The sequence below is a fragment of the Psittacula echo genome, assembly GCF_963264785.1.
Source record: "Psittacula echo genome assembly, chromosome: 4".
NCBI lineage: Eukaryota > Metazoa > Chordata > Aves > Psittaciformes > Psittacidae > Psittacula > Psittacula echo.
The window spans coordinates 46748952-46821040 of NC_137738.1; the positions used below are offsets into that span (position 1 = coordinate 46748952).

The 72089-nt window shown below is 44.3% G+C and overlaps 1 protein-coding gene across 1 annotated transcript; it reads left to right on the plus strand.

The window, feature by feature from the left end:
* Positions 1–34826: 34826 nt before the first annotated feature.
* Positions 34827–36481, plus strand: OLIG3 (oligodendrocyte transcription factor 3; the record flags this gene model as incomplete). The annotated part of the gene is made up of 1 exon (XM_080616295.1): positions 34827–36481. The coding sequence occupies one exon, from the start codon at positions 34827–34829 to the stop codon at positions 35646–35648; it is 822 nt and encodes a 273-aa protein (XP_080472421.1). The 3' UTR covers positions 35649–36481.
* Positions 36482–72089: the final 35608 nt, after the last annotated feature.

A 72089-nucleotide genomic window follows, 5' to 3' on the forward strand; every position in this document is an offset into this window, starting at 1 on the left:
CACGCTTATCTTCCTTCTGCTACTCACTGAACAAATGCAATATTGTAACATCAGGACCTCGTGATACTTCATTGGGCTAGGCTGGCTGCCAAGAGCCAAGGGCTTGAAAACGGGGAGGGGGGACGGGGACGGGGACGGGCGGGTGCGGACGGAAGTAAAGCAGAAAAGATAAGCAAAACATTCTTCCAGCCATGGAAAAGGATTTCCTGCCAGTGCGGGCAAGTTTCTCACCTAGGTGCTGCACCCATAGACAGCTTGCACTGCACTTCCCTCAGTACTCTGTCTCCGTCTGTTCCAGCATATTACGATTTGGCAGGCACCCGAGCTGCATTATGTAGTGTTAAAAGAGGCTGACACTTCCTTTGGCTGAGACATCTTTCCCAACTGAGCCTTCCCCGCTCAGCTTAAAGAAGAGGAAGTACCAGGCTGGTTCTTCTTGTTTGACTGCTAATGACACAGCTCCACGGACCACCTAGCAGGTCCTTCCTGGTACAGCTGGCCGAGCAATTAGATGATTGCTTTATTACTAGGTTTACCTAAAGCAACTATAGCATTTCTAGATAAGGATTCCCCAGGAGAAAAATTTAACTACATCAAATGTTAATCACACACTTTGGTTTTGCTTGCCTTCTGTGCCACTAGGAATTTTTTCTTTGGGAAAATGTGATGAGGGAAAGGACTTAATTAAGGCCTCGGACACTGTCTGAATAGTTTGGACTTCCTTTTGTCATTAAAAGCAGCTGAAAGGAGGCCTTCATCATCATTAAAAAACCACACTATTATGACTATGGGCCCTGGTTAAGGGATTGCACCTGACTGTGGAGCCCCATGAGTACAACAGGTTCAGAATAAGAAGAAAATCCTAATTGCATCCCTGATCCTGAAGGTCCGGGCTCCTCCTCACTTCTTTCTGGCAGAACTGGCTTCTCTTCCTGTGCAAATGTCACGCAGGGGAGGGTAGATAGGAGAGTTTTGTTTCCACTTGTTCCAAGATGGTGCCTTCAAGAGACTTCCGGCTGAGTACAGACCTGTGGAAATAGCAACGTAAAGCAGTGAACATGCAGAGAAAGAGAAACAGTTTAGAGAAAGATAGTAAGTGGAGGTAGAGTGTCTGTGTTACAAGCAAGCTGTTTCTTTCCGCTTGTCTGGCTGGCCACTGGTAGCAGGTATTAAAATGAAGCAGCAGTGGAAATCATGCATGTAGAATTTACCGTGTAGGTTTTTCTTCTTTAGACTATCCCCCTGCATCCTTAAAATATGGAGGGTCCTGCTCACTTTAATCCTCAACGCTGGAATGCCTCTGTCTGTACCAGCATATTCTGTCCCCTTTGTCACCATGAAGTGTAACAACACCAGTGCTGACAATGGTTTATTAGCTGATTTATAGGGGTAAATCAGGGGTAAATTGAGCCCTTCTTTAGAAAGCCTTGAGTTCACAATGCCAAGATATGCTGAGCATAAAAACTCACGTGGGGAAAAGAAAAGGGCCGGAACAATACTGACACTATGTGGAGCCAGGTTATATATGCAATCACACAATCTCAGAAGGTCTGTGAAGTAAACACAGCCAGCAGTATGGTGAACGTGTATGTAAGCACCGTACCTACTGTGTTGGCTCAGAAACATGTATATATTTCTGTGGAAAAAAAGTAACAGCAAAAGTAAACCTTATTATTTGGTGGAAGAGGAAAGAACTTCTACTAAGTTCAAACTCAGGTTTTCAACTTTGGCTTTGCTCTCAAGAAAACAGAAGAGTTGAAAAAGAGAAAAAAAAGTGTGTTGGTTTTGTTTAGACCACTACTTTTTGCAAAAATAATTCTTCTACCTTTTCTAGAAACAATATTTGTTTTCAGTATTCATAAATATTCTGTATATTAACTATTTATAGACATGTATAAATCACTTTAATATATACAAGTGTATATACACACACATATATAAATGCACGTGTGTATAGAATAAAGCTATTTCTGTCTAAGCACACATCTAGAAAGAGCCAGACTTCATGCTGGAGAGCTTTTGATGTGAAAGGCTTAAGAGAGTGGGTGGGAAACTGAATCCTGTAGTTTGGTCAAAGTGCTACCACTGTGATCTCAATAGACACAAGGTTTAAACAAGGAATCAAAGTACCAGTCTCACAGAAAGGCTGGCCATACTGCTGGTGCCATTTGTAACCTGTAGTTTCATGACAGAAGCTGAGGATGTCCATGTCTAAGGTTGTACTCTGCTGGAAAAAGATTTCTCTGAAAATTTTAGCCTGCTAGAGGCCGTGTTCATGTTAAAAGATTCTTGTGTGTCTGGCTTTGAAGCTCTGATAATCTTCGTGGCTATGTCTAGGTTGTAGAGCAGATAGGGTCTCAGGGTGGGCATCTACTGGAAATTACTGTGTGGCTCTTGCTCTGTGCTACCCAGCTTCTGCAGCTTAATGCTGCAGAAGGCAGCATTATATCAGTTCTTCATGCTTCTGTGTAGCTGGGAGGTGGTAAAAGCATGTGCACAGATACAGGAAGTACAGATTTTACTCCATTTCTATAGGGAAGAAAATAACAGCCACACAGGGAGAAGGTAGAAGACTTAGCAGATAAATTCCTCAGACCTACTCGGAGTGTAGGGTAGCTCTGTTCTGCTGAAGTGGGGGGAATGGGAAGCTCATCTCCTCAGCAGCATGACTCCATGTATCCATGTACATTCCAAAGCAATCTGGGCGGACACAGATTTCTCACAATCTGTGCAGCACTGACAGTATCTTTTTTTTTTATAGAATAAGCCTCTTGCTTCAGCCAAATGCAAACTATTAGTCTGTACACAGTCTGAAGAGGCAGCCTTTGTCCCATGGATGAACAGGTTATAAAGCTCTAGCATTTGTAAATGTTTGGTTGATATTTTAACTCAGCCAATCCACATAAAACAAATAAACAAACCTCAACACCAAAATACATTGAAGTACTGTTCTCCATAAAACCAGTCATAGGAAGAATGAGACACATCAGCCTGAAAGAGTGCCCATTTTACGGCCCAAACTCTCTCAAACTAACCAGCACGATTGTTTAACAAGCAGGGTGATCTGACTACATAGTGTGTAAGACAAGCCAGCAAGAAAAATGTGCAGACATGGGGGTTATATATATTTTTTTTTTTTTTTTTTTTTTTTTTTTTGTACAACAGTTTGGTTCTTCTGCAGAATTTCTAAAAGTAATCCCATTGTTTTATTTCATAGAATGTGTCTGGTAATGTATAGGGTAGTGTAGTCAGCTCTCCTCCCAGCTGCTGTTTTGCTTACACTTCATCTGAAAACTTCTGAGCTTGTGAAACATCCTGCTTTAGTAAGAGAAGGATTCTGGCCTGCATGGTCACTGTGGGAAATCAGAAAATTTGAATAACTGAGCTCAAAACCCTAAAGAAAATGAAAATACTAACCCATGATTTAAAGAAACCGTATGTTTGTGCGGGTTTAGCTCACAAAGTGTCAACATCAGGTATGATGTGCAATGAACCATCTTTCATCCCTTCATTATTTAGACAACATTGATGATGTAGGGCCAGTCTGGCCTGAGATCTGGGATGAGCTTTTTGGTACCCCTCCATTCCTGATGCCAAGAATGCTTCCACACTGGCTGAGTGCTTGCCCAAATCTTCCTGCTCTCTGCACAGAGGCTGGCCAGAGGTGCCCAAACCCCCTCCCATGGGTGAGCTGGACACCCCCAGCAGCTACCAAACAGATGCTTGCAGGCATCTCTGGAGGGTCTCAGTACAGAAGAGGAAAATCCCTGCAACCATGTAGTTTTACACATGAAACCCAGTTGCTTTCAGCCTAGTGAGAGTCTGTGCTATACCTCTGCCTCTTCCCTGAGCTTTCATCCATCTTTGCATCTCAGATGGACTGAGCAGTGGATATTCTGGCTAGCTCCTTCATGCATGATATAGACACTTCCATTCCTGACCATGATGCATGCACAGTATTCCCTGTATCACTGGCTTATATCTTTATGTGATACTTTATATCTGAAGTATTTGCTTTATCTAAAATGCTTGCAGATAGAGGATGCAAAGGAGTAGCAGCTGACTCATTGCTTGTCTTAACCTATGGGACATTCCTTTGCAAGCCCAATAGTTGCATATGGCATTTCTAATTTCACCTATAGTGATTTAAAAAGCAAAAAGACCTGTTTCCCTTTACACGAACAAGATGCCAGGTATCATTTCATGAGGCATGCATTTAGTGTAAAGTCTGTCAGAGGTTTATAAGGGATTTCTGCAGACTGGAGGAAAACATGGACAAGAGTCATGGACTTTGATCAAAGGCAAGCTTGGTAGTTCAAAATAAATCCTTTTACTTGAGTAATCTTTTATATGAAAAGAAGAGTGGAAAGAAAGAAGGAAAACCTACGACCATTTGGCTGAGTAGAATAGTTTCCCATATGTTAAAATAAAATATTCATTAATTATAGCTTTTCTGGCATTGGCTCTATCACTAAAGTGAATTTGTTTCCGTGTCTTTCTGAGACCCGCTGCAGTCCAATGCGGTGTGTCTGCCTCAGCCACGGGCATGTTTCCTCTCCCAGGCTCTGATCTTCATTGCCTCTCTTGTTCAAAATGTTAACAGAAGGGACAAAAAAGATGGGCTTTCAACCGGCCCTTGCCACCAATGTGAACATCACTACTGACAGTGCTTGCCAGGTTTTGCTGGCAATGGGCACCCAATCTGATAATGTAAAGGGAGCAAAATATTCAGCTGGCCAGGGAGGGCACAAGACACCCAATCTGACCAGGAAGCAGAGCTTTGCCCCCTGTCCTCCCATGCTAAAGCATGATGCTCTGCATGTCTGTGAGGGTTTAAAGAACCCCTCCAGGGTGGGGAAGCCCGCAGGGGGTTAATACAGGGCTCCCTTACCACAACACTGGAGGCATTCAGAGAAGAGGGCTGCAGTTGCTGCATAGGCACATTTGGCCCAGGTTGCCAAAGAGGCTGTGTATGTTACTGCAGAGGAGTACACTGCCTGCCACTGTTGGGCTATTAGTATGGAAATGAGGCATGTGTGTGACAGGTGGCCTTACAACCAACACAATTAACTTTCTCCATTAGCTGACGCACTGACAAAACAGATGCAGCATCAATAAGCACCAAAAAACCCACAAACACTGAATAGGAATGACACGTTGCACACCCCTATTATTTATAAGGAGGAACAGCGTAATTTCTTTGGGATGCAGTGGCGAGTAGGAGGCGGCTGGTTTTTTTTCTCCCTTGATTATGATGTTTGTTTACTTTCTTATAGTTATTATTTTAATCTTGAACTTTATAGAGACATTGCTGCAGATCTTAAAGAGCTCTCGGTGCTCTACAGCAGACTCAGGAAGGTTTGTCACAACTGTGGTGTAGGAAGCACACAGATCTTTTTGATAGCAAATAATTCAAGTTGCAGAAGTCATCTGACCATATGCAGGAACGCCAGGCTCTGAACTAGAGAGAATTGCTTCCCAGCCCTCCAGTACTGCACATTTTAGTTGCCTCTGACAAGACGGGTAAGGATGGGTAAGGTGGAGCAGCTGGTCATAGCCCTCACGTGAGTTAAAGTGCTCATGACTCAGCTGAAAACACACGGCTGGGGAGGAACACTTGGCATATTAGATTGCAGCAGAGGAGCATGGCATGTCAGCTTCAAAAAAAATCAGTTAAAACATTGGTTGTTCATAAGAAGTAAATGGGAAAAGGCGGTAGTTGGCTTCAGGTTTAGATTTCCTGGTTTTGTTTTTTTCACTCAGGCAGCCATTCCTGACAATGTGTGTGAACCATACTGGGGATTTCAGTAACAGCAACAACTTGAACTGTCTGAAAAGCAGAACTGTAATGTAATAATGAAAATTTACATAACAGCCTCTTTATGTCAGCTGGTACCTCTTGAAATATTTAGAGATGCACTGAGCAGCATTCTTGGCACGTCTGAACTCTCATCAGCCTTTGGCTCCACTGCTCTACACCAGAGTTTTTCCAGGTTAAAGCTGCTTAAAGATCCCATCCTGTACTATCCCACTATGAAAATGTCCTGGAACAGAGCATCAGCTGCCAGGTCACCCTGGTAGCATACTAATTCATGGCATATAGCTCCAATTAGAAGGATGTTTGAGGAGATAAAGTGCCCAGTCTATAAGCCAGCCCAGTACTGCCATCATTAAAACCAGCTGGACATCTTCCACTGGCCTGTGAAGTGATGGGTGGGAGTAAGCACCACATCCCTGCAGGCTGCTGCGGCAGACATGGCAATGGTGGTGCAGGCACAGGAACGGGTAAATATTCCACATGCCTTCTTTAACATTCCCTTCAGGTCACAAATTGGGAAACAAAATGTGGAAACCTTCATGGCCATGTCTGCTTTGTTTCAAATGTGAGTTTCCAGGTGTCAGCACAATCATGAGTTAAATTAAAGCTAAATTCAGTTCTGGGGAAAACAAAACCGAAACAAACAACACAACATTCATACTTGTCATGGTATTCTCTGCTGTCCTTTTTAACTTAACAGAAATTTATCATTGCTTCCTCTGTTTAGTTTTCTATACCACACATGTGTGCAGAGGCATTTCATATTGAGGTTAGGTTCCCTAGAACCCATGGCATACATATATAGCAGATATGAATTTCAGGACCTTTCATGCACAGATGCCAAAAATGGAAAATTATTTGTCAAGTGACGCATTTTATTAGAAGAATGTATTGATATTATTGATATTATTGGTATTAATGTAATATGAATATCACATGGGATGCAAGTCCAGTACAGTTTCCTTGAAGGTTCTATGCTGGATGTACTATTTTTAGAACAAGACAAGAAACTGTTGTCCTGACTGTGGAGATTGACGCTGGGCTGTCTGCAAACAGAGATGAGCTGCATCAAGGTGGCCCACTTCTGTGGTGATGAACTCCTTTCTGACCATCCACTGCCTTGCAGCATTATCAAGTGATTTTCATGGAGAATTCTTCCCCAAGCATCTGTACAGTGTTTTTAAACAGTTTCTGAATTCTGTAATTACAAAAAGCTGCATTTCAAGCAACATTAAATCAAGTAAGGGTGTGTATTCACCGTTATGGACAGAGCTTATTATTTTTTATAGCATTCTTGCTTGTGGTGTGATTAGTTGATAGCTTGCCTGGTCCCAGGCCAGAGTTGTTCAATGAAAACAACTGGGGACATTTGAAATCTGCATTATAAAGCTGTTTTCTGGCTACGTTTTAGAGATGCAGGTCTGGAGACGGGAGGACTTCTTGTGACAGGACTGATGACAGCAAGGTCAGCACCAGACTCATGGTGGAAGGCATGAAATCTTACTTAGAAAGTAGTAACTCTCTCTCCATAATAATTACATGTGCTGCTAATTTTATTATTTTGTGTGGCACCTTGGGACACATGTCATGAAAGATCCCGCTATTAAAGCATAGTTTAATTAATTGGATTATGGGTCATCCAAAGCACGAAAACCTACTAATCTAATTAGATCCCCTTAGTTACGCATTTCCTTCTCCCTTTGCTGTAAAGCCTGTTTCCAGCTCTGTTGTTCAGGCGCCTGCACTGCCAGGCTTCACTGTAAGGACTGGTAATCCCAGGCACACAAAGATGGCTGGACCTCCCTGTCCCCCACCAACTCTTCTACCTGACAGCCTAATTGCTCTCAACAAGTAGGTATTAATGAGGTGGCCTGAATGGAGGTGTCTCCAGGGAGAGGTTTGTGTGAAGGTGGATTGTTCTTAATGAGAAATTCCCATTTTACTGCCTCTTTGTGACCTAGGAGCTGCAGCCGGGTGATTGGCAGACAGACAGCCTGATGGCTCATGTCATGGGACCCCCACCACTTTGCCTGTGCAGTGAATGAGTGGCTGAGATTTGGATGCAGTCACAACTGAAATTCCCTGGTTCTTCCTGTTCTCAGTTGCTGGCGAGCGCTGCATGAAAGACTCATGGGAAATAGTTTCATCTGATTGGTTTTGACAGTTTTCAAGGTATGATTTATTTGTGCATAGGTACAAACAAGTCCTTTAGAAGGAAAGGAGGAGTTCTAGAAAGCATCCCAAAATTAAGAGGGGGAGGAGTAGTGGGTGGCCTTAATTGTGGTCATTTGTCCATGCGAGCAAATAGCCACTTGTTCACGTGCCCAAGTGGAAACATCCATTTCAGTAAATGTTCTTAGGAAAGCAAACAAGTGACCAAGGCAGAATCTAAGAGCTACTCAGCATCCAATCAGATAGAAGCAATTGTTTCTAGCTGTAATAACAACTTTTCCTAGAAGGCTTTTTGCTGGCCCTGCTTCATAACAAAGATGCCCTTTTGCTTGATTTTGAAAAAGTCAGAAGAATTTATTGAACAGTTACCAAGCCAATTCAACAGGAAATTTGTAGACATGGGTGGGTTTGCAGGTGTATATACTTGTCTTCTTCCATACTTATTTATGTATATATAACTGTTACCTTCCATTTTAAAGGTATTAAGTCAGATTTTTTTGGGCACCAAAATGGCTGTTCACATAATCATAAGTGACATAAATTCACAGAAGTGACAGGAGCTCTTAGTTCTCAGCATGAACTTCAGCACTATTGTTAAACTTACCTCTCTGGTTTTGACTAGGAAATTCTCCTATTATCCAAAAGAAGATTATTTTCTTACAAGTAGCTTAAAATGTCACAAATGTTATTAAAAACTTCTCTGTTTCTTAGAGCTCTTACTTGGCCTCTTGAACCACCAGCTTTAATAGTGCTGAGTTTTTACTGGGTTAGTATCTAAACTACAATAAGAAACACATTTTCAAGACATCTCTTCAGATGTGGCTTGCGACCATGGCAGAATGAGGCACAGGAACCTGGATGAACTCTCTACACCTTGTTTTGTTTGCTTTTGTAATACATTGACTCTGAGGGAGTTGTTAGGTCACTGGCAGATTTCTGCCAGTCCCATCCTTCTTCTTTGACTTGCTTAGTGTTTTGTGTGTGTTTTTTCCTTTTCAATAGTAAGAGATAGAAGAGAGAGCAGACTCCTAGACTGAAACAGGCGAAGGCTTTTCAGATCCCGCAGAAAAATACTATACTTTAGTAACCTCTTAAAAATATCATCAGACAGGTGCTGCCTTGGAGGGGCACTTCAGTGGACTGGCAAGGGGGTAGCAGATTGACACAGGCCTAAAAGGAGGCAGTGGCCCTTCTGGAGAAGCAGTTGGCAACCAGACAGGATGCCCTAAAGCTTCCTAAGTGGATTAGATGCTTGTATGTAGGCAACTGGATTGCATTCTTTAGTCACAGCAAGAGTCATGAGATTGTGAGAACTGGGGCTACAAATCCTGATCTTAACCTATAAATATTAAATACAGACCCAGTCTTTGACAAAAGACAGTAAAACCATAGGGCTGAATCATAGTATTAATGATGAATATCTTTAACATAAAAGCTATAGGCATTTTTTCCAATGTAAGAAGAAATGGATTAGAATAAATACCAGGTAAATATAATTTCTTAATACTTGCCATAGGAAAGCATCTTCAAAAGAGATCTCTTCAATATGCATTTAAGGATGGGGTGGGTGTAAGGATTTTACTAGAGTTCAGAAAGCAGCTGGGCAAACTCATGGAAGAAAAAATTATCAAACCATAAGGCTATACCGGGAAACACAAAGAAGGCATTTTGGTTAAGAATCACTTACAGCATCACAGAACTGTGCACAGAAAGAGTATTTCATTTCTGCTCTTTGACATGTCTTCATGCATCAGGACTCTTGGAGCTATATATTCACTGAGATGGATTTGGGGTCTCACCCAGGATGCCCATAATTATGTTTTTGGGCTGTTGTTCTGGGTTCAGCAGTAGCAGTCACTTTTCTCCTTAGTAGCTGGTGCAGTGCTGGGCTTAGACCACGACAGCTGTCTTTCACAAAGCTTGGATCATAATGTGCATGCAATGTTTAATGTTTCAGGTTTGCTCCTAAATTCAGGATTCCTCTGGAGAAAGAAGAAAAAATTGGGTCTTTGATTAACTTACAGAAGTGCAGAATTCTTAAATCTCTCAAACACCTCCTCCATTACAGACAGTGTTATGAATGGAAGTGCTCTTCAAGTTCAATTTATTTCAATCTCAATTAATTGAAGTTACGCTAGGTTACAATAATGGATTATCTACAACTCCAGAATCAGAAAGTTATTGGTTGATGCAGTCATTCCTCTTCCGTTATGATATCTTCTTTGGAAATAATTTCAAGGGGAAGAAACCAGAATACCTGTTCCTCTTCCATTACAACATTATATAATCTTTTATATATGTATGTATAGATACATGTATGTGTACATGTGTGCATTGTATATATATATACACATACAACTAGATTATATATGTAATGTTTTAAACGTGATATATATTAGATTGCAGAATTACAAAATTACACGACTACAAGGTTATAAAATGAGCCCTACTGAAGTCCTTTCAGGTACTGCAGTATAAGGCTTGGACAGGAGAGGATGTGTAAGATCAATGTGATGGTAGAAAGGGATGGTGATGGCTGCGCTTCTTTCTTGACAGATCATTGGTAGAAATGTGCAATAGCTGAAAAGTTGCTGAGCTGACAAACTGTCTGCAAGCCTGATGCAAAGCCTTTTGGAGTCAGCTGAAGCTTGAGGTAGCACAGCTGTGTGAGGGGTACTTGCTCGTCTGGGACAAAAACTGTTTCAGGCCATTTTCTAGCATGAACATGAAGGAAGGCTTTTGTTCAGCTTGCAGCCTCATTTCCTCCTTTCTCAGTATTTATATCTTCTCTGAGACTGTGGGACAGTATCTCGGATTTACAGTACCTATGGCTGAGCTATAAAACACATGTCTGTGCACTTGGAGTATTAGAGGCTTTTCTTTCCTGCCATGCGAAATAAAAGGCCTGCTTAAACACAGAAAGCCAGGGCAGCAAATGGAACTAATGGGAAAGGTGCATCAGTGTGACCTAACTCCACTGGTTTAACAAGGCTAAAAATGCATGACTCAATTACACAAGAGTTAGCTAATGAGGAATGGGGAAGATGTTACAGTTTAAAACAAATGGCTACTAAATGAATTGGGTGCTGCCTTTCAAATCTATGCCATTCAACAAAAACTTGGCAAGACATTTTCTTCACAGGATATGAATCATTCGAAATAAAAAAAGCAAGACTAGGGCCACCTACATTCAGAGTTTGTACAGTATGACCTTAAGGCCCAACATCTACCAGAAGTTGAGTAGCAAAAGGCCAAGCTCCAAAGAATAAAAGGGCTTACATCAGTATTAAATAATTCTCTCTTAGAGATGCAAATTTCTAATTAGTTACTGTGGAAACTGTAGAGGCCTGGAAGTAAGCCCTGCACAATAAGAATGAGAGTTTACCTTTTTGATTTACTGCAGGGCTGCAGTAGTGGAGGGAGGGCTGAGAGGGGGAAATAAATTCATTGCTTTTAACATGACAACAGAATAAAGTGCAGCAGAAGAAGTGACTTTGTTTTGTGTGCTGCTGCTTCTGTGACAGATTCCCGAGGAGCTTTATGCAACATAGGCTCACTTAAAATGTCTTGCAGGGCATTGTAAATGTTTTGTTTACAAACAAGTGACTTTCTTAACACCCTCACTTGTTGCATCTCTGACAGAGCCTTGGGAGGATGGTTTTCAAAGCCAGCAGGAGCTGGGGGTGCCTTCTGTTGGTTAGATGACCAAACTGAGACACCCGACTTTCAAAGCATAACATTTCTGAAAATGAGAGTGCCCTAACCTGACCTATGCTGAGCATCAACATGTCTTGTTGGAAACGCTTTTAGGATGCTGAATGCAGAAGTAATTTGTTACAGTTCTTTGCCTCCTCTTCGTTACTTCTGTTTTACCTTACTTGTACTTACTTGGGAGATGCATTGTTTAGTTTCAGCTCCAGCCAAAGAGATCCACCTGCCTGATTCAACCATCAGCATTGGACGTTTTGCCTTTTGACCAAGGAGATGTCAGGATGAAGGAGACTGAAAGCACTAGTCTGCTTGGTAGATGAACCACAGCCAAAACAAAGGATTGGCGCACAGCTGCTTGTTAGCAGCTGCAGAAGGCTCATTTGGTGTGATTCAGCAAAGGCAGGAATATTAGCTCAGTCAGGATAGAAGAAGCATCCTCCCTACTTGCAGTCACAGAATAACATCTCTGAATTCATTTAATTTGGACCATGATCATATTAGCTCTCTTTCCATCTTGATTCACCCCAGAAATTTCTGAAGCAAGGAACTACTGATGCTGAAATATGAAGCTGTCGTTTTAATTTTAAACATTTTTCTGAAAATGCAGTGAAAATACTATAGATAGCACAGAGAAGGCAAACCAGAAAGATGACAACTGCAACACTTCGATTTTACCATGGAAAACCAAGAAAAATTAGAAATACTTTAAATCGATGTTCACTTTTATAAGCATGACTCTAGGTCAGCATCAGTGCAGAATTTTCAGTGTACATAACCCGAGCTGTTGCTGCTTCACACTCTGTCCTTACAAAGCCCATGCCAGATGCTGGAGTTTATTGAGCTCAGTCCACTATAGCATCCTTACCCTTGCGGGTAGTGCAAGATGTTGCCCACATGTGCCTTTATTATTTTGAATAGGAACTGGGCTGGGCATCATCTTCCCCTCTCTCATTATCATCTAACAGCCATGTTTGATCCTGAATCAATTTTTATCAGCAACTTAAGGTGTTCAAGCCCTTTCCTGAACTGTATAATTAGCCAAACATACTAGGGCACAGAGGCACTCTTCTGCACTTTTAACTTACCTATAATTCTAAAGAAAAGTCTCTGAATAGCTCTTTTTAATGCTTCCTGCAGGTCACTCCTCCCAGCAGTTCTGTTATCACCCTGCCATCCTCTCCTGTTTTCAACTGGATTCTCACTGCCCCTAGGAGCTGCACCCAGAATTGTCTGTCAACCCCTTTGGATTGCCGCCAGGGAGAAAGCATTTTTATGGCACTTGTTTTCTTTGCTACTTCTGTACAAAACAGTTTCTTTTCTGCTGTGCTACTTCCTTATATAGGGGTTTGTGTTTTCTTTCTAGCAAAACACTGCGCCCCACCGCCTCTTCCAGAGTTAACTAAACAGTTTGAGTCACTCCAAAAATGTGGCTTTGAGAATTTTTTAGTTGATAGAAAGGATGTGACAAGTCTGCAAAGAACACTTTTCTGCACACTTTAGACATCTCCAGAGCTTTGAAGAGCTGGCTCCAGCTGAAGTGTGCTGACAATTCCTGCAGCAATATACCCAGGGAATGATCCCATCAAACCTCCTCACAAATGATGAGCCATAAAGCTCTTATCTTCATATGGACATTCCTGATGACTTTCTCCAGGCTTCTGCCCTTTACATAAGAAACACATGGCTCAGATAGATTGCATTACCCATAGTAATCAAGCACCTTTTTTATTCTTCCTTCCTTAACTAAAAATAAAATAGCATTCATAGCTAAACAGTATGGTTAGTACACAGTAGCCTCCAGGGCTCCTAAGAAATCTTGTTATTCACTTCTTTTCATATTTGATATAAAGATTAATATATTCAGTACTTCAAATACATTTGCATTCCAAATGGCACAGAAACTATAAAGCTCTCAACATCACTTCTACCCTAGAAATTATTTGCAAAGAATTAGTGTAAAATAGTCCATCAAAATATTTTCCATCCCATTCTGCTGATTCAGCTGCATTGATATGTTTTCAGAGTTTGTTCAGAGTTCAGCATTCAAATTCAGCAAATTGCTGATGTTATGGAAGTCTGTGACTAGTTGATATTCCTCTTCCTCCAAAGCCAGAGTTCCCAAAGTGCTCAGATCCACAGCAGCTCATTTGGATGACTGGCTGGGAGCCAGAAAGCCTTGCTATCTTTACCTTTCATCTTCTTCTGGCTTCTTTCTCAGTCCAGAATGTCAAGATTCACGGTACCAGGGTGTCCGTCAGATTACCTAGGAGCAAGGATTTGATTCCCTTTTGTTTCCTGTTGGAACAAAACCTAGATGTGAAACTCCCCATGAAATGAGGTTACTTTTCTTTGACAGGTTCTGCTCCAAAAAACCTGACAATATGGTTTTCCAAGGCTTATATGAACTTTGGGAAATAAATCTTTCAATTCTTCCTAGACTGATGTGAGAAATAGTTTATTGAATCATTTCTACTGAGAAATTAAATGGAAGCAGAAGCAAGGAAGGGATATAACTAAAACTCCAGGGTCATGGCCTGACAAATTAAAATTAAGTCTGCTTTCTAAAAATGACCTGGTGAAGTTTTATTTGAAAAACAGTCTTAAAGCGTTGCTTTCCCTCCATACTTGGGGATGTGGGGGTGGTGTGGCTACAAGAAGAGAGGATCATTCCTCCCACAATGCTAATGGCTTTACTACAGCTGTAGAGAGTGATTAAGAATAAAACAACATTTCAATCCATTTTCCTAAGGAGCCTTCACTTAAAGAACAGAAAAAATTAAACCAAGACAGTAAAACTCTGAAGAAACAAAGGAGGGGAACTGCCAGCCTGTGAAGTCCTAATGCTCATTATATCTGGTGCATGTTTAGCTTGTAAGGAGGGCTTGGGGAGGAAAGTAATTTAAGCAAACCAACCTGGGCTGTCTTTTCATTCTTTGTCATGCACTGCTGTTGTTACCTTTAGAAATCCAGCAGCGGGGCTGGTTGTGTCCTGTTTTAGTGCCCTTCCTAAAGCATTCCCTTTTCAGCAGCTCCGATGGCCCCATTGGAGTGGCCATGACAATGGATGTTCATTTTACCGCTATAAAAGGGTTTAATGATTAAAAGGCCGCACCATTGCACTCAGCCACAAAACTCATTCTTCCACTTCTGTGGAGCCCTTTGATTCAAAATGTTCTTTTGACAGGATCAAGAGTGGTTTTCATTCTGTTGGGCAGCAGAAACATCTGCATTTTTTATCCTCTGCCTCCTCCTCAGTGCACATAGTTAATGTGTAATTAATGAAACATCCCTTCTCAGAGTGGCACACAATCAGTGTAGGTCTCCCACCAACCTCGCTCCAGCTCTAGTAAAGCAGGTTTGCTTTTATATCCTTGTACTCTCATTCAGCAGTAGTAATAAACCCAGTTCCAGGCTTATCTAGCCAGCTTACATCTTAATCTTTCTCTCTCCCCACCCCCCCCATCTCCTCAGGGAAAAGGGATGAACAAAAAAAAAAAAGACTTCTCTTTCTTTTGGGTTATCCGAGCACATTGGGAGGGGGGAAACCAACCACACTGCAACATTCAAAGCAAAACAGAGAGAACAAGGGGGTCTAAGGAAAAAGTCCCCTCCTCCCTCCTTTCCCTGGAAGGAAAAATAAAGACCTTGGTAAGTAATCAAGAAAACTGAAAAGGCAGTTACACAGGAAGGATTTCTAAGCTTTATAGGGTAGACTCTTCAAGAGCAGAGAAGTCCTTGTTCTCATTAGTGTAATGCATCTGAAAACTAGCATACAACGTGCCAGAAAAGTACTATGTCCTCCTAGGCAGGAGTAGCCTCTTCATGTGCTCCTCCATTTGCAGAGTTTGGGAGGCTGGGAGTGTGCTTGAGAGCTCTAACAACAATGCTGAAGAACTGCCGAGGCTAAGGCAATACACTGCACAGTGACTGCTGAATGTTTCACAGTTGTATCTATTTACATAAGCTTTGTTAAGTGTCCCAGGAGTAGCTATGTAGAACAGTGGAGAAATGTGCTTCTGCATTTGTTCATCTCTAATAATACCCCAGCACCACTGCAGTGGCTGTAAGTGATCAAAACGGACTCGGAAGGACCATGGTCCACCAGCTGCTCTCAGGTCCAGAGCCACATTTATGCAGCAGCTTTTGAGAACATTGCACTGTAAGTGAGTTGCCATAAAGAGCTTCCTGTATGGAAAAACATGACAAGGTGAAGACAAGTAACAAGGCTCCTACCTGTAATAATGTAAAGCAGAATGTCTGTGAAGTCCAGGAGATGTTAGCCACATGGGAAAAGCAAAGCCATCACTTTCAAGCTTGCCTGACTGTGGAGCTGTTAACCTTGATGTCCTGTGGCCTCTTGTGGCTCTAAGAGAGGAAGGGAAAAACACGCTGCTCTCAAGGATTTCTTTTTGAGCCAAAGGTTCAGCTGCAGATGTAGCACGGAGAGAGAAGTATCAAAGAAAATTATCTGCTCACTAAGAAATTCACTTCTGAGTGAAGTCTGGTTCATCCCAATCTACTTAAAATTTTGTGTCAAATTCATAAAGTAGATTTGCCTGGATGAAAAAGTTCAGAGGTAAATGACAACATTCCCTCTTGCCTTCATCCTCTTGCAAAGCGGTGCTGCCCCTTGTCCAGGAATCCTGTCCGCCCAGAGGAGGTGAAAGCCACGTGTGTAAGTTGTTCTTTCTATTGAGGTGAATCACCCCTTTGCTTCCCAGTTTTTAGGACTGTATCCTAGTCATCCAGCTCCACTCTGAATACGAAATTTTGTCTCCACTATGCACCTATCTGTGAGTGTTAAAGAAACGTAAATGAGCAACATTCACAGCTGAAAACATGTGCACACTGAAGAACACGTGCACATTTCCAACTCTAAACTGATGAAGGTTAGGCCCCCTTCTGAATTAGTCCCATTGAAAGCTTCCCCCTTCCCACATGTGAGGGAGGAGATTCCTCCCCAGATGCCTGCATGTGATCCTTTTTATTTTCCTGGTTTCAAAGAGTTGAAACCAACTGCATGAAGAATCATCCAATTTTCTACAATACACTTAATCTGAAAATTTACTAGTGTTACAATAAAATCAGACTAAAATAGGAAACAATTGCAAATGTATAATGCTGCAAATACTGTCTCTCTTCTTTAAAATCAGCCTTAGAAGGAAGACCTGCCTATGAATTCAAGGAACTGGTAAAAAGGAGGTGGTATAAAAATGCCCATCCAGGGTGATACACAACAGATGTGGTTCTTGTGCCAATACTGTTCTGAGTAACCCCCAAGAGATCAGTAGCATTATTCTGTTTCATTCACGTGCACATCTGCAGCAAAAATCTGTTTTCAGGCAGATACTTACTTCAGCACAGCCTCTGTCGCAGTCAGCTGTTATTTGTCTACAAATAGCAAGAACCAAAATTTGGAGCAGTGCAAGGGGAAACAACATCTTGCAACATGACTCTTCGGGCCAAATTCCACATGCGTAGCTCCCACTGAGATCCAAATATGGGCAACATTTGTTTCCAGATTGAGCACAGAATGTGTCTCTATTGTTATTGAAATGGAAAAGGGCATGAGCTTTTGAATATTATTGCACTGGTCAGACTTGCCAGCTCAACCTATGCCCAGCGATCAGAAATAATTCCATTAAATCACTATTTTCTGTTTCACAGTAGTGCGTCCTGCAGCATAAGGCACTGGAGATAGTGGACTGATAAAAACAGGCAAATTCGCTGTGGGTAAACTTTGCCCAAGAATGTTGTCTGCAGCTGCGCTTAAATAAACAGCTTCCTACTTCTTGAAAAAGAGGCATGTCCTTCTGATCCTGTGCTATAGGAAGACCGGTGCGCTGGGAGGGCCTGCAACAATTGCTACAGTCACTGAGCTGCACCGCGATACATTTGAATTCTGGCCAGAGTCTGGGAAGTCCATGTTAGCTTGCCAGACCATTCAGAGAAAAGGAGCTTCAAAGAGAACTTTTTACCCTTGATTCCAAAGTGTAAGTGAGTAGGGGAAGAGTATAATGTTTGCTGTTGGGATTAACCCCCTACTGCGTCAGCCACATACGAGCGCACTGAAAATTGGCGGCATGCAAGGGGAAACGTCTCAGCGCGCTGCAGCTGAGCTAAACCCAGGCTAGATTTCCAAGCACCAGAGCAGAAGGTGTGTGAACCTCATTATCGTCTCCTAGCACAGAAAAGGAACAAAGCAGAAATCACACTGAAAGGAATGGAAACCAAAGGCCACGTAGGATGGGAAAACATTCCCCATTTTAACTGGTATAAGAAAATCTTTGGTACTATTGGGGGAGTGCTTAAAAGAACTTGTTGCACAACTATGTACAAAGTGAACTAAAAGATGAATTAGAATTTGTGCTGTAAGGAAAAAGATAATTCTGGTTAAAATTATGTTAGAGGATTTTTCAGTTCCATGAATAAGTAATAGGAAAAGAATTCTCATCTATTAGATGTCTAGCACTCTTCTAATCTTAGAAAGGACCAGTGTCATGCTGCACCAGGTTTTGTTCATGCAGATTATTCAAGCACAACACAAAATCAGAGTCACTCTACCCAGTATGATCTCATGATTTTCCTTATGTCTAGTTTTTTTCTTATATCTTTTCCCTGACACAGGAACTGCTCCAGGAGCCTTTTGCATTTCCAAATAGCCAGGTATCTGTCAGAGAGAGAGCTTTATCTATGCAAGGAACAAGATGTTCACCCTTGTCACCGCTACAGGCTCACTGATTTCCTTCGCCATGCTATTCATCACCCCAAGTGAGAGGTCTATATTCTTCAGACCAGGCCTGAAGAAGAATTCTGCAGTATAGGACAAAAGGAACAACTGTCAGCATGCTGAACAAAAATGTGTCTACAGCAGCTTGTGGCAATGCTGAGAAGCTGAACTATGCACCTCGTACCCTCCTCCACAGTTAGAGGGGTCTGCAGTGATATTCCGATATTTCAGGGATATTCAGGGATATTTCAGGTGCCAGATCTCCCAAATGGAGCCGTGAAATGGAATCCAATTTGCTTGAGGAAGTGAGGATGGCCAAGAGAAGCACTACCAGGCTACCGTGGCAGGGAGCTGAGCACTGGGCAGTAAACAGGAGCAGCGGCAAGGGAGAGAGCTGTCCTACCTCCCTTTCCTGGTACTGCCAGAGGAAGGATGCAATGCAGTGTGTTCAGGCAGAAGGCCATAAACCAGCTATAAGAGAAGAAATTGCTCTTAAGACTGATTTAAGACCATGTGGGTACAGTCAGGGAAACTTTGGTGACACAGCTTGTACTTTTTATTCTGAACTCCCGACTGACATGAATATCAACCTCCAAATAAAACTTAGACAAAATGGTAGAAACTGATGCTCCATGTCAGCTGACCACAAATGAAAGCATCTTAACATTGCCATCCCACTTACGAGTTTCTTAAAAACTGTTTCCAAAATACTATGTTTAAATGTTCCATCTTAGCTTGCAGATTTAGTAACAGGTATCTCCCCAGGTCTTAGGCTGGGAGTCTAGCTGATTCCGCTTTGGAGAAAAGCAGAGATTGCAAGATTCATTCATGCATTGAGAGTTGCTAGGAAACAGAATTTTATCTTCAATTTGGGGTAGGAAAGTGTGTTTTGAATTAGTAAACTAAAACTGTGATACATATTGTGGCAATGCTGTTTAAACCACCTCTAATTGTCCTCTCTCCACATTTCCTTTACACCTCTACTTCTCCCTCAGTCTGTCTCTTCCTGTGTGAGCACAACGGGTTTTGTAGCACTGTGGTAAATGAGGACATTAACTAAACTGGTTGAAAAATAATCCAGAAAAAAACATAACAACATTTTCTTTCTCACCCAGATCAGTTCTTTGATATGGTTTGCCATAGTGGTCATGAGAACAGCTGCAGTAGCATGGTGGAGGACACGACGAAAGAGAAAGAATCACATAAATCAGGACTGATGCCAAAAAAAAAGCTCACATAACTAGAACCTAAAGAACTACATTGTATAAAACCAGATTTGATGAACGAATAAAATTGCATTTCAGTGATGTGCACCTGGCCTTCTCCACTTCTCTGAATGGAGACTGCAAGAGAAATGTGAAATAATATATATATATTCACAGTTCTAAATCAAGAGGTAGCTCAGCACTACCACAGGCTCCATTGCTTGCCTGGACCTTGCAGGAATTCATGTTCATTGCTGGTATCCTGAGCTTTTATCTGCTATCCCCCTCTCTAACATTCTTGGTCTAGGACCCTGAGCTCTAAAGCAATCACAACATGCTGCCAGATGATCCTTAGTTCCAAATGACAGGGTTTGCTTAATGCAAAACACATGAAATGGATTACTTAATCCAGCATGGTCATTTTCTGGATGCAGTCAAACTCTTGTCACTGTGACAAACTGCTGCTTGCTCTGAGCAGCGCAGCAACAGCAATCTGGCTGTCCATAGTTTTTTGCAATTACAAATCTTTCAGGTCCTTCAGGCATGTCTATTGTGCAAGGACAGAAGGTACAACTATGAGTTGAAGGTTGCCATCAATTTTAAAAGAGAAACTTGGAAAAGTGGGGATAAACAGAGATTAAAAGAAGTCCTAAACCAGTAAATTTTAGACACCAGCTTTCCTGACAGGACTGAGAAAAACTTGCTTTAAACACAGCACTGCTTTAGTTGGCTTGTCCCACTTGTGTCCACTGTAAACATTCCCTTGAAATGGATACAGCTGTAAGGTTCATTTGCTGCTGTGAGTTCAAAGGCCTGATTTAGTAGTGCTTCTTCTTTAATATTTTGTTGCCTGTATGCTCATTTAAAATGTTGATTGCCTTTTCTTGACGGTCTGGCTCCAGAAACATGCTGTGGAATTTAATTTCATCCCCCTCCCATGCTAATGTTAGCATTATTTGTGTGTAAACACGTTACACAGGATAGTAGAAATGTAAATGAGATTTCAATGTTGAGTTGATTTATAAACAACTAGTCTCCTAATTCATTGAAGTCGTGTTTGTGCCATTTGCACATGATTAGCAGCATACACTATACATAGGGTGCCCTCCTGTAACATGTTCAGAAAGAAGAAATGCAAAATGTATACCATTATAGCACCAAATGAAGATCTTATTGAGCTTCAAGATGCTTTGAAACATGTAATTACTAACTTAACTCTGCCTGTGAACTTGTCCTCATTAACTCCATAATTAGCAAGATCATGTTTGATCTTGGAGTTCATTAGACATTGCAGCTGGAAGATTGTTTCAGTTTTAACACATTAGAATAGACAATTAAAGTGATAATAAAGAATCAATATCACCTCCCTGTTTCTTAGGTTTTTCCAAGGTTGTGGTGTGCCTAATTAAGCCTGGTTCGAAACAGCGAGAAATTAAAAAGTAATGTGGTCATATTTATTTTTGTTTAACAGGCTATTTAAAAGGCTGTTTGAAATGTGCCCTGGGAAACACAGTTTCTTTCTCTATGATGAGTAAATAAATGGGATGATCTCAAATTCAGCTGCAGCCTTAACTGGAAACTTGGGTAGATGCTATGCTCATGTCCTCTGTATCACCTGTGCCCTATGGAAATCTTTTTACTCTGTGACTGGATCTAACCTCACAGTTTACATCAGCTGGTGCTCCAATATCAAGAGAAAAATGTGTAGAGTTCAAGTTATGTACATGGCTCTCACTTTTCCCCAACACAGGCTGAACTGACGTACATTCGCCCTCCAGAGCAGCGGCCTGATTCTCCAGCACATCAGGACCAACTTGTGCAAGGATAGCTGTAAAACTAGCATAGTGTTGAGAGTCCAGCAGAGCTAAGCCTCAACTCAGACCATTATGGGGCTCCTTCCCCTCTGCTTTCACTTCAGGAGGCTGACAGGGATCCTCTTGCACATAAGTGGTTCTTGGGTTGTTATCACAGGCTAGACAGCAATGTAAGCTAGAGTTAAAAAAAGGGGGTCTGTGCTCAGAAGCCCAATGTCCTTGCCCATTGCAGAGGGTTGGAACTAGATGACCTCAAGGTCCTTTTCACCCCTAACCCTTCTATGATTCTATGTTCTGGTGGACCTGATTCTGCTTTCTGCTTTTTGCTTTTCTTCTGACTGGCAAGTAACTATACTATAATACATTTCCATATCTGTTTTCCAACGACAGTGAGGCTCTGAGACGTAACACTGGAAAAACATGTAGGAAATCTCAATGAAATTTCATGTGTAATGAAATGCAGTAACATTTTAACAAGATTAGAAAGATTCAACATCCTCCTTCAACATATGTACTTTTGCCTCAATCCTTCATCATTTTCATTTAATAAGCACAGTTAACTGAAGACACAAATCATGCCACTGAGGGAGAAATGGATAATGAAGGACCACTGAAGCACTAATCCAACTAATCTTGCCTTTGGCTCTTGAATTTGCGTAGATCCCAACAGTAAATATTAAGTTCCAAATTCACCCAACTGATTTCAGTGGTTTTCCTTCAGCCTACAGGGTGTCACATCTCTTCATTTTGTTTGCAACCATTTGAAACTAAATTGTTTTAAAGATATGAATGCTTCATTGATTTAAAATGAAACAGATTCTAACAGTCAGCATTTGGGGCAGATTATAGAAATAGGGTCAGATCCCTAGCTGGTGTGAATCCATCAAAGAAATCAAAATTACTATGATCGTCGTGGCTTATCTACCCTGGATAGAATGGCCTTGATTTATGGCAGTATTAGGGGGAAAAAATTTTTCCTATGCTTGAATGCTGATGTGCCAAGATGACTGCAGACAAGCAGAGATAGCAACATCTAGGCTTGATTTTCTTCATTGTGCCACACCTCAGTGTGTATGGTCAGATTCTGACTGCGAATGAGGACTACTCCACTGGCAGCAGCCCACTTCCTTCCACAGGTACGCAACAGGCTGAGGCTGACCTGCACTGTCCTACCCTTTGGGTTTCCCCCAGGCATGGCCAGCATTTGAAGTGCTTCTAGGAAGACCTTTTAAATCCTGTCCTGATTGTGCCTCATGTCCTGCATTCCTACTGCCTAGCATAATGCAGGTTTGCCTTGGCCTGGCATGACATTGACATTTACCTCATTTGCACCATTATCAACAATCGCTTTATACCATATAGGTCCTTGGTTGGAGCCACACCACAGGCACCCGTGGGCTACACGTCTATTTAATGCAAATGAAGCCAGCATCCCTACAGAAAAATTGTTTCCCTTCTCTTCCCCAGTTGGGAAGTCTGAAGTGAGGGAACAAATGTGACAGCGTACCCTGCCCCTGGGGAATCTCCTGACCCTGGGTATTTTCTTTGCTCCCAAAGGAGATTGCTAGTGTGATACCATACAATCACAGGATGGTTTGGATTGAAAGAAACCTTAAAGATCATCCAACCCTTCCCCCTACCATGCTGCCATAGTCAGGAATACCTTTCATTAGATCAGGTTGCTCAAAGCCCCATCCAACCTGGCCTTAAATAGTCAGGGATGGGGCATCCGCAGCTTCTCTGGGCAGCTTGTTCTAGTGCCTCACCACCCTCATAATAAAGATTTTTTTCCTAATATCTCATCTAAATATACCTTCTTTCAGTTTTCAAATATCCGCAGTGACCTTTGAATGCCAAGACTAGTAACAGTTCTTCCCATGAGTGGTGGTGGTATGTGAGGTCTGGTCCATGCAGCTCCACTGGTACTAGGCTTAGCTAGCATTTTATTCTCATCCCATTTTATCCTACATGTTCTCTGATGCACACAGCAAAACTCTTTCCTGAGCTTTTTCTTGCTAAAGAAGTTATTTCAGTGCATCGTGGGGTTTGGCTTAGCATGTTTGCAAGAGACAGTGTCATTGCTTTATCCATGCAAAGTTAAGAGTCTAGGCTCATTTTTTGTACATGTGACATTCAGGAGGTTCATGTGCACAAAAAAATAGACTCCCAGTCCCCAGGCTGATTTTGGGATGCTTTGTACCATCTCTAAACAGCAGGTTAATTTCAGCTGACGTTTATGAAAGCACAGAGTCTGGTGAGGTAATAAAAAAGTCAACTCCTAGAGAATATATAGCGTTAGATTTTCTTACCTAACATGGTTTTATCTAGAGATTTATTGAGCAAAATAAAGATATGGCTGGCAAATAATGTTATCAATTGCTCTATATTTTAAAATCTTTTGAAAGCACATACAAAAACCAGATTAATTTCCTTGTACACTATCTATAAACACGTTTTATTTGGTGACTAGCCAAGAAAATGTAAATTAACTGTCTGACATTTGGGAAATTCAAGTGGCTGAATTATATGACTTGTGTATTTGGAAACCCACAGGGTTTGTTAGTATCCAGGTGAATGTTAATTTAAAGTAACAACACAGTTAAACGCTGAGGTTTCAGTGTTGAACCGAAGACATAGTAACTTCCCCCATTGCTATTCTTTTACCTATGTACAGTTAGAGGATTCAATGCCTGAAATCAGCCTTCAGAGAAGCTGAATGAATAATACAACTGAGCACTCATGAGCTGACTTCTCTGCTCTCTGTGTTTGGCAAAGACATCTGCTTACACGGCCCGCTTCTCACTTCTGCGCAGAGTAAGAGAGTCTCCCGTAAGACAGAGAGCCAGAGCCCTTGAGTGGGGCCGCAATCCCAGCTCCCCTCCTTATCTTTGTGGACAGGGAAGGATGAAGCAGGAGCCCACCATTCCCTACACAGATCTCCCATTCAGCGAGGCGAGGTTGGGAAATAATGAAGTCAGCACATTAGTGCCGAGCCTGCTGCGCTCACAGTGCTGAAAGCTGCCGGTGGATGAATTTCCCAGCGTTTGGAAACTTTGTCTCAGTTCTGCGGGTTTGCTCAAGTGTGCAATGGCTGTTTGCAAGGGAGCCTTCCTGCTGAGTGGGTTTGCTTTCCTCCTCGCAGCCCAGGGAAGGTGAGATCTCTCCTTCATGTCTCCCCTGCCCCCACTGTAACCCCTCTCCCACCCAAAAAACACAATGCTTTTCCAGAGGGTTCCCTCTGCTAGGGAGCTTTTCCCTTTCCCAACTCCCACACTGGGACATTTTTCCACATTTCCAGGATTACGGCCACTTTCACTTAGATCTATGTGTGTTGCCTCCACATACAAAGAAGCACTTGGGGACGGGATTAGTAGGATTAGAAGAGATTCACATATGTCCAGTTCAAGCAATTGGTATTCAAAGCTTTACACTTCCAAATGCCACCAAGAGAGAGAAAAGGAGCTGGGACCTCGCTTTGCATTTCAGCACCTTTCTGCGGGGGACAGGGCCCTTTGTCTGGGAGGGACACACAAATCCCACCCACCCCACCCCCTTAATCCAGCCCCCCCTTAGCCACCAACTCTCTCCTTTAAGTACCACCGGTGGGGCTCTGCAACAGCCCCTACAAGAAGACAGAAGTATTGCGACTTTCCTGTTTCTCTTTTTAGAGCAGCCCTTCTGCGAACTTCTGGCAATCTCCGCCGGGGTTTCGTAGGCAAATCAAGGTCTTCTCCCATGCAGTTTGTTACGATATATCTTGTCTGTCACTGGAAGACAAGGAAGCACTGGGTTTAGAGCATACAGGCACAAAATTCTTAAAAGAGTGCCTTTGCTCATACTAAGTTAAATCCTTCACGTGTAAATGAACTGTTCATGTGGGCAAGGCAAAGCCTTAAGATTAAACGAATGTGTTGGGCATATCTGACAAAGCAACAGAAAAATCTGCTTTTCCACTTCCAGTTTCATAGAGTGCCTTCCTCGTTGCCTTTTTAGCAATGACAGCAGTGATTTCCTGATATTAGACCCATCAGTAAAGGCACAGACTGTGTTACATAGTTTGCATTTTGGCAATCACTCCAAATGCAGACAAACCATATTGTTCAAAAATGAAGAGGAAAGCTTTACTATTAGTCAGTGTAACAAACCTCTCTGTAGTATAGTGAGAGATTTTTGGAGCAGAGCAGGTGGAGCCTTTTTTTTAATACATTCATCCATTAATTAATTAATTCATTCTTTTGTTCAGTCTTTCTGCTCACTGGGATAAAAGCTCTTGTGGAATACTATATCGTTTGCTATGACTTGTAATGGACAGGAACATATTGAAAAAATAGAAGAAGGAGAACTTTTCATACTTTGCAAAATATCTTTTAAGGTTTTTTTTTGTTTTTTTTTTTTTTTTTTTTTTTAATTTGCAGTAAGTGTGTACCTTTTTGGACAATTTTCAGCCTAGAAATGAAACATCAGAGTATATGAAATATAGGCTGAAGGAAGCTAAATTGTTGTTGCTAAAGGTTCTAAAATATCTAAGAGACTCTCTTGATTATTTCAATTTACTTTCATCTCTAGAAGGCATGGAGTTCTGGGTGAGTATTAGCTGGAGTAAATATATTTAATATTCATCTACTAATACCAGAGTAAGCCAGTATAAAGCTCAGTGAGTCTTTATTCTCATTAATAAAATGGGCCAAGTTTGAGCTAATATTTTGACTTGCTGATTTTGCAACTCCAAGTCTTACTTCAATAACAATTCATTGGAAAGGGTGCCAGGAATACCCAGATTAAAGGAATAAAGTGTACAAATTCTGGTGACTTTGAGAAGCCACAAAATTTTGCGGTGCACAAATGACTCCATAGATTTTCAGAGAGGTGGGAACCCTTAAAACACTGAAAAGCAGGCAGGATATCATGTCTGTACATGCTCCGCAGACCTTCAGGGCATTCTGAATAGTTCACATACACTAATGATTCAAGACTAGGACTCTGCAATTTAGGAAAAAGGTACCAATATCTGTAAATCTGGAGTCGCAACACACTGATTATCCATTTCAGGTGCCTACCAGCTGTGGTGAAAAGGTTCACTTAGTAACAAAGTTGATACGGAGAAGAGAAGACAACCCAAAACATATGTACTTATGAACTGCATTCTAAACTGAATCTCATTTTCAGAAGTGGTAAAAATAATTACTTTCTGCTGCAGCTGTGAACACAGAGCTATAAAATTAAAAATACATATAATTTCTCATCTCTTCCGCTTTACTTTTTATAGTTCTGCTTCTTGTTGCCCAGTCTTTCCCATCTGTCTTAGCTATTTACACAGTACTCCCCTCAGTGAAGGTCTTGCACATCTCAAGATATCCACCTTTTTTGGGTGTCTATTGGTCTCACTGAATTACAAGTAATGATTGTTAGGGACAGTTAATGATAAGTGGATGAGATAAAGTATTTCTTGACCTTTGTGCAAAACGGTGTTCTGGCAATTAAGAGGCAAATTTTTCTTGTTTGTGTGCGTGTCATCCCAGTCCAGAATGATCTCTGTGCCTGGAAGAACCTTGGAGCTCTCGCCCCCTCTAAGTGTACAAAATACATGAAAGAAAAAGGAGGTAGCATAGGAGCCATGCCACCTTCTTCTTTTGCTGTGTTCAAGCTGGTTGAGAAATGGCTATGGCTCTCAAGGTCCTGTACGATCCCACACTCCCAGCCAGCAGCACTTCTGATGTCCAGGCAGAAGACTCAGGGCACTAACCTCGACCAAGGAATCGTTCATGTCCCACATATCTCCTCTTCAAATTGAACTTGCTGGAAGTATCTCAAGCCACTGAATTCCGTGTGAAGGCAGAGGTTTGCTAAGGACTCAGCTAAGCACTCCTGCAAGCAAGTATCTTCCTGAAAAAGAACAAGAGATAACGGCTTTAGGTTAGATCCGGATATACAAAACTGCTGCTACTGAACCCTTATCTTTGATTCAGGTGCAAAAGAATAACAGGCAAAACATTTACAGGAGCAGTATTAGCAAACCAGAGATGCCTTGCTTTTCACTCACAGCTCCTTCCCTGGAAACAGTTTTGCTCAGCGTCAGTGACTGAAAAGAAACTGCAAGCTCCCTTAGCTGAGCTTGTTGTCTACAGCTGGCATGGGCTCTCATATGATCTTATTATTAACATTTGGTTAATCAATTTCCTTCAAAAAATATGAACAAATATGAAAGGGCCTGCCCCCAATTAAAGCATTTTTGTTTAAAAACTGAATTATCTCATTGGAGTAATTAAGCCTTTCCTTACAGTACTCACTGGTTCATTATTGCAAGGAACTGCACTGGCAGTTTGAATTTTAGGGGCCTGACCTCTGAGTCTATTGAAACCAAGAGACATCGCTCAGCTTCAGTGTGGTTTGGTTCTGGCCCTGACAGACCTCATAATAAGTAAACAAACAGCACAGTTTGTAAGTGTTTCGGTAGTTAACGATTAACCTTTGCTGTAAGCTGATGAGAAAAGACGGTGTTGGTGGACCTAGTCTTCTCTCCCTCTCTCTCTCTTTTAAGAGACAGAAGTGGTACTTTTATGATACTCATTACTATTGTGCCTGAGTACTTCTAAGCCTGCTCCAAGTTGCCGAGAATCATGAGTTCCCAGTGTTAAATCCACGGGTTTGTAGGCTTTCCGGTCAAACACCACATTCTAATCCTATATCCCAACCCAGGCTGAAGAACAGGCAGACCAAGAAAGGGCGCTGATGGGCCCTGCCACCACCAGCCTCCCACAGCACAGCAGCCCTGCTCCTGGTCTCAAGCACTCACTTAGCACATTTCCCCTGCAGTTAGACTGCTGTGTCAGGACTTCTCTGAGCTAGGCCTAGGACTGTTGCCCCCCTTGCACAAGACATGAACATTTCTGAAGAGGAAGTGAGTTTTGTAGGTGTGGTGGGGCAATGACTATTGCCAACACTGTCCTTTCCCCTGTGCCTGCTTTCTGACCATCATTCTTCTCTTTTATACTTGTGCTTGACTTTATTTTCCTCTGGTGTATTTTATTTTCCATTTGTGGAACCACGTTCATAGCAATCACCACTGAAAACAGACTGTCCCATTTCAGCTGCAACTTTAAACAAGATGAGAGCAGAGAATGATTCAAATCGTAAGAGTGGGGAAAATGTGATTTAAATTATGCCAAAACCCCCCTATTTTATATGGTAAAGCCTCCCTGAACATTTGAAGTTTGAACAGCTCAGCTAAAAGCAGTATAGCAAGAGACTCAGAAGTAATTTATAAAATCAGCCTTATGCCTTAGCCGGGCCAGATTTTACCATTTCTGGTGTTCATTAGCATCTCATTGTACATGTCGTCCCATTGATCCCAATGGAACAAGCTCACACAATAGAGTTCTATTCAAGGGTGGTGAAGACAGTCCATTCGCCCATCCCGAACACTGAGACATGGCAAAGGTTTGTGAATAGACTGCAGATAATTTTTGTTGTGTCTTCTAGAATTTGTACTAGCCCATTAACAATCTGTAAATATTCACTTGAGACATGCATTGTTTAAAATTGAGATGCAAAATGAGACAAGGATTGTTTTTTTTCTCTCTTTAGGGGGACTTCCATGCTTTTGAATGTGCAGTGGAAGAATTATTGAGTAATTTCTATGGCTTTATTTGCTTTCAGTATAACTATGAAAAAAAATTGCATTAAACTTATTTGTTTCTGAAACTGCAAAACATTTCAGTCTTTAGTTGATAAAGCACTGATGTTTTCACTCCGACCTAAGATAACTTTGAATATTTGAGAAGCTTACTAAACAGCAGCTCATCTGGGGTTTCTGATGGGGAGGATTTGGGGGGAGCAAGGGAGAGCTCTCATGTACTCTCTCAAAATGCATCTTGCATTTTTTTTTTATAGCTGGCATTTAAATAGCCTACATGGCTTCGAGACTAATGCAGTAACCATCAGCTACCTAATAAAGTAGTGAGGGAGAGAGTTCCTAGAAGTCAGTGGCTGAGTTTCAGTATCACTTCTAGAAGATGGAGAAAGTTTGCAATAATGAAAGCGCAAAACCTGCAAGTGATGTGCAAAGCCAGAAAGACAGACAAAGAAAACTTGCCCATTTGAGAATATTAACAATTTAGGTGAGGGTGTGGGCCCAAAACATAAAGGCAAAAGAGAAAATAAATACAGGCCTTTGAGCAACCTTGTTATCCTTCAGCGCAGTGACAAGCTAGCAGTGATTCCCAAATTTGTTTGCCAGGAATGCCAGGTTTAGCCCGTTCTGTGTATGTGAAGTGTGCACCGCTGTCTGAGCTCTGCATGGGGGAAATGTTCATCCCAGTCTCAGCTCTGGAGCTGAATTTTGGAGGTAGTGCAAGTTCTGCTAAGCATCTAAAAATAAACTATTTAACAGATACATATTCAACAATATTCATAGCTTGTTTGGGGTGGTTTTGTAAATTCCAGAGACAGCAAAACATTTCACTGTGGACCAATACCACCGCACGTCTGACAGCTTTAGAAACATTCAAACCGATTTGTTATAATCTTTTATCTAAATAAAATGCAGGTTTCAGGTGCATTCGCAACAGAAAAAAAAAGAATAAAGAAGGAATTAAATACAAACTGTTGTTTAAGTGGGTTTTATTGTTTACAGAAACTAATTTCAAGCTTTTAGTAGCAAATGTCATATATCAGAGGATCAGCAATTGCACGTCTGTAATTAATTAATTAGTCTTTGACATTTTAAATTTTATTACTAAAGTTTTATGCCATATTTTTCCCACAAGTTTTGCAAATCAGTGTTTAAATACAGAAAATAAAACCCCGTCCTTAATTAGCTGCCCTAGAATGTTCATCAGTTGTTTTTTTTAAAGTTATGTTCTTCCCAGAACCACTGTTTGGTCTAGACCCGATCCTGTCGTCATCCACAGGATGCTTTTAAAGGTCTGAGTGAGGGCTCCACATTCATACTGAATAAGCAGGGGGAGTTTTGTTCTGACCCCTTGCTGCCAACGAATTTGAAAATACAGGAATGAAAATTTCCTGTATGTAAGCAGGGGAAAATTATCTCCGGGTGTATCTGACTGCGGAATCTGACTACAGCACCCCGGGACAGCCTTCTCATTCCTTTCCAGTCGTTGCTCTCCTATCGCCCTACTTCTGGAAAGCAAATCTGGGATAAACACAAGAGCTAAAACAGTCTTTCAGCCTGTTCATTTCGCTGATGTCAAAGTGTCAGATGGCGAGAAACTATTAATCTGAATTATACCGTCAATCTAAATGGAATCCGCCAATATATTTTGAGCAAACCCAGTTTACGGTTAGGGAATCGGCTGTAATCTCTAAAATAAAATGAACGCCGTCTAGAAACTACCGTACTTCAGCGCCAGCCCTCTGCGCAGCACCGCACAACGCGGTCCCGGCAGCGCCCGTCGCGACGGCGGCTGGCGGAGGGTTGTCCTGCGACGCGATCGTCTGCGGGTCTTCAAAGGCATCGACAACTACCTTGTTATGGTGCTAACGGTTATAACTGGTTTTATATTGAAAACACGGCTGTCAAATGTCCCGAATTTAAATGAAAAGCAAGCAGAGATAGCAAAGCCTAATAGCCATAACCATAAAAGTTAAAAGCCTTCTACTAAAACTGAAAGAAAAATACGTAATACTGATTCAACCAGTCTTCATGTAATGAATCAGATTCTGTGTTGCCGGCCAGGTCAATAAAGTCATGGGAAGAGAGAGATTTAATATTCTTTCACACTAACGCTACGCAGCATGAAAGTACATCCGATTTCCGTACCGAACTCTACCAGAATCCAAACTCGGGCACGCCTTCAAGCGCACCCACTAACTAAAATCCGATGTTTGAAAGCGCCCAGTTTCCGTTCCGAATAGCCTCTAAATTCCTAGACCTGCCCGGTGAGCCTCTCCGGGGCCAGCCGCGCCTCTGCCGCTGTTCCCCGCGTTACGGACAGGTCACGGCTCCTGCCGGCTCGCCGGTGGCGGGTGGGCTCACTGCGGGATAGGGACCCTCCTCTCTTCGGTACTCAGAGTGCCGGCCCCTCAGCAGCTTCTCTTTCCAGAAAAAACACGTTTCCCTCCCTCTCTCGTCAAATCTCCCTGCCTTAATGAGAACAAGAATTAAAAGTCAAGGGACTGCGTGTGAATTTGGCGCAGCTCCCATGCAGCTCCCATTTTTGCCCTTCTCCGACGCCCCGACTAGGAAAAAAACTGGCGTTCCTGGCTCCCGGGGTTAAATTCGTTGCTACCGGCGTCTGGAAAGGAAGAGTTTTGCCGCTGACAGCCCCGGGACAGCGGCACACCCGGAGCTCCTACGTGTTCCCCTCCGAAATGCCCCTGGTCGGGACAGTGCCAAGCACTGGCCCAGGCGGGACGGGGCGGTGGCGGCGAGCCCAGCCAGCCCGTGCCGGGGCACCACGACCCCAACCTGCCGGGAACACCTGCCGACCGGACTGGAAGGCTCCGTTCGGCCAAACTCGTCCAGCAAGTGCCCGGGTGTCTGTTCTTCCCACGCTCTGCTGCGCTGACAGCTTTCCCTTTTTCCTTCTTTCTCAGTATTTTTTTCTTTTTTTCCCCATTTTTTTTCTCCTTTCTCATTTTCTCTCTCTCTCTTTCTTTCTTCTTTCCTTTCTGTCTTCTTTCCTTTCTTTTCTTTCTTTTTATTTTCTTTTCCCCTTCCTTTTTTCTTTCTCTCCCTCTCCCCGCCTCTATCTCTCTCCAACATCAGCAAAATAATAGTGGCAAAGGACGGCAGCGCGGGAGGCTGGACCAGGCATCGTTACCACCAGCAATAGTGCTGAAGCAGTGCTGCCCTTTTCCGAAACGACTTCCCTGGCGACGGTCCCTGCCCCCGGGGTTTAACCTCACATTACTTCCTCAAATCCTCCCTTTGCCCTAAGGGGACTCCTACCCGGCCCCGGGAAGGAGATGCTGCGGCCCGCAGGCGGGACGGGCCCGCCCAGCCGAGCTGGGGGGCCTTGGGGAGCAGCGACATCGTCGGGAACGAGGAGAGAAAAAATACTCGTAATATTCCTCCGAGTGACGACCCGACCCTTCTTTCCCGTCCCGGCGCTCGGCCCTCTTCGTCCCGCGGTGCACCAGCGGCTCCGGTGCATTGCGATGAAGCCCCGTTAGATGAAGCTCCAGGCCCGGAGAGGAGGATGGGACCGCTCCTGTTGCTTCCCCCGACGGCGCCTTTTCGCCTTCCTCTTCCCTGTCCCAGTTAGTCCTCCCCTCGTTCCGTGCGTTTTCTTGCCGCCGCCGTCACCGTGCCAAGTTTTGTGCAGTTGCTTCATCCCGGCTCCACGAGAGGGAAGGGCAACCCCGGGACGCTCCGGAGAGTGGCTCCGCGGGCACAGGAGACCGCCCGCGACTCGTCTCGGGGTGTGCTGGGGACTCCGGGCCCGGCCAAGCTTCTGCCTGTTTGTTCGGCAAAGCTCTCAGCTGGGGGGAAAGCCTGGGTGGGTTTATGGCTTTCGCGGCGGAAGGGGGATAAAGGCGAGGTAACATTCTCCTAAACCTTTCTCCTCTTTTTTTTCTTTTCTTTTCTTTTCTTTTCTTTTCTTTTCTTTTCTTTTCTTTTCTTTTCTTTTCTTTTCTTTTCCTTTCTTTTCTTTTTTCTTTTCCTCTTCTTTTTTCTTTTCTTTCTCACCTTAAGATTTACTGGCAGTGCTGAAATCAGAAGGCTTTAATTTTGCTCAGCAGACTAAGCACAGTTAGACTCAGCCGGATGAAAATGTCCCTCTTTTCCTGGCTCCTCTCTCTCTTCGGGCCTGAAGAGACTATGGAGGAGCGAGGTTCTGCCAAAGAGGTTTCTTCCTGGCCCTATGTGCCTGCTGGCAGATAGACACTCACCTCGACTCCAGCCGGGACGGGGTGGGAACCGGCGGGCGCTGGCGGTCCCGGACCCGGCCCTGGCAGCCCCGCACTCATCGCATAGACACCACCGGTGACTGGGAGGATCCAGCCGGTGTAAGACCAGGATACGGGTCCGGCTGAGGCCGGCTGCGGTGGGATCCTCACCCCTCAGACCAGCAGACCCCGCAGCCGCCGCGCCGGCTCCACCCGCCTCCGGGGCAGGGGCAGCGCTGTCGGACACTCAACACGGCCGATAGCTGGGGCGGTGACACCTGCCCCCGGTGCCCCGCCAGCCCTGCCCGGCTGAGCTGGGACCTGCCCGGCCCCACGCACCCCTCCCTTCCCCGCCCCACCGCCGGCAAGAGAAGGTCCCGCCCAGGCTGCAGCCGCTGCCCGCGGACGGTTACTTACTGGCTCGAACGCCTGGGGCTTGTTTTACAGCGCTGCCCCCCCCCCTTCCCGCCTGCGTCCCGATCCGACTTTGCACGCAGCCTCCCGGGCCCACCGACGGCTGCTCCTTCCGCCCCGGCGCTCCCTCCCGCCGGAGCCCCGGGGACTGCGCCCCTCCGCCGCCCAGCACACCGACTTGCCCCCCGGCTGTCCCTGTTTATTTAAAGGGAGTCTGCCCCGGGGGGAGGTTGGTTTCCCAGGGCGCATTTTCTTGCGGAGGCCGCCCGAGGGATCGCTCCTTTACACAAAGCGGCGGCGGCCCAGGTACGAGCCAACCAGGGCCGGCCCGGCCGGGCAAGGGGCAGCCGGCGCCGTACCACAAACCGCGGCCGGGGTGCGGGGCCGGGGCAGGGAAAGGGAATGGCAAACAAAGCGGGGAGCCGCGCCTGGAGCCGGGGACGCTGCAGGACGGGGGGGACCGACCCCCCCCGGCCCCTCCCGCAGGAGCGGGGGCACTTCCCCGGGCGGCCTCTGCCTGCCGCAGCCCCTCGCCTCCCTACTGTAGACGGGATGCGGTTTTATATTGGAAATGAGGGGCAGGGGGAGGAGGTGGCGCGCACACGGAGCGATGAGTGTGCGGTGTCAATCAGAGGGGTTTTGTGTCTCCTTGACTCCTGATGGTCCGTGGCTGAGGTGTCCCGGGTGGCACCACAATGAATATGAATAGGGGTCCTTGCTAAATGGGACAGTCAAAGCGCACCGCCCTGAATAATGGCACGTCATCCTAACTAGACCATTATACATAGGAGGGCTCCTTTTGTCTCTGCTCTCTGCTGCAGCTCTATAAAAGCCCCTCTTTTTCAGGCTGAGGTTAGTCCAAGCATACACTAACTAGCCATCCTGTAAACAGGCTGAGTAACAGGGAGAGAGAGAGAGAGGGGAGAGACTGGTGAGAGAGGGGGCTGAGGGGCTTTTTTCCTCTTCCTCCGGCATTTCCAGCCCTTCGCTGGCAGACCCTGCCGTCCGTTTCTTTCTTTTTCGTTCCGTTTTCGTTGCTTTTCAAAGGAGAGTTGTCTTGTTCCACCACCTCCAGAGCAGGGAAGAGTTTCTTGCTCAGAAGCCCGAATACAATGAATTCTGACTCCAGCTCTATCTCCAGCAGAGCTTCCTCGCCAGACATGGATGAGATGTACCTGAGAGACCACCACCACCACCACCACCATCACCACCACCAGGACAGCCGCCTCAACTCTGTCTCCTCCACCCAGAACGACCTGGTGCAGAAGATGTCCGGGGAAGGCCTCTCCAGGAACGGCTCCAAGGCCGGAGGGGAAGGCAGCAAGTACAAAATCAAGAAACAGCTCTCGGAGCAGGACCTGCAGCAGCTGCGGCTGAAGATCAACGGCCGGGAGCGTAAGAGGATGCACGACCTCAACCTCGCCATGGACGGGCTGCGGGAGGTGATGCCCTACGCTCACGGCCCTTCTGTGAGAAAACTCTCAAAAATCGCCACCCTTCTGCTAGCCAGAAACTATATCCTCATGCTCACCAGCTCCCTGGAGGAGATGAAGAGGCTGGTGGGGGAAATCTACGGTGGGCACCACTCGGCCTTCCACTGTGGCACGGTGGGACACTCCGCCGGGCACCCACCCCACGCCGCTGGCCCGGTGCACCAGGTGCACCCCATCCTCGGCAGTGCCTTGTCCTCCGCCAACACCTCCTCCTCCCTCTCCGCCTCCCTGCCGGCCATCGGCACCATCCGGCCCCCCCACTCCTTGCTCAAGACCCCCTCGACCCCCCCCGCCCTGCAGCTCGGCAGCGGCTTCCAGCACTGGGCGGGCTTGCCGTGCCCCTGCACCATCTGCCAGATGCCCCCCCCGCCCCACCTCTCTGCCCTCACCGCCTCCAACATGGCCAGGATCTCGGGGGAGACCAAGGACCTCCTGAAGTGACTCGGCGGGGCTCCCCCGGCCACCGGGGCTGCGCTGGAGCCGGGGCTCCCACGGGTAAAGGGAGGGGGGGGGCTGAGGACGGAACTGGCCTCGCTGCCCCTCTGCCCCGTCGGCCCCCGGTAACACGGGATTAGTGTAGTAAGGACCTTGCAAAGGTAATTTTTTAGCCGGCTCCTCGGGCGGTGTTTTCTTCTTATACTAAACCGGAAAGAAACAAAAAGTCCCTGTTGTAAAAAGAATAATAATAATATTAATATTAATAATAATAACGATGATGCCGCTGATGGTGATCAAATGTAAATAATTCCTTAAAATGGATGCAAAAGGGAAAAAAAAAAAAAAAAGGCATGGTTGTCACTGTAGCATTCGCAGCTACTGAGAGACGATGGGATCGGTCTGAGACTTCTTCTCCTTTTTGCGGGCTTGTCCTTTCTTTCCTCTGGAACCTCCCGCTCCCAGCCCGGCTCCGGCGGCGCGGCCCGAGGGGGTGGCCCCGCCAGGGCTTCGCACCGCAGCTTCCCAGACGCGGGGGCTGCCCTGGCAACAGGGACTTCCGAGTGAATCCACTCAAGTTTTGTGGGTATGGGGGTTGTGCTGCTTTTTTTTCTTTATTTCTTTTCTCTTTTTTTTTCTGTCTCCTCCTTCCCCCCCCCCCCCCCCCCCCCCAATTTGGTTGCGACCCGTTTTGGTCACGATTCTTCTTTTCCTTCCTTCTGTGTCCGCCAAAAAAAAAAAAAAAAATAAAAAAAAAATAAAAAAAAAAAAAGAAAGGAGAGGGAAGGGTGCAAAACACAGCGCAACCCTCCTGCCGGACTGTGCTGCCAAATCTCCCATCTCTCCTGTACTAGTTCAGCTGGCTGGGGTCCTCGTCGCTTATTTTCTCTCGGTGGCTTTGGGTTTGTTCTGTTTTGCTGCTTTGGTTTTCTTTTGCTTTACTTTGCTTTGATTTTGCATGTGGGGGCATCTCTTGCCAGGTCAGTGACTTGTATAACTAAATCGGAAGCTTTGTTGCTGTTTATTCCCCTTTCAGCACGTTTTCCTGGGCGTTTGTTTGAAATACTGTTGTTATTATTCGCTTCGTCTGTTTGTTTGGTTCTGGATAGGGCCTCAAAGACAACACCATGTCTTTATTTTTTATATATTCTTGATAACTATCGATATATTTATTATTGACCAGTGTTTCTGGATGAGATTTCCAAATAAAATAAAAAAAATGAGTGACAAGCTGCCTGTTTCGCCTTTGTCTGGACGGGGAGCTGAGGAAAGGCGCTGGATCGCTCTGGGTTTTGCCAGGACTCTCGTGGCCCGGCCGGACTCTCATTTTTCCTGGACATCCAGCTGTCAGCGCTTTTCCGGGAGGGAAATGGTAAACTGTCCAAGGCTGGGCGCGCCGGGAGGCGATGCTCGGTGGAGCAGCTCGGTGCGGGAGCGGGCAGGGGAGCGGGAGCCTCGGGGAGCACAGCCGGCGGCTTCGCACCCGGTAGCCGGGTCCGGCACTCCCCGGCCAGGCACCCCCGGCCCTCCTCTGGAGTGACCTGAACGAACACGGAGAAGGCGATTTCCCCCGAGTTGCAAGGTGAATAGTGACAGGGGAAAGCGGGGGAATATGTGTGTTTAAACCGAAACAACTTCTGAAAGGCACCTTTGGGTGATCTGTGCTGGCCTGTGCAATGCTGCAGCAACCGTCATCGTTAAGACATAAGCACACACACACGGACATTTGGAAGTGAGAAGGAGGATGTATAGTTGTTCCGAAAACAGGCTGAACTGATAAATCACGTAGTAAAAAAGCCACTCCGAGGCTGAAGTAAATTGTTCCAGTACTTCAAAAAGATGGTCAATGGTCAAGAGATACTGCAATCCCTCCCTCTCTCCCTCCCTTCCTTTCTCCCTCCCTCCTTCCCTCCCTCCCTCCTCCCTCCTTTCCTTCCTCCCTTCCTTCCTTCCCTTCCTCCTTCCCTCTTTCCTTCCTTTCTTCCTTCCCGGCTCCACACCTTTCTCTTTTCCTTACTCTTTCCTTCCTTTTAGTTTTGCACTAGTATCCCTCTGCCTTCCATGAGGGTTTTCCCCTCTGTCCAAGTCACTGCGGTGCTCACCCCCACGAACCCCCTTCACGGGCACTTCTCGCGCCGCTGGGCGCAGGGAGGGGGCCGGCCTGGGGAGGGGGAGCAGACCGGGTGTGATGGGTGCAGTCTGTGAGGGGCTGCTCTCGGGGAGTGGGGGAGAGCTGCGGGGAGCAGGTTGCCCTCGGGGCAGCCGGCCCCACCGCTCCGGAGCACCCTTTAGTACGGGGCTGGCACGGCTAAAGCGCAGAGCCGCGGCCCCCCTTCTTCGATGCTGCATCTTCCTCCTCAGCCCTTCATCGCCCTCCGGGCTCGGGGCGACGGGGCTGGACTGTAAATTACAATCGAGAGGAGGGCGAAGCCGCTCCTCAGTCCCGGGGTAGTGCTCCGGAGCGGCAGCGAGGTGCCCGGGACCCGCGTCTCCCCAGAGCATCCCTACCGCTTGCCCCTCCTTGGTCCTTTTGACGGGAGACGCGTTGTCTGAGCAAAAGGTCTCTTCGGGGGCATTTGATTCCTACCCGCAGCCTCCCCGGCCTCTGTCCCGCTTTATCCGGGAGCCCCGGGCTCTTCTGCAGCCGAGGATCGGGGCTAGGGAGCAGTACACAAGCCACTTAGGACCGAGCAGCCGCAGGAGGCTGAGCAGCTGGTTTGAGTCACCAGAAAAGAGCCGATAAATGTCCCGTCCCCCCGGGTCCTCCCTAGCGGCACCGTGCCCCTAGCGGTGCGAGAGAAAGGCCCCGCTTCTCGCCTTACTGGCCTGTGGTGAGAGGGAAAGGGAAAGGGACAGAGCATCCTCAGAGATGCTTTTTCTTTCTCCTTTCGGATGGGTCGGGTAGGGAAACGCCGGGCGACTTGGGATGCGATACTGCGGCCAGGGAGACGCTTGGAGAGGTCTGCTTGCCTGCTCCCTGCCGAGGAAGAGACTACGGTCCGATCAACAGAAATTCAAGTCTCTTCGTGTCCTGTCTCTCTCCTTGGGCTCTTGCACCGGTACGGCAAGAGGGACAGTCCCCTTCATTTTCCCTTCCCTTCCCTTCCCTTCCCTTCCTTTCCCTGCCCCTCCAGAAAAAGAAAACCAACTTCTGGAGAAGATGCCCATGGGGAGAGAAGGAGGAACGGTGGGATTTTCTTTGAGAAGGTTTCCCTCCAGAAAAACAGCTGGCAAATGAAAATGAAAATTATAATAACAAAAATGAGACAGAGAAAAAAAGGGGGGGTATGGAGATAGAAATAGGAAAGAGGGAAAGATCCGATGGTAGCAGAGCCTGGCACTGCTCTCCGCCTGGGCTCGTCCTTGCCCGAAGGGGCGGGCAGGACGCAACGGAACTGCGGGGCCGGGACACGGCTCCGCACGGCACTGCACGGGCTGCTTCTCTCGGGACAGACAGGTGCTTGGTGCTTTCAGGAAATCCGTTTATTTTCGCCTCAAAAATGAGTAATGTCTGCTTGCACATATATAAAATACATGCGCGTACACACAGACGTATACACATATAAATATAAGGAACAGAATTAGAAGTGGAAATACAAAGATATCAGAAGTGAATGGAGCCGGTTGGTTTTCAGCTGTGGATACACTTGCTTCCCGCCAGGCCCGACCTGGCCGTGGGGATGGCAGGTGCTGCTCTCCGTCCCAGGGCAAGCAGCTTCCCTCCCACTTCCCAGTGTTTCCCAATTCCCCTTGAGGCTCATCCCGCAGGCCCCCTCTCCAGGGGTCTGCCTCCTCCGTTGTGGTGTTTCTTCCCCCATCTCCCTGGTCCCTTCCCATTGACAAGTCCCACCCAGGCGGTCTCCTCACGGGCGCCTGTTCGGCTACACGGGCAGGGGAAGCGGGGGAGGCTGGTTGTGCTCGTGTTGTGATTAATATGGAAATAAAACGGAGAAATAGCAGCAGTACTTAGCTTCATTGCTTCAGTTCAGAGATTTATTGGCGAGGAGATAAACACCAGGCTGGGGGCTAGCGCGGTAATTCACGGTCCCCATCAGTTATTACCAAAGGAGCAAATCGTTTTTCTTTGAAGTTGCATTACGGGGGGGGGGGGGGGGGGGGGGAGGAGGGGGAAGGAGAGAGGGGAAAGATGGAGAAATTGGGAGGGAAACCAGTAATTTTATTATTTGGCTGCTACCCCCTTTCCCAGGTCCAATCCTCACTGCTGCCGAGCAAAATTTATATGGGATTTGTCAAGGGTGCCTGCCTCTTAAAACTCATGTGTCCTGCTCTGCCTTCCTCTGAGTTTCTTTCATGTTTTCCCACTCCTACCCAAATATTAGTTATTTTTTCTTTATTTATTTTATTTTCATTCCCACAGAAGCAGGTAGATAAGGGTTTGAGCCAGAAAGAGCTGTCACAAGATGACATTGTGCTGCTGCCAAAGAAAACAAAGGGGCAAGGATGACGGGGAATTTAATCCTCTACTAGATGCAGTGATATTGTTGGAGAAAATGGGTGCTTCAGAGGCACCCCTTTCCTTCTCAGGTGTGAAATGGAAACAGCAAACTAGAAGCTAAGTACAGGCTAAATACTAAAATGTAAGCAGACAACATTCTGTGAAATCTAAGGATCTGAGTTTGCAGCTTTGCATTCAGTGCTGTCAGAAATGCCTTGAGACACAAACACTGAGCTGCCAAAAAACGACCTGGGACCTGCTGAACTCTCATATTCTTCCGGACCAGCAGGAGAGGTGGGGGTGAGAAATTCCAGGGCTTCTCATGGCAGTAAACACCTATGTTTAGGTGGCTGACTTGAGCTTTAATTGCTTAACATTTTGTGTTCTCTGATTTTTCAAGTAATGAGGTCCATTAGAACCATGAAAGGGTTTAGGGTCAAGTGAATAAACCAAAGAAGAATTACTAATCTTATGCCATACCAGAGAGCTGATACAGTTTTTGATGGAGCTCCAGCTGTAGGTGTGCATCCAACAACTGCTGAGCAGGAAACACTGAACTGAAGACACCAGAAGAGTGAAAGTGTCTACAGCCTGCTTATCCATACCAGTCTTCCTTCTCCTGCCTCCCTTTCCCTCTCCTGAAGTTGAAATGAAACCATTTTGCTTGATATTACGTTGAAGTAAGCACCTGAGTAAGTACAGGGTGGCTGCAGAACAGTAAAGTCTGGCTGTAGGGAAAAAGTTCTTAAAAATTAGTATAATGAATTGCAACTGTGAGACCAAAACCAGTACCCAGCTCTCCTGAGTCTCCTGAAGCTGTTGTGGGTTGGGGAGAGGGTTTTATACAGCCCTGGCAGAAGACTGCAGATCAATATTTTAGTTCTATCTTTGTATGTTTGTTTTTCCCCAAAGTGTTGTTGCTGTGGACACGTAGACTTTAAAAGTTACCTGGCAGAACAGCGTCAGCCCTGCCAGATGGGCAAGAAAATACTACGAGCGATGCAGTAATTTTAGTATTTATGATGAAGACGATTTGCGGAGATCTGCAAATCAAAACCTAATGGATTCCTTGTAAAACACATAGAGGGCTGACAATAAAAGAGATTTGCACAGAGCCCAGTCCTGATGCCTTGTAAACTTAGTAAAAGCAGATAAGACTCAATTTTTAAGGCAGAATTAATGGTACAGCAGAGTTTAACCACAAAAGCTTCTGGTTACAGCAAGCAGGAGAAGGCAGCAGCCAGCAGTATTATATCCCCCTCAGCTGTCATCTAAGCCAGCTAGATGAAAGGGAGGTTTATTAGTGGTTAAATATTAGTGTGTAGCATTTCAGAATCATTGTGGAGATGTTTAGTTATAATAAAGAACAGGTAGTTCTTCAGAAAGAGCTTCTTTTTATTTCTATAATGTCAGATGCAATGTTTTCAAAGGTGGCTTTAAATACAGGGCTGTCAACTCCAGAACAGAGCAGAGAAGGAGCTGTTGTTTCTGGATACACACGTCACTCCCAGGAAACCCTGTCCCATGTCAGGGATAGAGAGGAGGATGCAGTGGTGCTTTAGTTATACCACCTGAGGAAATACTTTACGAAGTATTCACTAAGAGAAAGTTGATGCTTCTGTTACAAAAAAAAAAAAAAAAAAATTCTGTTTTTAACAACACTAAATGGCTTTTCTGTAAACTTACTTGTCTTGGGTTTTTTGTTTGTCTGGGTTTTCTTGTTTGGTTGTTGTTTTATATATGTACATATATATACATATACACATACACATATACATACATATATATATTTCACTTTTATTTTCATTGGTTTCTGCAGAGTGGCTCTGATTGTCATGCACCAGGTGCTACTTTGCTATGTTTCAGCTGCAAACCGTTACATGGCTGTTTGAAAACCAGGAAACTTAATCTGTATTTTTTAAAAAGCAGAGAAATATTTCACAACTGATAAAAACTTATTTTTACAAAATCTGACCTTTGGCCTGAGGGACTCGTGACTGGTGATAGAGATTTGTCAAGAGTCATATAGGAAGTAGATGCACAAAAATGCACTTTGCTGCTTGTGCTCCCCTACCCCGTGCTTTGCAAAGGAATAGACCATGGCATATTTCGTGTCATTTGCTGCCAGATCTTAGCACAGCAAGTGAGTTTTCAGGGGAAGGGCACCTTGAAACATCTACTGGGAGAGCTTCTATCCCCAGCTTCAGCACTTGGCTTTCCTCTCAAAACTGCAAGCGACAGCAACAGAAATTAGTCACAACTGTGGTGATCACTGGTGTGATGATGGTTTGCTCAAGCACACTGACAATTGAGTTTGGACACCACTCCATAGCACGTAAATGCAAACACTTACAATGGGATAGACATCCATTGGAAACAGATCTGCCAAGTCTAGAAGCCATAGAAGCTTTGTGCGTACTCTCGTTTCCCATGCAAAGACCCAGATCCCTACACTGTCTGAACACCTTTGAGTCACAGAAATTGGTAAAAGATGGTTCTGAAGATGGTTCTGAAGGCGTCCAGATAGTTCTGAAGGCTTCATTTCCAAAGCAAGTGAATGCAGTGATTTCCAGACCTCTGTCACTGAGATCTCAACTCATCTATGCTGTCTGTGCGCATCCGCTCTGGGTACACTGTAAACAGTTATTGCAGGGAAACCTTTGGTGCCCATGGGCAGTCTGACTCTGCAGACTACCTGTGAGCCTGGCATGTACTGCTTCCCCTGGCTCTCCATCCCTCAACGTCTTTCCCAGAATGACTGCTGTGATCACGGTCTCCTGAGGTGCCTGCAGCGCAGCCAATATCCAAGCACAGTTAGGTTGGAGGGGTCTGTGTGTTTTGGAGAGTGCTTTCTGACCAGGCTCCAGCCCACACTTGCCAGCTCACAGATGGCACAGCCCTCTGGGCTGCCTGTTCTGGTGGCCTTGAGACCATGTCTGTAAGCAGGACATGCACCCCTTTTTCTTTCTCACTGAGTACCTTTGTGAGGTTTAGCTGTGTTCAGTTTTGAAGTAGGCTGACTTTCCAAAGCTTCAGGCTCTCCCTTTTTGTGGTTTTGTCATTCCCTAGGCTCTCCAGCACAGCCCTTTTGCCCTTTCCAGATATGGAGATGTATACCCGCCCTATTTCATGTCTTTCATGACTTCTGCCAGGATATGAGCTTTTCCTATGTGAGTCACAGAGATAGATAGTCTGATGTATGAGAAGATTTTCTTCATAATATTCTCAGTCAATTGTCATGCCAAGTTTTTAGGGTTTTCAGTTTTCAGCAGATGCCCAGAATTTCGCATATACATGACTTGTGGCATACATTGCTTCAGAACACACAGTGCATGCTTTCATGTATCATGATACTCCTCTACATTCTTATTCATTCATGAAGTGCCATGGAAATGACTTGCTGGTCACCTTTAATGGATAATATATCTTTCTGAGCTGAGCTGTGGCGTTAATCAGATGATATATCTTGGTCTGGACTTGATGTCACTTGGCTGACACTAGCAGGTCAAGCATCATTTTGTATAACTTAATTGAGGAGTCTGTCACCAACACTTTCACTAGGCTTTATTTGTTAAGATTAATTTATTGTTGCTATAGGCCCTTGTACATTGTTCAAGGTGATAACCTAAATCCTTCTTAACAATATGTATCTGGCTCCATTTGTGTCACTATCCCAATTCCTTTTCTTTTATGAAACCCTTAGTTTGAGTAGGCTCAGTCTTGGTTTCTTGCATAATGTTCTGGAACTTAATATTCATCTCCTACACTCTCACTAAAATAGGACCATAAGACCTTTGGCCATGCTTTAATAGATCCTGAAGATCAATGGCAAATCCTCAATAGCTTAGTTACATGCTTCCCTCATCTCTAGTCTTGTGGGCTTTCCAGGTGTAGCTTTTCAAGCAGATATAGTAGCTAAAGCAAAGAGACTGATTTTGTGTTTCAAACCCCAAATATTCTTTACTGTGGCTCACAGTATTCTTTACTGGTGCACATGAGTGCAGCTGTAGGCAAAATCATGCCTGCATCCATTCCATCAGCACTCTCTTGTGTCTGTTGGGTGCTCCAAGATTTCCCATTTCTCAGGGTGCTCTAAGATGTCCAAGATTTCCATTCCAGGCTAGGATCACAGGCTCCATCTCTCCTAGTAAATGAAACAGTTCCACAGAATGCTCTTAGGAGCTGGAGCTCAATTATTTATAGAGTCAAATTGTTACAACCATTCCTGGCATGGTTTGTTTCCAAACAGCTAGCTCTCTCCTGAACATTTCCTAGGCATGGTTAGGGGATGGCGCAGGCCAAAGGCCAATCCCAGCAGGCAATCTGTATTCAGCCATACTTCTGGAAAAAAGAATTTAATAATGTGGACACATGCCAATCTGTGCCAGTTGGCTTCTGAGCTGCATAATGGTCACAGGAACATTTTGTATAGATGTAGAGTCTTCCTCTCTTAAATCAGGTTTTGCCCTTGTTGCCATCTCTTTCTGTCTTTCTCTCCAGATTACCAGAATATTTGCGAAGTGAGACATTTATCAGAATTACTAACTGATCAAGTCATCCATTAGTGGATTTGTTTCCATTACTCTATGAATTCCTGTTCTTAGCTTCACCCAGTTGTGTAAGACTGTATAGACTGTATAGAATGTCTATTTCTACTTTCATGCCACATGCAAGAAATACTTCTTCCATCTTCCATAGAGTTTTACATCAACATGGAGCAAAAGATGTCCAAGGCAGTGGGCTCTCATATTCCACAGGGACTTTTTCAGTTCATAGGGATGACACATAGACATAAAGTAACCCCCAGTATCAGAATTCATCCGATGTCCAGAGACAGACCTTCCTCACTAATCATGACATCTCCACCAAGAAAAATGGTACTACCTCTCTTTTTTTTCCACTCAAAAATTTGTAAGCAGCTGGGGCAACTACAGGGATTTGGCCTTCTGCCTTGTAAGGGTCATGTAACTCATGGGGGATAAGTGGTTCCAGTCACAAGTTGAATGTGAATCTTCGGGCTTTCCTTTGAGATCAGTCTCTCTGCTGAGACCACACAACCTGCATTTATTGCCTCATTCTTCACTTGTTTCAGAATATCTCAACCGATCAAGGCAAAACTGTGTTCCAAAGGGAAAACTTTAATTTACCCTTTTTACTGCATTTCCTCAAAAAGTTGTAGTGTTGGGTTTGGTTTTTTTTTCTCTTCTACTAGTGCATTTCATGAGTTTGGCAGCACTCCATCATGCTTTTGAATCACAGCACTTCTTTGCCGTGTCTTTGTGTCCAGGCTTTTTGCTTTAGACCCTGCCCATAGGCAAAGCCAGCACTAGCTAAATACCCTGAGTCAGATCAGCATTGATTGTTTCTTCACTTCTGACCACGTGGATTTTACTGAGACCTTTGTGGTTAACTCTGTTCCCAGTGATAACAGAAGGACAGTCCTCGTATAAATCTAATACCAACATTTCAGTTCCTTCTCTCTTATTCATATTGTGAGGGGAGTGGGACAGGCTGCTTTACCCAGCCTGCTCCCATGAAGATTATAGCACATCTCACATCTTCTTGGGCCCCAGTCAGCAGCTGACCCTTTCTTTGGGTTTGTCAGGCTCGGTCGCTTGAACATCTCCTGCACATCCCGTCACCTGGCCACTGGCTCCATCCATCTCTCCCCATGCACAGCCCTCTTCCTCCAGCTGCAGCATCTTCTATTCCAGCCTTACACTGCTGTGGTTGTCTCACCTTGCCATTGCATCTGCTTGACCATCTGTTGAATCATGTGCAATATAAATAACAGCTAGTGACAAATAATAGCTACAGATACTCTCCTGTAGTAGTCTGGTGGCCTTACTGGACATCCACCACTTCATAACATGTTCTTATTTTACTTTGCAGGTCACAATTATATGGCAATATTAAAGGGGTTTGTAATGTTAAAGTGGTTTAGAGTCCTAGACCTAATTTATATATAATTTCCATATTTTTCTTCAAGTGTTCATTATTGTTCTAATCTCTTTGTTCCCAACTGTGATACTCTTCTGTGACTGGAGAGACCGAAACATAGGCCCTTATTCTATGTTTCAACACAACATTAAAGACACCACACTAATTGCAGTAGGTAAGGGAAAATCAGCTTTTAAACCCAGCCATCCACATTTAGTAATTTACACCAGGAAAATACTGAGAAGAAGTGAGAATAGTAAATTCTCTACAATCCCTTCAGCAGTTAATTGTCCTTCTTTGCATAGAGAAGCAAATGGTTTTGATCTAGATTATAGAGAGATCTTTATCTTCATTGAGACCTTTAGCCCACCCTTGGACATGGTCACTGGGGTGCTGAAAACGTGTTACAGGTGACATAGCGGTCAGATGCTTTATCCAATGAAGTCACAGACAGCTTTGCTTAGAGGCCAGTAGCAGAGCTGCAGCCTTGCAAAAGCAATTTGTCCTCAATCTCACATCTTTCTGGCTACATCTGAATGCTGAAAATGAATTGCTCTAAACATAGCTTTGGAGCTAACTGATGGCACAGATGCATGCCAAAGTAATCTTTGAACAGTTGTAATGATCCTAATGGTGAGCATAGTGGAGTGGTATTAGAAAAGCTTTGTTTTTCACTTTCATTCCTAATTTGGTTCAGGGACGTACACAAAACTACTACGTTTGACAAAGTGCTTGTTTTATTCCCCAGCTGCCTTGAACAAACAAGCTGATGACAGATTTTCAGTGCAGATGGGATTGTTTGAGGAAAATATGCCTAGTAAGCAGGCTCACTTTTTAAGCAAAGTTATTTCAGTTTATCATGCCCTGCTCTCAAGGCATGTGAGCTTCTCCAGCAAGGGGAGCTGCTGGGCTCAGCTCAGGGGAAAGATGAAAACAAGTGTCAGTGCTTTTCTGCTGTCTAAAGTGAATTTCCAGCTTCTTTTTTCCCTGTGAAGGATGGTCTTGCACTCACTGGCTAAGGTGCTTATTTCTGCAGGTTGAAGATGAGCAGGGGTTTCCTAAACCCCACGTTTTATTCATGCCCTGCCCTGTCTGTGGAGCTGCCTGGGAGGATGTTGTCTGCCTCTCCTCTGCTCAACTCACCCCTGTGCAGACCCTGCAGTCCACCAGTACGGGGGACCTCGGTACCTGGCCATAAAGAGATGCTTGATATACTGTACAACCAAAGCTGCCTGGCCACAGCTGCAAGAGAGCCTCCCAGGGGCTCTGCACCCTCTGCACATCTGTGCTGGAAGTTGGAGTACCTGTGCAGCAGCCTGTAGTCAGCAGTCTGGGGGTGCACATGAGCAAGACACCTCTAACAGCATTGTTGACACCAATTTGATCTTTGGCAGGGCTTTACAGATATACACACAGGGCTTGAAGTTATGAGTGATTTGCTACCCAATTTATCTGGTCAACTGGAACTTGGAAAGGCACAGAAACTGCTGATGTGGACCAAAATCTCAGTACCAGCAGATCTGCAAATAGGTGGTATTGGTCTGGAGAAGGGGAAAAACACCTCTGAAGATGCTTATCTTCTCTTGCTTCCATACCCTCCTCAACACAGTGCATATACAGTGAGTTTCCCTTCCCCCTTTTCCCTAGGCTACTAGGCAAGCTCCATGTGTTTTCAGCATGACCGTGGACAACACTTGTTTGGTTTTGATAGGGATTCTCAGGAAAAAAAAATGATCATACTAGGTTGGGTTAAAACTGGGTTAAATCCTGAAGGACCTCAGCAGTGTTTTAAAACATATGTGAAGGGGAGGAACCATTTTTCACACATCCTAAAGAATATAGCTGACATATGGACCATTCAAAGGAAATTTTGTTCAGGCCATTGGCCCTGCATGAATGGCCTGGCTTATACAGTGGGGACCCAAGCGATGACAGGGATCTTCTTCCAGGAACTGGGTTTTCTAGGTAGAGGGAACAGGTCCTGTACATGCTAACCATGCTGCAGGTTCTTGGAGACAGTACCAGATCCAGGAGGCTGCTGGAGGGGCACGGGTAGGCTGAGATTGCACAGGAACACTGGGGCAGGCTCAGGGTGGGGAGAACACAGACTGCAGCAGTATCCCAGCAAAGCCTGCCCCCTGTGCTCCCACTTTTGCTCCTCTCCATCACAAGCTTTCTCCTGGCCATATCTACTGGTGCTTGCTGCCTCAGCCACTGCTTTACTGTAACTGGGCTCCCTTGCAGTGCTGCAGGTAAATTTAGCACCTCAGTCATCTCCCCACTAAATACTTCCAAGGCCCCAGAGAAACGCCTCATAAATCTTTTTACCCCCCTGGAAAAAAAGCCCCAACAAAAAACCAAACCCACAAAACCAACAACAAACCACAAGGAAGTCCAGGGAAATAAACCCTTAAATCGAATTTCTTGCTTTAAAAGTGCTTTACATATATCACCACCAACCAGCATGTAAATTTTAGTCAGCTACTGAACTAGTCTTTTAAAGAAGTTGAAAAATGGCCCTGCGTCCTCAAAGGACACACCTGTTATCTGAAACAGTTTTTAACCAGCTTGTTAAGCAGCTTTGACAGATCAAAGACCCCAGACAATGGGCACAAACTTTAACAATAGTTTAGCCTTGAGCAAAAGCTTCTGTCAAAGCAAGGCTTGTGCCAGTAGTATTATGGCCTGCAATTGAAAATAAATTTTACTTGAATAAGTACCTCAGCCCGATCAGAGGCACTGCCGCCAGGGAGACAAAAGCAGTTGGGGATAAGTTATTGACTCCACTGACAGCATGAATGAAGTTCATTATGCCAGCCCACTCTTGGTAAATGTGTCAGGTTTTAAACTGAATTAGGTGGCAGGTGCATGGACCATTTTCCTGCCCCCCTTGAGACAGTAGAGGGCCAGCCATCACCTGATTCTACAGACAAATGTTTAGATTTGGTTTTCATATCACACGGGCACAAGTGACAGCGTATTTAAATCATAAATAAGGCTTCCTGTGAGACCCCATCTACCCCTCTCTCTCTCTGTCCGCTGTCAATGCCTGGCCATGCTCTGGCCATGGCGCTTACTGCACACTGGAGGTGGGTTTGCCTCTCCTCCACAGCACTGCTACAGCTCCTTTTCTGGTCTCTCTTCTTATCTGCCATTGGAGCGTGCAGGATTTGGGCTTCCACAGGCTACCTCCAGAGACCAGCCCCAGCCAGAGGGAAGGCCAAACCCTTCTGCCCCTATGCAGGTGACACTGTGCACAGCCACATGTTTCTGACTTCAGTAGGGTCTGGAGCAAGCCCACTCATAGCCAACATTATGTCACACATATATATATATATCTATCTCTATATGTGTATGTGTGTGTGTGCATGTGTGAAGAGATTGAATCCAGACACCCTCTAGAAAGGCTTTCTATAGTAAAACAGTATTTAATCCTTGGAAGCCTCTGAAGACAAACATCACTGCAGTTTGAGAGAACTGCAGGCCGTGTGAGAAAGAAGTGATGTGAAACACACACATTTATCTATGTGTGTATATGTGCATACAAAAAATGCATATAAAATTACAGATGCATCTACACGTGTACCAGTGCTTAAAAAAATCGCTGGAATTCAGAGAAATGAGGTGATAATCTGCCATGACAGTAATATTCCTCTGCTTTAAGATTGAACTGCAATTTTAAGGTGTATCATTTATTTTTCATCTGCATATTTTGCTCAAAAACATTTTGGTTTATGGTCTGCCAGGGCCTAGAAGGATAATGCAAGATCAGCTGAACTTCAGATACTTTGGATGCCAGCTCTCATTACTTAATCATGAGACACAGGACTATTAAGACTCTTAAAAATGAAAGCCTCGCTCTCGGACCAGGGAGGGAAGAGTTGGCATATGCCTTTGGCTGCATGCCTTATTTACATTAATGAGCAAGTAAGATTCCTTCCTCCTGTGAGGGGGGCTAAACATTTCTTCTGGAACTTTTGGGATGTGCTGCAGTGCTGGTTGCAAAGGGGAGCCTTTTGCGTTTAGCAAAAAGCCTTTTGCACTTGAGTCACTTAAATCACCTTTTCTTTCAAGAATACCTTTGTAACCCTGAAAATGTCTTTTTTTCCCACCCTCCGTACTGATGGTAAAGGCTTTGTGGTTGTTTGCTTAATAGCCTCTGAACCAGCCACCAGAACTTGAATAAGAAATACTTACGCCCTTTCTCCAAGGACTCCAAAAGGCTGAACTAACATTAGCTAGTCCTTGCAAGACTGAAAGATCTCTCTGAAGAAAAGCATTTTTGCCATTCCTTAAAACTGAGAGCCAGTTCAAAAAGGAAGGGATAAGACTTGTCCAAGGTCACAAGCAAGTCAGTGGCAGATTCACACTCCAGTAGGTGCTTTAACCGTCAGATAGTGCTTCACCCCCCTAACATGACATTGCTAAAGACACATTTGGCTCAGCTCACGGCTGTATTTAGTACACCTGTTAATACGGATGTATCAAACCCTTTCTTTTTCTGGCTCTGGTACAAGTAGGCCCAGGAAGTCTTACCCATAGACCCACACCAGGAGAAAACGTTTCTTTCCCCCTTACACAAATCCAGAGAAACAAAGTAGGCTTATTCTTTGGGGCTATCTAAAGACTGCTGTGTGTCAACACACAAAATCATTTCTCACAGTGGTATCACTTGCTGGATATGTTCCTTCCCTCCAACTACAGCAGATGGTGTTTCATAGTTGGTCACAAATGGCTGTCAGCGAGCGTTTGTCTGCCTGCCAGTAACCTGTAGTTTGGGGACTCCCTTGGAGAGTGTACCAGCACTGACTCTGCTGATAGCAGCATCTGAGAAAATGATCTGTCCTTTCTCGTCAGGCACAAAATTAGCCATCTCACTTTCAAACTGTTGACAAGGGGGTTATGAAAGAAATAAGGGCTGTGTTGGCCCAGATGATGTTCTTTCAGCTCTGGTTCGAGGCAGTTAGCGCTGAAGCTGCCTTTACCGCAGTCAGTATTGACCTCTGGTGAAAGATGGAGAATAGAGTGCAACCCCCTCCTGGTGTCAGGATTTTGCCTGGCATTTCTACTGCCACCTTTCCCAAGCTCAGTTTAGATTTCTCTTGCCCAGCATTAGCAAGGAGGAGAAGATGACCTTCAGTGACATTGTCCTGTAGCAGGAAAAAGCCTTTGACCAGATAAAGGTCCCAAAAATCAGGCAGGTTTGCTGCTGGCTTCATATGCATTGGGAGAGGGCAACCAGCCAACCCAGTATCAACTGTGACTGCAGGCTTGCCCCAGCAGCAGGGAACAGGAAGGACTGGAGAAATGGGAGACAACAGTAGTTGAATCTCCCGGTCAGTACTGGGAGACCAGCTACTTCTGTCCCCATCACCTGAAACAGGAAACAGTTTTGGAAGCTTTGTAGCAGCTTGTAATGACAGCCATTACCTTGCTGGTGCACACCCACATTTCAATGACACACAGCTACAACCCCGAATGATTTTTTTTGGCAGAAATCTTAAAGATGAGTCCATGGAGCAGGGCCAAAAGCTCTCCATAGCAGCTATCTCAGGGTTTTCTGCCTCTAGAGCAATTTCTGTTGCAAACCCAAGGTAGGATCTGGGCTGATAAGCTCAGCTGGCCTCACTTTCCACCTGACTTAGCGAGGTCAGAGGTCCCCTTGAGGTACGTCATCCGCCTGGCAGAGGCGATGCGTGCTACCCATGATGGGGTGGCACTGCCGTCAAAGGGATCTTGAGGCAGGGTGCATACCTAGCTCTCCAGCTTTCACATACATTAGAGAGCTGATGTATGTGTCAATCCTATGCACAAAAAATCAGGCATTGGCCAGGAGAAGGTCTGACTGTGTTGGTGCCAGTTACTATAGATAGTAATTTTGCTGCTTCAGTTCTGATCTGCTAGAAGAGGTTTAGAGAAAAACTGATTTCAGAATTTCCCTTTCACAAAGGTTTTCTAACATCTCTTAATTCCTTTTCATCCTGAATATACCATCTGTGAGGAAAATGTAGACTAAACTAAAATTTACATCCTGCTAAGGAGACATTTTAACTGCTTTTAAAAATATCAGAATGATCCATCTGAAACAAAATACCCTAAAAAAGACTGGATCGCTTAGCTTCAATTTCCTTTTCTTTGGTCACTGAACTTGTGTTAAAAATAAAAAGTGTTAAATAATGAAGCAGTTAAAAGTCAAAACAAAGATTTTCTAATTTGTTGAAATAAAACCTTCCAGTCGCTTAAAAATGAAATATTGCAGTACTTGGATTTCATGATGGCTGGTACCTTCCTGCAAATCCACTTCTTCCAGTGCAAATTTTGTTTTCCAATGAACTTTTTGAGCTACTTTCTGGAATATTCATCAACAAACCCAAATTCACACAATAACTACACAACACCAATGACAACAATCACCCAGAAGGGAAATGATGCAGAAATTTTACTTAGCTGAATCAGGCTTGTAATGAAATTTCAACTGCTTCAGCAGAAGAGATTTTTTAAAGACTATTGAAGGTGGAACGTACAAGCAAAGCTGGAAATCAAGTCTCTAATCATGGTCCTGTTGCATAAAGTCATAAAACTATATATAACTTTATATAACTATATAGCAATCTTCCATTTCCTCTGAGTTTCAGCACTGGATTTTTATTCTGTTTTTTTCATATACGAACAAGTCTGTTTCCATTCTTCTCCTTTGGCTACAAATTTTTTTCTGAGAAAAACAGAACTTACCTGATGTAATGCCGTCTGCCTGAGAATGCAGTGGCACTGTAACTCAGGTGCCCAGTGAGAATTATGGAAATGCCTGTTTCACTAAAGATCAGAATGAGTACAAAAGGGGAATGGTGACTAGGCTGAGCTTGATCCGTAGTAGGTGCCTTGTGCCCTGGCTTGCATCCAGCAATGAATTCAAGCATGCAGTCTGAGTAGGACAACACAAACATCTGAAGTCAAACACATGTATGAATATTCTCACCACATTTCAGTTAGGAAACTTTCTAGAATCTGGCTAAGCACAGTTGACTGTCTCCTTACGTTGGCATGCCTAAATCCAGATCAGCTTACTCTACTACCTGCTAGGCCTTTTAGTCCTGTGTTTGGTTTGTCCTGATATGTTACTGGTTTTTGTGTGTATTAGCTATATGAATGTGATGCTCATATCCTTGACCGCTTCAACATAGACTGTCAATTTAATGATAGACATGCCCAACATCTGCAGCTTCCTTTTTTAGGATCAAAGTGAAGGGCATTGCACAATAAGTACTCTTTTCTCAGACAGCCCTGTTTCAGGTAAAGATCCAAAAAGAAAAGACTGTTGAAAATCGTCTAGGGTGATGCATCTTCCTAATAGGGGGCATCCCTTCTTGGAAAAGTCCATAGAGACAGAACTTTCTTTGTGATTGTTTTCATAATGTTTTCGATTTTCTCCTCTGGAAGTACAACAAGGGAGGATAAACAAAACAAGTGCCTGAAAGGCTGAAGAACGCATGCAGCCAGGTGAATTTATGTCTTCCCAAACTACCACTTTCTGCTCCAGTATGCAAAGAATCCATGCTTAGGGGAAAGTACTCCCGTAAATCAGTATCTTCACTCTTATATTACCTTGCTGATTTGGCTAAGACCATTGGTGTTCAGTGGCCAATTCAGTGGCCAACCTGTGATTGATCAGACAAACATTTCCAACACAGAGGTCTTGTTTAGTAAGAAAAAAACCTGAGCCACTTCAGAGTAGTGTGGTCCATTGTGTGGCCCATCACTGAGGCCACCTTCAGCAGCAGCTGCCATGGTCAATAAGGCTGGCTTCTCTAGTTGAACAGGAGGTATACACAGAATTTTGGATGTCACCAGTCTGATCCAGAGAACTGCCCTGCACCAGGAAGACGATGTGGCTTTTGAGGCAGTCCGATGCTCTCATGTGTGCTATGGGGAGCTCTGCTGCCACACACAGTGAATCATGTGCTAGTCCAGAACTCCAAAGGCAGGGATGGATCTGTGGGCTTACACGCATCAGGAAGGCCAGTAGAACCGCATCTGAGCATCTGGCTTATTTCGGGCACCTGAGCATTTGAGCATCTGCCTCAAGTTGGCAGTGGTGGATGTACAGGATGAATAAGAGTAAGGCTGTCTTGTGGATTTGACTGCAACAAGAAGATGAGGAAACACCTAACATTAGATGGGGAACATTGCAGTGCATTTCTGAGCTTTCCTACTGCTCCATAAGCTGAATATTTGAAACTTAATTTCCTAGCTTGCTGGTATCTACTTTTCTTGAACATGATCTTTTTAACGTGCATTTCTCTCGCTTACTTTGCTGGGTTTGTTATCTTTTTGCTGGGTTTGTTATCAAGCTGGAAAAAGTTGGGGTTTTTGTATGGGAATTTCATCAGCTTTTTGATAAAGTTGTCAAGGAAAAAATACTGGTACTCTGCCATATGGAAGCATTTATCCACTACCAAGTATGTAAATTAGATTACATCCTTGATAACAGCTGTGTTAATTAGCATATCTTGGTCTCCTGCTTGCTAGAACTGGACTTAAAGTTTGTCTTTTATTTTTCGTTTTTCCCAAAATACTCTTGGGGCTTTCACAAAACCTGTTAACATGACCAGATCTGCCTCAGCTCCCCACAAGAGTCCCACTGGGGATTAGGAATTCCTCGCAGCATTTGCCCTCTGCTGGAGTCTCTCCTGCTGAAGATCTCAGTAGGGCTGAGGAGATTAACAGGAACCCCTTTGGAGACTGAGGGGATCTGCTTCGCAACATGGCTTTAAATGTTGACTGGACTCATTACAAGGCACAGAAGCTCTGCAAGAGCCTTCAAGTTAATTAGGGGAACTTGCCAAGGCCTGTCAGACACTCGGTGATCAGCACTGGATCCTTCAGGCTTTTGGCAAAGCTTCGGAGACTGTGACATGCCAGTGAAAGGCTCTGGCTGTGCTAAGTAACCACAAGCGCATTCCCCCATAGTTATCTCCATTTCTTGGAAATAGCAAAAGCAACAGAGCAATTCTTGAGCTTCACAGTGAACCAGGTCTGATGCCCTTACCCCTTCTAAAATTTGACCCCAAACCCTCTGAAATTCATTAGGTGGTCAAAATACCCCATGTTTCCAACCTCTTTGTCTCAGATTTGATGAAATAATTTATATTGGTTAAAATGGCAGGCTCTTGCACCCTGACCTGACACACTTGGAGAGCTTTATAAAGCAATAATGGCATATAGATATCCATCTTGAAAAACAGTGGAGTGAAAACTGGTACTTTACAACATCGAATTGTGATAATTTACCTTCTGAAAATCCGTTAGTCTCAATATAACACATTGCCAATCATTTACCAGCCAGGGACTATAGATATTTCTGGGATAGCAGATGTTCACCTTTCCTGTAGAGTGTCATGTTTTCATAGAAATATTACAGATATTGTTATCTGCCAGACAAAATAATCTTAGAAGACCCCAAAAGATGTGGTTCCTAGCAACACCGGTTCTTCTGAAGAATAGCACTTTGCAGAGAACCAGTAATGCCAACTGCTTGTCATCTTTAGTCATAACACTATTTACAAAAATGAGGATCCTAATGTTATTGCTGCAGCTAAATTTTAACCAGCTCCCACATGTTCAGCCAGGTTTGGACTTCTATACAGTAAAAAAAAGTTGACAATTTTGTTGATAGTGTTAGGTCTAAGGAACATGTCCCATTATGTCCAGATGTGTTACTCTCTGCTTTCATCAGTCCAGTTATAGGATGCTGGCTAATGATGCTCTGAGCTTTTAATTTGGTGCTTCTTCCTTCACTGCAGTCTGATGTGTATGTCCAGCCTTACAATGTAATTGAACAGATATCCACAGCCTTATTGCACTTTGCCCTGCTTTCCTCTGTCCAGCTAAGAGCAGAAGTAGAGTAGGAACTTGAAGGAAGTTTAGGAAATCACCAGCCTCATTCTGCAAACATGTCTATGGAAAAGATTTCTGCAGGCAAATCACCCTCAGCAAGCAGTAACAACTCAACTGCAAGAACAGTAACACTCTTCTTTGCAATGTGCACCCAGACAGTACGATTTGGATTAGAATATAAGTGATACAAATGCTGTCCAGAACTTTCATTTTGCAGTAATTTTCTGAACATAGGCATTACTATTACCCAAGTATTTGACCATCATAAAACATGTTTTAGTGTTTTCATTAAAAGTGTGTTTCAGGGACTGCTTGGTCGATTTTGCATTTTCATGGAAATATTCTGCTTCATATCCCACATTTCATTGACTAATGTGAAGACAGTACTTGTAGAACATTTGTACAAATCTAAATACATACCTGCAAAAGTGAAACTTCAGATGTGATCTCAGCATGACATCCCCAATCTTTTCTTAATTTGACAACAGCATGAGGATCAAGACAATTTGGGACTTCGAGCATTTCCTTCTGTGAAGATACTTCTGCCTTTTTCGCCTTGGTGCCCAGACTCCTTGAGCATTGCTATACAGCCACTCTTCCCTAACTGGTTGTAATTCTGGAGCTGGCTGGTACAACTGGGAGTGAAACTACATTATCTCATACTCATTGCCACATTTAATTGACACTCTGCCTATGCAGAATGACTCATTAGATTGGTATAAAATTTATGGCAACACCAATGAACATGAGTATTGATACTTAACGTCATCACAGAACAGAGTTAATGAATATGGGGAAATCCTAACATACATCAGAAATAGTTGCTTCCTCAATTTATTGGTGTAGATTCTAGGGACTAATTAGTTTAAATATTAATGAAAAGATTAACTATGACTCCTTCACCATATCATTTCTTCAGCTTTCTGCCCCTGGGCCTATTTATGTGCTCAGCTATACTTGCTCAATATCATTACAGTTCAGGACATCTGCATTTAACTTCAAGCATCTACCCAAGTAATCTTTCAAATATGGATGTTTTCTTAATTTGGGGGTTTGATTTATTTTGCATACCATTTTTTTCTTCAGTTATTGCTCAGAAATTGTTTTCTTTCTTTAAAGGTCTGTAGGAATATTAAAACCAAAAGATTTTATGAGCCTTTTTTCTTTCCAAATAAAAAAAAGTTACATCTGATTTTATTAGCACCAAAAGCCAGATGTTCTATGCAGGTTTTAAGTACCCTGAGTTGTATCTCTTTGTTGAAATTTAATGCTGGGAAGAGCAGTCAAGTAATCCACAAGCTTTGATCTCAGTATTAAGTTTTTGCATTAACTATAAAAGAGTTTGTTCTCTTGAAAATAACAATTTGTATGGTGGCTAGAATGAGTAAAAGGAAACACTTTTCACAGAGCATTTTGTGGAGTTTTTCAGCTATAAACCACTCTCACAGAGGCAGCTGGGGATTCGTAAAATAAACTTCTTTGTATTATACTACTAAACCACACCCAGTTAAATGTAGTGGCACATTGCTTTTCCGATCAATGAAATTTTATAGATTTTCATATAGCAATCTACCATGTAAAATTATTTTCTGAATGTGAATACAATTTTTATGCCAATACACAGAGCCTGCGGAGTTCTGGGCAGCGTAACAATGACAGCAATGTTTGTCTACCTGTATTTTGTTCGACAGTGTTTACCTCAGGGCAGAAGCTAGATCAGAGGTTGCAAAGAGCATTTCCATATACCACCATGAGAAAACCACACCTAAAGAATAGTGTCACTGTCAAGTGAGTGTCCAGTCAACCACCTTGCTTTTTTGCTCTTGCTATGTATGCAATATTAGTAGCAGAAGAAAAAGAATTTGGGGATAGTAACCTGCTGTAATAAATACAATTTGCATCCGACTCTTCATTTAAAACAGAGAAATGGGAAATTACAATTCTGCTGGAAAATTTTAAAAGTCAAACCCTTCCATACTGAAAACACTAAAAGTGTGTGGAGGGTGGGACAGGGTTTGTGCAAATAAGTGCAAAAATTATTATTTTTTCAGGTAAAACTTGTCACTGCAAAATTATGAAATCTTTATTTTCATCAGAAGTGAGACCAGACTTCAGCAAACATCTTCTAATAGAAGTTCTAACAGAAGCCAGCTATAACTCAAATTTAGAAGGTTTAAAATTTTTGCTGGAAATATTTTCTACAGCACTCAGACTACATGTGTAGTCAGGCGCGTGCACGGGAATGCGCTCAGTTTCCATGCAGATGGGAATCAAATTTTGTGGTGAAATAACCCCTTCACTGAAGATGAGGCAATACTTCTTCATCCTTAGCCACTGCCTGGTTCCTACCCAGCACTGTCCGCCCCAGGGATTTGCCAGTCGTGCCTCAAGCAAAGCCATGAAAAGTGGCTTTGAGAGGGATCTTTCTGGTCCATGTCTTTTCAGGTGAATTTTTTTACCTTTTAAAATGGAGTGTGTTCTTTGAAAGATGCAATTAGGTGGGACCTTGTGGACTTGCAAAGGGATCATCTGAATATCTGCAGACCCTTTTCTCTCTCAAATGATGCTGAACTGGGCAGGTCCTCCTAGATAAAGTCCATCCCCCACTATTACACATTATTTCACTGTGTGGTTGGAACACTGGTGTTGGCTCCCGTAACTATCAGAGACCTGCTGAAGGGTGGAGCAGGTCACACTGCAGGCATCAGTGCGAAGCAGGAAGCATCATGCCAGTGCAGGATACATATCCCATCTTGCTGGAGTCAGCTGGTTGCAGCTGAAAAACTTCTAAGATTAAAAAGAATCATTGCAGAGGTGCTTGGAAAACAGCAAGCATGAGCCTGAATTTCCTGATTTACCTTATATGTTGTAGCCCTTAGCTCCAGGGAGGAAGCATCGGTTCTGCTGGTCAGGACCATCTTCCCCAGCAAAGATTTTGGTGAGCAGCGTGTGTGTGGGTAGAGTGTGCCGTGGGAGACTACCGCGGGTTGATATGAGAGATGATATCGGAGATTAGTTAACCGTATGGGCTGAGTCCCCGGGGAGGTGTGTGAAATGAATCAGATTAAACAAAATTGATAATGTGAATACTTAATCAAACAGACAAAGGTAGTCTGCACAGCTAATTAGGGGCAAATAGAGCGTCCCTCTTGTACCTCATTTAACTGACAAATTGTGCAGACAGTTTTAATGGGAGTCTGTTTAGCAAAGAGAAGGCTGTACAGTTGACAGCTTGGCAAAATGTGGTTTCTGTAACACCACATGATGCTTATGGAAATTAGCCTGGTGCAGCTGAGCTCCGAGTAGGTGAGAGCTGCCCAAACTCTAGTAAAATGGTAAAATGGACCTTTTGTAGGTCCTCTGCTCTGACATCTTAAAGGGACCTGGCTGCTTTTCTGCAGGCTGGCAAGGAACATCGCTGAAGAAACAGAAAAGATGGTTACAATACCACAAGACCTCTCTTGTAGCCAAGAAGGCAGATTAAAATTCAGACTACATCCTCTTAGCTTACTGAAATTTTCTGGTTAGGTTCTTTGCAAAGCCAAGTAATTTTCGCAGCTTCTTGGGAGGTATATAAATATGAATTACTGTCAGTGGAAGAAATGACAGTGAAAAGTGGTCAGCTAATCCCTGCAAAATGGACCAGCTCCAGAGTGGTCAGCCAAACCTGGGGCCAAAGTTCATCTTCTGCTGCAAGAGGGTCTCTGCTGCATTGTGGAAGGACTCTCTCAACAAATACAGGTCTCCAGTATCTTGACCCCTGAGTAACACAGATGTCAAGCTTTTCCACATTTTCTAATAACCTCTTCCTTTGCACCCATCTCCTATTCTTCTCCATAATAACCATATCCCTTAGTTCTCTCTTCTTGAATGTCCCTGAGGACCACATGCCTAGCCCTTTTCTAGAGGAAAATGAAGATGTCTGGATATTTTGTAAAGTCTGATAAGAGACTTAAACATGAGTTGAAGATCGAGTCCTTCAGGAAAGTGAGACAACTGGCCAACCTTGGCCACTTCTCAGTGGCCTTCACCAGATCTTTCATGAGCTGGAGCTGTTGCACTGACATAGGAAAGCAAAGTTCCTTTGCTGGTAAAGAGAGCACAGCTAAATATGTCTTATATTTGTGCAACTGTATTCAGGCTTCTTCCTTGTTTTGCATTTGCATCTGTTTATAGGTCATGATTTCTGGCTGATAAATGGGAGAGACTTGTGAGAGGTTCAACAAGTGATTTTGAGCAAATCTCTTTGTGTTGGTTCTGCTCCAAAGACCTCTCTGCTTCATACTGAGTGTCATCAGGAGCAACAATAGCAGTCTTGCTATCCCTGCACAACTAGATAAGGATAATATAAATTTTGCTGGAAGTCATTGTCAGACAGGGCACCCTCTATGATTAAACCTCTCTTTTAGTTTCACTGGCCACTAAACAGCACAAGAATTTGTCAAGTGTGTATGAGTACATCCATGGGTGTTCACAACTGTGTGTTTACACCTGTGTGCACATATATGCTATGTTCATCAGACAAGCAATACATTCTGATCATAACATCAGCATACTCCAATGCTTGGAGAGTGAAAAGTCTGAGGCTGCAATGCAAGCAGTGACTTTCTACTTCATGCTGGCCATTTCACTTAACTTTTCTGTATCTCAGTTTCTACACTTAAACGGGATTATCCTTGCTACCTTAGAGCACTATTTGAAAGAGATGCCCTCTTCACCGTGGTCCTTGGTGGTGAAACACAGGATCTGGCATAGGTCAGATTCTTAGCTAATGAAAACTGGATAACGCAGCCAAAATCATGTGTTGGAAATGTCCAGGAAGAACATGCAAAGCTCAGGGAATTTGTGGCTTGTGCTTTTGTGACTCATTTGGGAAGCATGTTAGCTTCCTTCCTTTCCAGCTGAGCAGCACTTATCACCTCAGCACTGCAAGGACTTCAGCAGAAAAACTGAGTGCTGTCATCTCCACAATAGCGTGGAGTGTTGTCACATTTGACATCTGACTTATGCTTGAACATCATCCACTGTTGAAAGGCATGACTTTATGATGGAACATAAAGATGGTAAACATATGCCCTGAATATTTCAGGACTGAAGTATATTGTATGTGTAATAAAGCTGCAAAGACGAGGCACTGCCTGGAGCTAATGCTTCATCTGAATTCAGCTCCTGGAGCTCTCCTTGTGGAGCTCTGTCCTTCCAAGGAAATTCCTTAATACACAAATTATAAAGAAAGTGATTAAAGGGTGGGAAAGAATGGGAATTTTTAATCAAACCAATATTAAATGTCAGTTACAAAACTTAAGATTTGGTCCTTGTATAGTTGTGGATTATTTTGGCCTGTTTGTGCTAGGTTTTTTCTTTCATATTGTTGTGGTTTAACCCCAGCTGCTTATTCACTCCACCCCCAGTGGGATGATAGAGAGAATCAGGATGGTAAAAATGAGAAAACTCATGGTTTAAGATAAAGACAGTTTCACAAGTAAAGTAAAAGCTGTGCACGTAAGCAAAGCAAAACAAGGAATTCATCAGTTCCCATGGGCAGGCAGGTGTTTAGCTATCCCCAGGACAGCAGGGCTCCATCACACGTAATGCTTACTTGGGAAGACAAACTCCATCACTCTGAACATCCTCCCTTCCTTCTTCTTCCCCCAGTTTATATGCTAAGCATGAACATCATATGGAATACCCTTTTGGTCAGTTGAGGTCAGCTGTCTTGGCTGTGTCCCGTCCCAGCTTCTTGTGAGGAGCAGAAAAGGCCTTGGCTCTATGTAAGCGCTGCTTAACAATAATGAAAATACCCCTGTGTTATCAATCAGCATTGTTTTCAGCACAAACCCAAAACATAGCCGCAGGCTAGCTACTATGAAGAAAATCAACTCTGCCCCAGCCAAAACCAGCACACATATTTTTTCAAGAAAACTTTATAATATGTAAAGCCATTCAATTAATTTACTGTATAGTTTTACATATCTGGGGAGAAAACTGTGTAAACCAGCAATTCCCATTCTTTTCCTGGTGACATACTCATCTTAGCCTACCTCCACTGATGTGAAATAGAGGTAATGGAAATTTCCTACAGTAATACAAGTGTTTGAGTGTGGCACTTAGAATCTGGAGAACAAAAGAAAGAAGGAAAGGATGAATGAAAAAAGAAGAAATGACCAGGCAAAGGAACAAAAGAAACAAAAAAAATTATGGGGAAGCTTCTGTCTGAAGGCCCCAGATCCCTCTCCTACACCTCTGAGGAGCAGCCTTCCTGTCAGGTAGACACAACCCAGCTATCACAGTGGATGCAAAAGCCTTTGGGAAGCAGGAGGATTTCTTTTTTTAACCTCTTCTCCAACTTGTTAAAGCCTGAGTAAATCCCATCAGCTCCCTCACGAAACGCTTGCCTGAGCAGAAGTTTTTCCAGAGCATTTCATGAGGCTCACATAATTGAAATAGGAGGGGGTTTGAGCCTGCTTCAATAGAGCAGTTTGAGTTAATTGATAAACCTTCCCTTTTTATTATCACTGCTACCCTTCTGTCTGGAAGGCAGAGAGATTTCCTTATGGGATTTCAGCAAATATTGGAAATTGCAGTGGCAAATTAGCAGGGGCCACAAACCAGAAGTGACAGCTCAAGGAGGCTGGTGGAGGGAGTGAAGCAATCCTTTACCAGTAGCAATTGGCCAGACTTATCATATGGACTAATCACAACAGAGCTGGTGAAATAATGGGCACCAGATGTTAGCGCTTTGTAGACGTCGGCTCTCTGGAGATCAGCTCCGTCAAGCGAGCTCCCTTGGAGCAGGAGCATGGCTCTCTCATCTATTAATAGGACAAGGGGCTGCTGGTCAGTGACTATTCCACATATCTAATTGGTGATGCTACAGCCCTTTCTCCCAGCTTAAGGAATATTTGCATTCAGGAGGAGTATTTCCATGGCTTGTATGCCTTAGGGTCATGGCACTTTGTTTTGTTAAGAGAGATTCTCATGAAGGAGTGAGTGAGAACCAGCCATGCAATAGATCAAATCATTAGTGCTTACCTCCACAGAGGTCTTTAATAGGGATACCTCTTTGCAAAGTGCTGAATATGCCCCCCCAGTCTTCTACAGCTGTAAAGATTTTACTGGCACAGTGGATAGGAGGGAATGGGGTGGGAATGTTTGCCCCAGGAACTCTGCAGAGAAAGCCCTAAACTGCTCCCCAGAGCCCAGGAGCTGCAAATCCAGACAGAAAGCAAAGGAGACCCTTACTCTTGCATATCGTGCTCCCAAACCACGTCTGGCCACCATTACAGGATTAGCTTATGCCTCTCTAATTATTTGTACTAAGCTTGCTTGACAAGACAGAGATTTGCAGCTAAGCCTCTGGTAAGAGCACTGCCATCGGTGCTGCTGTCAGCTGAAGCATGTGTGCTGTGCCATTGCTCAGAGGGATGGTGGGGATGTGGATGAGGTTTGTGCAAGAAATCAAACCCAGCCAGGTAGTTAACCTGGTGAATGGGTAAAGAGGGTCTGGGATGTTGCCTGAAGTGGAACTGGCACAGAAGACAGTCACTTAAATTAGGATGAATATATGCGAGCTCCTTTTGCTGTGGTTTGTTCTAAGGCAGCCACTCTGCAGCATGCCAGTGCTGGGCACAGAGCATGGAGCTTCTCCTCCCTTGGCTCCAGCACTCTCCAAACAGCTCTGCTCATTCTCCCTTCCTTTTCCCCCTCCCCTGAGGTGGAATGATGCTGACTGAGTGTGAGTTCAGTCAGACAGATGGGAGCTGTTTCTCCTATGTGATCTGTCCATCTCCCAGTGCAGGACTTAGGCATGGGCAAAGACCCATCTCTGCAGAGAGGTTATACCATGGATGGCCGTTAGGATATTGAGCAATTAACAGTCAAATTTTAGCCAAAGCATATTACAGGTCCTGACCACTGTGTCCAAAAGCAGAGGCACAGGCAGTCCTGTCCCTGCTTACCAAGGTACTCCTTGGCTGAGAAGGAAAGTGCTCTGATGAGGAGCAGCTATGATCATAACTCTTATACCCATAATTATAGGGGAATTATAGGGGAAATCTTAAATATTTTTAATACAATTATATACTATGTAGTCCAATATACTTCAATACATTTTTGGGCTAAGTATGACTACAGTGCTTCTAGGTTTGGAGTGGGCTTGCATGTGGCTGGAGGTAGTGGAGGTACCTCTGTTTCATCCCTGCAGAAAGGACCCGTCACCTCTCCCTTAGGACCTTCTGCAAGCAAAAGTGAGAGGTGAAGTTTGGAGCAGCTTTCAAGGGTAAATAGTGACTGTTAACTCTCCTGGACTTCCAAGTGGGATTTCAGTTTCTTTCTTTGCTTTTTCAATGGTCCCTAGCACTGGAAGGCTTTGCCAGACCTTCAGTTGTTCTGGATGCTTTCCTTTTCACCTTTACACCTTTCAGAAAACATTAAGCACTTTCTCTCTGAAAACAAAGAGAGCTCACATTTTGTTTACTAAGGAGGCCAGGTCAGGCTGTGCACTGGAAACCATTTATTACTTTCAAAATTCAGTCCCTGGGTTTTAAAGGGAATGGCAGCCCAAAAAGGGCTGCGCTACCCTCCTGAAAGGGAAACTGATGGTAAAAACCGACCATTGGTCTTGCATCTCTGCTTACTCATAGCTGGTAAGGACCTGACATATCATGGAAATTAGATGTCATCAGATTTGTTATCACAGTCATTAGAATCAAATGAACCTGGAAACACAGCTCACTGTTCCCAAATAATGCCTTTGTTTTTTTACTGTCAACTTTAACACTAAACTACATTAACTTTACTTTTGCTCCTTGTGATAAGATTTCAGTGATATTTATTTATAAAAACATGAGATTTTTTTCTTGGGAAATTTCTTATCAATTTTTGTGTGAGAGAGAGAGCTTGGGAAAGCTGAATTGGTGGAGACAGAACTGACAGGTCCCATTTAAATGCCAAATGTCCCTTCTTAACTTCAATCTGCATCTAAAGCAAAACCGTCATGCAAGACACAGACATTCCTTGCAGTCCTTAATGTTATTCCTGTGGTCCCCCAAGAGTTGTAGTTTTTCCTTTCGACACTTGAGATCAAATGATCAATCACAGAGTACTTCCTCCTGTATCTGGATTAGCAATCAATTGCTGTTCTCTGACATATGCCAGGAACGTTTTCCTCTCCCCTCTACAGGATGCATTTCAACTTGATGCAGCAGCTTGTCTTTACGATAGCAATCACCAGCCTGATGATGTCTGGTGAGCATTGCAGGAATGCCCAAACCAGAGACTGAGAAGGGAAAAAGTCAGAGGGTTTCTGCCAACTCTTCAGTGTCAGGAACGTCCGCTTTTCCCGATAAACTGCCTTTCAAGCCTTGGCAGAACCATTACCAATTCTATGGCTGCATTTCCCTGCATTTGGGGCCATCTGTCTTTACTCTTTCCATTCTGAAGTCAGAAAAGAAAATTATTTTCACATTAGCAACTCATTAAGTGGCCCCAAACTTGTAGCACAATCACTGCTGGAGCCAAACCCATTGTTTTTACACTTCCAAATACCTACTTGGAGGTATTGTTCAGAGAGCAGGGGGCTGGCTTGCAGGACCTTCTGTCATGCACATGGGCAAGTGGGTGGGGTGGAGCCTTGTCACCCTCATCCATCATTCTCCATCAATGTCACCACCACCTGCAGAGACATTACCCTCAGTCAGTCACTCACTTGGTCATTTATTTCTGTCCATCAGCATGAACAGAAGAAGAGGATAAGAGGAGTCAGTATCAAAGCTGGTAAGATTCTTAAGGCTTGTTTAAGACGGTGGAGATATTGAAGACCATTCAATGACTTAGGGAAATTGCACTTTGAGCTTAGTTTCTCAGCATAAAGAAGCCCTCAGGTGGTCAGGTACAGTGGGGATACTCACCATGAAAATACTTGAGGCTGTTGCTGATTAATCCATGCAAAAATACAGTGCCTTTGGCTGGGGAAAGACAGAAAAGCTGTTGTTTGAACAAAGCTGTGTTACAGCAGAATCTCATCACCCACTTTTGTGTTTCTTTGTGTACCATTAGGTGATAGGGGAAACAGAGAGGTTTCTTTTGAAGATCCGTCTCAAACTCATGCTGAGGTCTCCTCCAAACCCCTCAGTTTCCCCACCCTGGAGTAAATGACTCACTATCTCACTAAAGGGAAGTGTGTGATCAGTGGGGACAGGGGGAACAGGTCCTCTGCAAAATGGGTTGTGCCAACCTCACTGGCCCTGCACCAGCAAAAAGTACACTGAAGGGCAGCGACAGGGGAGCCATTTGTGTGGGCCAAGCCACGAAAGAGCAAACGCATTTCTGTGCTGCTTGGCTAAGCCCATGACAACATCTGAACAACTCCTAAAACTTCAGCCTTTGAACCTGCCTCTGAAATCCTCTTTGGGAACAGCCTGAGCTCCCTCAGCCTGCCCAGCAGCTTCTAGCAGATGGTGGATGTGGCATCCTCTCTCCACAACTTTTCCAAAGTGGTTGTGTTACTGAGGCTTTCCTGAGAGCTGACGTGGATCCTGGGAGATGCAGCTGCATTTTAGGGGCTGAGCAAAACGTTTCCTGCGTTGCGTGTGAAAAGCCTTCTGGGAATCAGAGGGTGTTAATCAATTTTAAATGTACCATTCCTTGCCTTTAAAAATCAGAGCTTCTTGCACATTGTCAAAGCCTTCCCAAGCCCTTTCTGTCCCTGGAGCTGGTCACTGTGAAATGAGGACATGTTTCAGCATAGCTTATTAGGAGAACTGGGGTGTTTCTGTTTGTTTGGATTTGTACAGAAAAGGGTTTTTCACAGAGGCCGTGCTTTGACAGTCCCATCCTCCCCCAGGCTGGTTAGCATTTAGCGAGGAGCGGCTGACAAAGCTCCTGGGCCACGGAGGGAGATCCACAAGGTGCTTGCAGCTGGCACAGATACCTCATTAGAAATTCATTTTTTCCTGTCATAATAACAAAGTGCAGAGCAGCGGTGGCAACATACTTTCGTATGGGAAAGCACACAAAAGGGGACAGCTGAAAGAAGCTGTGCTTTTCTCCTGTATTTCCAGCCCCAAAGAAGCATCTTCAAAGGGAGCAGCCTTGCCCGTCCGCCGCACCCTCTCAGCCTGAATCGCTTGAATGGCATTTTATACACCTACTGCACCCTGGGGCCAGTCAGCCTCTGGGAATCCCATTCACCCGACCCCGCTCCTTCTCCCGGCGTTTTGTTGTTTCCTACCCGGCGGAAGCAGCAGGCAAATAAAAACGACACCCCCAGCTTCAGTTCCCTTGCAAGCATTTCTGAAACCGTGTTCCCAGGCAAGCAGAGCCGACTTGGTTTGCTCTGGGCAGGGTGGGGAACGGTTGCTGTCTCATTCACCTTTCTGTTTATTTGTATGGTGAAGGTGAAGAAATAGATTTAGGAGGGATTTAGTGGGAGGGGAGCAGCACTGCTACTGGGACCATCACTGTTGGGATAATGCACGGAGAGCGCTAGCGAGGACCCTGAACAGCCTCTGTGGAGGTGGAGAGTGGCAGTGAGTGATCCTTCTCATGCACAAACACCTTGATACACCCCCCCAGAGCTAACCAAAGAGGGTGGTGGGTTTCTGAAGGTCAGGAGATTTCATCTTAAAAATGTAGAGCAGAAGCCTGACAAAGATTATGTTCAAAAATCTTGACTTTATTTTCCTCCCCACTTATTCTTTTCCGGCTTTTCCTCCTTGTATTTTTTTTCTCCTACATCGCCACATGGATTACAAAAAATTAGGAGGATGAAAGAGAGAGACAGAAGGTGAGCAATCAGTGTGGGAATAGGAAAGGCCTGAGAGCCAAGAGCTGAAAGTCCTCAAGCTAAGTATTTACAACTCAGAAACTTTCCTGTCATACGCAGACCAAAGCTGTATGTAATAATTTCCCTTTTCCAACCCTAGTGACTCTGTGATTCTGTGATAAGGGGTTTATTTTATTAAAAAACCCAACCAACCAAAAGACAAAAAAGATTCCTGATATAAAAATCTAGTCCAATCTGTATCACATGTTAAACACTGGTACCTCATAGTCACACCACTCCTCTCTAACACAGAACGAGGAACCCCTGGCAGAAGTGCAGCTTATGAACCCATTTTAATCGCTCAGTCTGAAAGGGAAGCTTCCAGGGAGCAGCACCAGGCAGAGCACTGGTGCAAATGCAGTGCTTGCAGTTTTCTGCCAGAGAAATCTGAATCCCCACTTTGCTGTACTCGGCAGCCCAAAGACACCAGCATCAGAAATCCTGGGTGGTGGGACTGTGAAGGGGACTGCAGACTGTGAGACAAAGATCACTATGCAAACCTTTAGCATATTCCAGCAATACCACCATCCGTGCAAGAATAATCTATGAATGGCTATTCTATTCAAGAAACCAACTGCCAGATTAAACTATGGGTCTTTTTTTGCTATATACATTGTAAATAAAGTTATGTTCAGCAAATGGGGATTCACTGTAGCATGGATAAATGTTCAAAAGTGCCCAAATGTACTAAGTCTAATTTTAAGCACTGTGAGAACCATTACCCAGCCCTCCAGAGAACTCTGGTTTTCTCCACTGCCTAAATGGGTAGGGACTAGGAAGACTATCTTAACTTCAGGCTATTGTAAACTTAGTTAGCCTCTTCCATTCCTCAATGTCACATTTAGGAAGTAATTTAGTCAAGCGTACTGAGCATCCTTCTTAAAGAGTCACTTATGGCACAAGTAGTAATCAGCAAGCACGAAGGTATTTGGGATATTCTGAAAATGAGTGCCTGGGGAGAGCAGGGATGGGAGTATGAGGAGCACTGGGCTAAATGTGATGATGAAACTCAAAAAGAGACGTAAAGCAAAGGCCTCCACCACCATGGCCTGCAGCAGAATTTAAGAAACGTGAGGGTGGTGTAGGAAAGGGTGTCTCTCAGGCTGGGCAGGATGCGCACTGAAGGGGAGATGCTGATCTTAGCTAGCTTGAGCTGTGAAGGCATTTGGGTTGTGCTGTCAGCTCACTGCTGTGGCACCATTTGTTCTTTGTCTGCCAGGGGATTCCCAGAAGGTCCCTTGATCTGTCTAGCTGGCATATATCTTGGTGCAGGGGGCAGGGGGGAATTGCTTTCTGCGGGGTATCCATGTTGCCATCCATCTGCAATAAGAAAATAGGCTAGATGAGAGGAAACAAGACTAATATGGTAAACTCAAGGTGGAATAATTTATCCAAGACATTGAACATCTGGGCAATTTCTATGACCCCCCCCGGTTAAAACTTAACTCCAGGTTGTTTACATGCAGCAGGCATAGAATATGCTTGTATGAGGGCTGCAGGTTACTTCTATATAAAACAAAATAGGTCATCACTGTGTTTTCTGGCTCCAAGGCTGGGTGGCACGATGAGGCTCATGTCCATATGAGAGACTGAACTCTCTTCTTCCCACACGTGTATAACTTAGTCCACAGCACCCTCCAGGGACAATCCTCCAAATAGAGGCATTGCCTAGAAAAGCACTACCTGACCCAAACAGAGCTTTGCTGAGGCAGGTGCTAACTACTAACCAATGGGGTTGACTATGGGAGGGTGCTTGAGCTCATGCTATGACCTTAGTTACTGGTTTAGACATGGCCACCCACTCTCTGATGGAGATAGCTGTCATGCAGAGGAGTAAAATAAAGGGTACCTGTGTAAAGGTGTGAAGGGATAACGATAGTTGTGTGACCAAGGGAAGTGTTTCTCCTTGTACAGCAATGTACTGGATCTATAGATGAATCTGCTGCACCTGAGAAGGCTCCTTACAGAGATTGTCAGCCAATATGACAAGAATTAAGAGATGGCAAATCATTTGGTTAAGCTAAAATAAAAATGAACTCAGGATTAATAATGGAAAATAAAGACTTAACACAACAAACTTGTCACGAAGGTGTTACAGTTCAAACTGTCAGACACACAGAGGAACTGGAGCATGAACCAGGCAATAATCCAGGTGCGAGGCCACTTGATTCAATGGGCAAGACTGATTCAGAGCAGGGATTTAAGCCCCTGTCAACTCCAGCCCCTGACAGGACGTTGCTAATTGAAGTACTGGGTGCTTGAGAGGGATGCTCGCTTTTTCCAAGCAAGACTCAGAAGTGGTGCCTTGGTAGAAATATAACTAATCTCACAAAACATGTATTTCTACAGTGTAAATTCCATTCCTGCCAAATTCTAATTCATACCATCCCTGTGGAATTTCAAAGGTATCTAGCAGTGGCTGGGTTCAAGGGCTGCTTCACAGATGAATGTAAAATCCTCCAAAACACCATGACACAAAGTAAGATCCTGCTAGTCTGCAGTACCCCTTGTGCAGGAAGAGTTTCCTCTCAATTGTGGTCTGCTTCCCTTAACCTGAGCTGCACTCTTGCATGCTGTCTTGCTGATAAAGTGGATCTAGCAGTTCCAGATGGGCTCAGAGCACCTTGAGCTGCTTGTACCTGCCAAGTACATCATGCTGAGACTTTACTGCGCACGTTGCACTGGTTAGCTGTCAAGTCCATTTGCATCATAAACAACATGGTAAGTTTGATAACCTGCAGCAATCAATAATGGCTTAGGGATACAATGTCCTTCACTCAGTGTGGCCACCCGCCCTTGCAGTGTCTAGGATGCATTGAGTAGTGCATGACTGCCTGATGGTGCCTGTGCAACATGGAGGGAGTGGCAAGCAGACATTGTGGGCAGCAACCATGTGAGTACATAAATAATGATGTTGGGAGGCTGCTGTTGCTAATAGGTGTTCAGTAAGAGGCATTATAATCTTGTTGGAGGTTTGACTGGTTTATCCTGCTCTCTATCCCAGATGACTCTTTTTTTTTTTGGTTAATTGCCAATATTTCTTTCTGCTACTTCTTTTGTGCACTGCATTAGACTTGCATGGGGAAAAGGGGAAAAAAAAAGAGGTGGTCATGGGCAGAGCTCAAGAGCGTTATGTCTCATACAGCTATAGAAGATGTTAAAGTCAGGGGAGGTGTTTCTGCTGTCCTTAGTCCAGAGGGATGAGTACTCAGCTCACTTCCTTGGCATCTGCAACAACCTTTGTAAAGGTAAACTTTTATGTAGATTTGGAGACCTGGATGTCATTGGCCTGTGTAGTACACCCAAGGAAGGACATAAGGACTGTAAAATTCAGCCTCAAGTTAAAAATCCATCTGTAACTTCATGGTCATAAAGCTCAAATCAGACATGCTTATGAAAAGCTTTCCTGCTTCCCCAGCCATCACCCCTTCCTCAGCAATGGCACCTGAGAACAGAGGCAATTCATTGCCTGTTGCCCAGTTTGTGAGTGAGCCTGGTGGGTGCTGTTTGCACAAAGTCCCACTCTGTGCTCCATTTCTGGTATCCTGGCCCTGCTGTGCACTAATAGAAGAGCATCAGAAAGCAAGCTGGACTCTTGCTTAGTTGAAATTTAGATTGGCTTAGTCAGCTCAGGAGTGAAAGGAGGCTTTCAGTAACATTCAAAGGTTTCTGGAGTTTGTGGTGGACTCCAGCACCACTGAACAGAATGAAGGTGATGGACTAGGAGGTGAGACTGGCGGCACAGTCTTTGGCACCCCCAATCATGATGCAGTTATGCTCCCAGGGAAAAGAGCAAATGACCTTACACTAACCAGCTGTGGGATCATGTGGCCCTTTGACATAGCAGGCTGCTTTTTAATCCTGGTAATTGCACGTGGGTGCCAGCCCTGAAGCAAACAAGGTTTACGTGTTTTGTCCCTTACTGACTTCCAGCCATTTAGTTCACAGTTATGCGAAAAGCAAAATTCCTCTTGAAAAAAGCCAGAGCAGAATCATGACCACAGGAGGCAGGAATCTGCTGCCTGGATTGTACCACGTTCTCCTTCAGCCCCTCTCCAGGTCCATTCCGGTTAACTCTTTGGCAGGGGAGTTCCCTGTCCCGATGCTGTCAGCTGGGGGGAGGGGAGGCTGTTTGTTTTCCTCAGCATTTTATTTTTATACGTTATTATTAATTAATTTTTTGCGGCCTTGAGTGTGGCTGTTTTGAAAGTAGCAGACCCCAAAATTCGTTAATTGTGTGAAATGGAAGGAGAAAAAGTGTGAAATTTTAACAGTCTGTTTGGGGCTGATTAATAGAAATTTCTCCTGACATTCCCCGGGCCCTTCCGGGGGT